The sequence below is a fragment of the Homo sapiens genome, chromosome 18 (assembly GCF_000001405.40).
Source record: "Homo sapiens chromosome 18, GRCh38.p14 Primary Assembly".
NCBI classification, from domain to species: domain Eukaryota; kingdom Metazoa; phylum Chordata; class Mammalia; order Primates; family Hominidae; genus Homo; species Homo sapiens.
In genome coordinates this window covers 2,319,893-2,391,981 of record NC_000018.10, presented here as the reverse complement: position 1 = coordinate 2,391,981, position 72,089 = coordinate 2,319,893, and the positions used below count along the sequence as shown (strand labels likewise).

General features: G+C 36.7%; 1 long non-coding RNA gene across 5 annotated transcripts, besides 2 other annotated features; it reads right to left on the bottom strand.

Annotated features, from left to right (window-relative positions):
• Positions 1–20,855: 20,855 nt before the first annotated feature.
• LOC105371961 (uncharacterized) lies at positions 20,856–41,402 on the bottom strand. 5 transcript variants are annotated; one of them, XR_001753321.2, is made up of 5 exons: positions 40,872–41,155; positions 40,553–40,758; positions 35,434–35,512; positions 26,787–26,939; positions 20,856–21,202 (listed from the first exon to the last, which is right to left on the bottom strand). It is a non-coding gene; the product is annotated as an uncharacterized LOC105371961 (long non-coding RNA). The 5 variants fall into 5 exon arrangements; XR_935097.4 differs by lacking the exons at positions 35,434–35,512; positions 40,872–41,155 and adding an exon at positions 41,181–41,402; XR_935098.3 differs by lacking the exon at positions 35,434–35,512.
• Positions 40,198–41,397: an enhancer, noted in NCBI's record as "CDK7 strongly-dependent group 2 enhancer chr18:2350584-2351783 (GRCh37/hg19 assembly coordinates)". NCBI's record gives its function as "activates an origin of replication core promoter dependent on BRD2, BRD4, P300/CBP, MED14 and CDK7 cofactors, with strong dependence on CDK7, by STARR-seq in HCT116 cells {active_cell/tissue: HCT116}" and the evidence as "EXISTENCE:reporter gene assay evidence [ECO:0000049][PMID:35650434]".
• Positions 43,746–43,946: a silencer, noted in NCBI's record as "peak3043 fragment used in MPRA reporter construct". NCBI's record gives its function as "represses an SCP1 promoter by STARR-seq MPRAs in K562 erythroleukemia cells {active_cell/tissue: K562}" and the evidence as "EXISTENCE:reporter gene assay evidence [ECO:0000049][PMID:32103011]".

The following is a 72,089-nucleotide window of genomic DNA, read 5'->3' as shown; positions in this document are numbered from 1 at the left end:
ATTGAATTGTGATAATATTTTGTGATAATATTAAATACACTTACAGAAACAGTTTTTATTTCTTCTTCTTCTGGTAGATTTTTTTCAGAGACAGGGTTTCACCATGTTGCCCAAGCTGGTCTTGAACTCCTGAGCTCAGGCAATCCACCTGCCTCGGCCTCCCAAAGTGCTAGGATTAAAGGCGTGAGCCACTGTGCCCGGCCTCAGTTGACAAATAATTTTTTAAACAGCTCTATTAAAGTATAATTTCTTTACTATAGAATCCAATCGCCGTAAACAAACCGAATTTGAATCCAGTTTTAGGACAGTCTATCACTCTCAAAACTTCCCTTGTGTGCATTTGCAATCAATCACTGCTCCCACCCCCAACCCCAGGCAACCACTGATGTACTTTTGGTTTCTCTGATGTACTTTTGGTTTTTTTTTTAAAACAAAACCCTTAAATTTATGATTTAAATAAAATCATACAATATCTAGTTTTTAGGATCTCTTTCAAGGTTTATCCATACTGCAGCACATAGCAGTAGTTTGTTACTTTTTATTGTTAGTATAATTCCATTTTACCTATGTACATACCAGTTGATAGACATTCGGATTGTTTCCAGTTTTTGGCTATTATGAATACCTAGGCTATGAATATTCATGTAGAAGTCTTTAAGGACAAATGCTTTTATTTCTCTTGGCTAGAGACCTAGGATTGAAATTGTTGTGTTATATGACATATTTATGCTTTACACTTTTAAAAGAAACCACCAAACTGTTTTTTAAAGAGGCTGTACCATTTTGTATTTTCACCAGCAATGTATGAGAGTTTCAGTTTTTCAGCATCATTGCCAACACTTGATATTGCCAGTGTTTCTGATTAGAGATATTCTACTGTGTGTGTGTACAATGGTATATGTTCGTGATTCTAATTTTTTGTGCAATAACTAATGATGATGAGTATCTTTTCATGCGTTTATTAGCTATCCACATATCTTCTTTGGTGAATGTCTATTCCAATCTTTTGCCCATTTGTTTTTTAACTAAGTGATTTTCTTGTTATTGAATTGTAAGAGCTTTTGTTTTTCCTTAAATATATTCTTTCAGATATATGATTTACAATTATTTTCTCCTGTCCTGTAGCTTATGTTTTCATTTTCTTAATGATGTCATTTGAAGATTGTTTTAAATTTTGATAAGGTCCAATTTATTTCAAATTTTAATTCTTTCTGCCATGGATCATGTTTTTGATGTCTTATTAAAGATATTTTTGTTTACCTAAGACTGTGTTCTCTCGCAAGTTTTATAACTTAGTCCTTACATTTAGGCCTACAATTTATTTTGTGTTACTTTGGTCTGTGGTGTGTGGGGGTGTGTGAGGAAAGGATATAATGTGAGGTAACAGTGCGAGTTCTTTTATTTTGTGCATGAATATCCTGCTGTTCTTTAGAAAATTACCTTTTAAACAATATCTAGTCTAATCCTTGAATGTGGACTAGTTCTCCATTTTTTAAGATGATCTTAAATTTTGCTCTGTGAAAAAACTGTTTTATAGTTTTCAGAGGTTTGTCTTAATCTTCTGTTAACTTTTTTTCTAAATACTTCATTTTCTGATGACATGCAAATGTAATTGCTTCCTTAATTGCATCATCATTGCTTGTATGCAGACATTCAACTGCTTTTTGTGCATTGATATTGTATTCTGTGATCTTCCAAACTTATTAGTTATAGAAGTTTTTAAAATTGTAGATTCCTTAGGGTTGTCTACCTATACAATCATGTTATTTGCAACATGATGAGAGCAGACAATGTGGCCTCGTTTCCAACCTTCTTTCACCATTAAGTATGATGTTAGCTATAAGTTTTTCATAGATTTCCTTTATCATGTTGAAGAATTTCCTTTCTGTTCTTAGTTTATTGAGTGTTTTTATCTTGAAACGATGTTGGATTTTTGTCATATATCTTTTCTGAATTGATTGAGAGATCATGGGGCTTTTGTCTTTATATCTATTAATATTAATATGGTACATCACACTAATTAATTTTCAGATGTTAAACCAAACTTGCATTCCTGGGAGAACTCCTAGGAGAACTTGGTCAAGGTGTGTGCTCTGTTTCATATATTTCTGGATTTGTTCTGCTAATATTTTATAAAGGATTTTTGTGTCTGTATTTATGAGAGATATTGGTTTGTAATTTTTATTTTAAAAAAGTCTTTCTCTACTACTAAATCTATAGATTTAATGCAATTTCTATGAAAATGCCAATGACATTCTTCACAGAAATAGAGAAAAACCCCTGAATTTATATAGAACCACAAAAGACCCCAAATAGCCAGAGCAATCCTGAGCAAAAAGAAACAAAGCTGGAAGCATTGCAATACCTTATTTCAAAATATACTATAAAGCTAGACTAGTAACATATAGTATTGGCCCAAATACAGACACATAGAACAATGGGACAGAATAGAGAATCCAGAAATAAATCCATGCAATTACAGCCGACTGATTTTTCATAAAGGCATCTTTGTCAAAAGGTGACTGATATGTTAATTACGCTGTACACATGAATCAAAATATCACATGTACCACAGAAATATGTACAATAAATATGTGTCAATTAAAAAATAAAAATTAAGAAAGTCTTTAGTTTTGTTATCATGGAAATACTGGCTCAATAAATAAGTTAGAAAATTTTTTCTCTTTTCCTAATTTCTGAAAGCATTTGTTTAGGGTTGGTAATATTTTTTCCTTAAATATTTGGTAGGGAATCAGTCTGGGTCAGGGCTTTTCTTTCTGGGAAATTTTAAAATTACTTATTTAATTTCTTTACTTGATATATATCTGTATGTGTTTTCCATTTCCTTTTTTTTTTTTTTTTTTGAGACAGAGTTTCCTTCTTTTTCCCCAGGCTAGAGTGCAATGGCGTAATCTCGGCTCACTGCAGCCTCTACCTCTCAGGTTCAAGCGATTTTCCTGCCCCAGCCTCCTGAGTAGCTGGGATTACAGGTGCCCACCACCATGCCCAGCTAATTTTTTTTTTTTTGTATTTTTAGTAGAGATGGGGTTTTGCCATATTGGCCAGGCTGGTCTTGAACTCTTGGCCTCAGGTGATCCACCTGGCTCAGCCTCCCAAAGCATTGGGATTACAGGCGTGAGTCACTGTGCCCAGCTTCCATTTCTTTTGATGACATTTTGATAACCCCCATAAAAATTTGCTCATTTCATCTAAGTTGAATAGTTTGTTGGCATAAAGTTGTTCATAATAGTCCCTTAAAATACTTTTAATTTATTTAGGGTCTTAGGGATGGCCCTTTTTTTCTTTTGGTAATTTTGTCTTTTGTCTCTTCTTTTTTTTTTTTTCAATCTAGTTAAGGTTTACCAATTTTGTTGAACTTTTCAAAGAGCCAACTTTTGGTTTGATTAATTTCCTCTATTGTTTTTCTGTTTTCTATTTCATTGTTTTCCACTTCAATTTTATTTTCTTCCTTCTGTTTACTTTGTGCATCACTTGTTCTTCTTTTTTTGGCTTTCTGAAGTGGAAATTTAGATTTTTTTAGATCTTTCTTCCTTTCTAATATAAACATATAAAGTAGTAAGTTTTCTTTAGATACTCTATTCAATGAATTTGGATATGTTGTACAGTATTTTCATTAATTTTATAGTTTAAAATTTAATTTTGATATCTTCTTTGACCTATTTGCTACTTAAAAGTGTGTTCTTTATTTTCCAAATATGTGAGAATTTGCTGTGTTTCCCTCTTTTGTTGATTTCTAATTTAAATAAATTGAATTCGTAATACATGTTTTGTATAATTTCAGCATTTTGATTATGGACTAAGACATAGTCTATTTTTGAGAATGTTTCATGTGCATTTAAAAAGAAAGAATATTCTTCTATTTTGGGTTAAAATATTCTGTACATTTCAGTTAGGTCAAATAGGTTGGTAGTCTTCTATGTTCTTGATTTTCTGCTTAGTTGTTCTATCAGTTTTTGAAATTACTGAAACCTGTAGCTATAGTTGTTGTCTATTTCTCCATTTAGTTCTCTTATTTTTCTGCTTTATATATTTGTAGGCTCCATTGTTAGGTGCATACACATTTATAATTATTATATCTTCCTAATGTATATAGTAACCCTTTTATGATTATGAAAGATCCTTCTTTTTTCTGCTTCTTCATTTTGGACCTATTTGTGTCTTTGAATCTAAAGAATGCCTTTTATATATAGCATATAGTTAGATCTTAGTTTTCAAATCCAGTTTGTCAATCTCTGCCTTTTGATTGAAATGTTTAGTCCATTCACATTTAATGTAATTGTTGTTTGGTTACATTTATATATGTCACTTTGATATTTGTTTTCTATACATTTCATGTCACTTTTTGTTATTCTGTTCCTTCTCTACCATCTTCTTTGTGTTAACTAAAGAATATTTAAGGTTCCATTATACTTTGGAATTTTTATCTATATATTTTTAATTAAAAAATAATTCCTCTAAAGTTTATAATATGCATTTTTATTTTTTGTAATCTCCTTTAGGTAAACACTGGCTTATTTTAGTAAGATATATTAACTATTTACTATAGCTTATTTCCTTTCCCTTCCTTTGTTCTACTATTTTTATATATATTATGTTAATTATATTATAAACCCAACAATACATTGTTATAATTTTGACTTTAAACATTTTTATCTATTTAAAAAATCAAAATAATTAATGAAAAAATATACTTTATTTAATATTTATCCGTAGATACCATTTCTGGTGCTCTTCATTCCTTCTTCTGCATTCAAGTTATCATATGGTATTTTTTTTTTCAGCCTGAAACAATTCCTTTAGAATTTCTTATAAGATACATCTTTTATCAACAAATTATTTCACTTTTGTTCTGTCTTTTTTCACATTCATTTTTTAAAGGATAGTTTTTTATATATAGAATTCTTGGTTGACAGGGTTTTTTTTAATTCTTCCTTTTGGAAGATTGATTATGTCATTCCAATTCCTTTAAGCCTCTATTTTTTTCTGTTGAGAAATCAGCTCTTAATCATATTGTTGTTCTCCATTCATTATAAGTTGATTTGCTTTTCAGTAGTTTCACTAAGATATGCCTAGGCTTGGATATCTGTGTTTATTTTACCCAGAGTTCACTAGACTCTTGGATCTTTAGATATATGTGATTTTCATCTAATTTAGAAAGTTTTGGGCTATAATTTCTTACCATTTTTGTAAGATCTATTTTGACCTTTCTTCAGAATACTCTATGGTTCTGCTCATTAAATTTTTTTTTCCCTTTTTGTTCTTTGGATTGGAAAGTTTATATTGATTGATCTTTCAGCTAATTCTCTTCTGCCATCTCAAATCCACTTTTGAGCCCATATAGTAAAACTTTCATTTCAGTTATATAAATTGCAAACTGTAGAATTTTTATTTATTTCTTTTTGTAGTTTTAATTCCTCTTTTGTGAATTCCCGTTGATTGATTCATTATGATTATACTTTTGTTTAATTGCTTTGATGTATTTGTCTGCTAAATCCAATATCTGGATCCACTTAAAGTTAACTTCTAGTGAGTATGGTTCACACTTTCTTGTTTTTTCATGACTCATTTTCTTTTGTTAAGAACTGAATATTTTAGGTAATATGTTATCTCACCTCTAGATTATGTTTTGTTTTTCTGAAATTTTTCTTTTCTGTTTTTCTTTTTAGTACCTTGTATTGACTTACAATGCAAAATCTGTCTCCCTCCCATGGTATATCCAATGATACTTCCACATTTTATTACCCTGGCTTCATAGTTTTAAATTTTTAATTGCTCAGTTTTTAAATTTAAATTTAAAGTTTTATTCCAGGCTGCCTTAGAAAGTCCAAATTTGGTCTGAGCACAGTTGCTCATTCCTGTAATCCTAGTATTTTGGGAGATAGAGGCAGGAAGATTGCTTGAGCTCAGGAGTCTGAGACTAGCCTGGGAAACTTAGTGAAGGCCTGTCTCTACAGAAAATACATTAAAAAATAATTAGTTGGTTTCAATGATGTGTGCCTGTAGTCCCAGCTACTGAGGTGGCTGAGATCAGAGAATCACTTGAGCCTGGGAAGTTGAGGTGACAGTGAGCCATGATTGAGCCACTATATTCCAGCCTGGGTGACAGACTGAGACCCTGTCTCGAAAAACAAAACAAACAAACAAAAACACCCAAGAAAGTACATGTTTGGATAGCTTAGAGGTTAGTCAATTATGGAAACATAATATGTTCAAACATTTCTAGCCAGTAAGGCTTCTACTATCTTTCAATTGATCTTGTTGTGGGTTTGGGAGCATATTGAAAGTTATCTAGTTCTCCAATCTCTTTTAGCTTTTAACTTCTGCCCAGATTGCTTGAGTCTTTCTAATGAATGCAGTAGTTCTCCAGTCAGCAAGGGATCTGGGAGAGTTACATAATCTTTCTATGTTTTCTCACTTTCAGGTTCTCCCAATTAAATCTCTGGCTGATCCATGCTTGCCCAATCCAGAAGTGTAACTTCAGGCTAGTAAAGCTGCAGGTTTCCCTAGTTTGTTTTCTTCCAACTTTGCCATCTTTAACTGACAAAACCATAAGTTTCCTTCCTGCTCTCCCAAGTTAATGCCACATCCCCTCTGGGAGTAAAACTGAGGCTTTTTTAGGTTAGACCCACCTGATAAAGCTATTTGTTTGCTTTTGGTAACTGACCTGAGGTGGGGGCGGACAAATGAATGCCAGCAGCCACAGGCAAAAAAGGCCACCAACTGCTATTGTTCTTAACCAAAGTTTCAGTAGTTTTTCAAGAAAAAACTTCTCAATTTGTCATCTGGCTTGATAGATTTTAAGAGCCCTGACATGATTGTATTTGTTCAGTTTGTGTGTGTGTGTATATATTTTTCTGCATATATATTTATATATATATTTTTTGCCCATATAATTATCTATATTTTGTGTATACATCTATATATACAGAAAATATGTATATATTGTATATATATCTATATGTATATATTGTGTATATATCTCTATATATGCACAATATTGTGTATATCTCTCTCTATATGTATATATTGTGTATATATACACAAAATATTTTGTGTACATATCTGTATATACATAAAATACGTATATATTGTATATATCTATATGTATATATTGTGTGTATATCTATATACACAAAATATATAATACAATGTATAATAAATAAATATACACAAAAGTGAATATTAAAAAGTATATATATACTTTTTTGTGTGTGGGAAGGATTAATCAGCTTCCCACCACTATAGCTGTAAGTCCCTAATTGCCTGTTTTAAAGATAGCAATACGCTTTAATAAAAAGCTTTTTTTAAAGCTTTAAACGAAATTTTATTTTATTTTTTTACAGTTAGGAATACATTGTCTTTGGGGAATAATTCTATAACTATCACTGTGTTGGACTTTTGACAACATGAAATCTATTTCATCCAAAGGCTATAATGGTGCTCTTATCCTTAAATTTAAGAATGATAAAAATCAACAAGTTTAGAAAATATTTTTAAAGAAACACAGAGACTGGAACCCCCTGGCATATATGATGTAGACAGAGGTGGCAAATTCTCTGTTGATTATTTCCATTCATCTTTTTTTTTTTTTTTTTTTTTTTGAGACGGAGTCTCGCTCTGTCGCCCAGGCTGGAGTGCAGTGGTGCGATCTGGGCTCACTGCAAACTCTGCCTCCCGGGTTCATGCCTTTCTCCTGCCTCAGCCTCCCGAGTAGCTGGGACTACAGGCGCCTGCCACCACTCCCGGCTATTTTTTTGTATTTTTAGTAGAGATGAGGTTTCACCGTGTTATCCAGGATGGTCTCTATCTCCTGATCTCGTGATCCACCCTCCTTGGCCTCCCAAAGTGCTGGGATTACAGGCGTGAGCCACCGTGCCTGGACTCCATTCATCTTTTAAAAGAACTTAATCCAAATCCAGCTTAGAAATCTTAAGTTTGAATGAGCAGGAAATAAAAGGGGGTGTGAGAAGCTGCTAAGGAAGAAGTGACAGTAATTTCCATGTCTCCTAACTCAATAAAAAATACCAATTGTATGCATACACATTAAATTTAAGTCTAGTTGTTAGTGGGTGAAAATATGAATGTTTTCTAAAACTAGGCTACATGCTTTATGGGTCAACGTTATGAAAGGAAAACACTTGTGAAAATAAGCCATACAGTAAAAAATCTATCTAGTCATTTAGAAATGGGTAAATATGTATCTTATCCACTCAACTATAGAAACATGGTATAATGAATGTAATTAGTAATAAGAATAAAATTGTCCTTAAATGTCTTTATGTGTGTGTTTAAAACCAGATAATATAGAGTTAAATAATGAGGCAATTGTCACACACACACACACACACACACACACACACACATTCATTGTGGGAGATGGAATTTTTCTTTTTATCCTCAATAGATTAATAAAAACATCATAATTTGAGTAACTTTTGTAGAGGCTTAATTGAGAACTTGATGGTATCCAATGGGTAGCCCAATAATTATTTATTTTTCTGAACCTAAATATCACTTACTATCTCATATTATTATATGTCTAATTTTTAAGTAAGAAACATTTTAGCTCTAGTAATCTGGGCAGTGATTTTTTACTTTTAGAAATGCATCTAATTTTCAATTGGATTGATGGGAAAATATTTTATATTATTTCCAAATATTTACTAGAGAAATTTTGTCTTCTCAAGAACTTATTTCTCTTTAGGTTTGAGATAATCTTTTCTATATGGTCTTATCAATTCAACTATTGGATCCTGCATCAATATTCTCTGTTCACCGGAAGGTTTTCAAGTATATTTGCCGAATAATCGATGAATATACCACTGTATTTATTAGAAGAAACTATACAAAATTGCCAATATTTGGCCATTTTTGACCTACAAAAATGTTAAGTTTGTAATGTTTAACGTAGAACATGTTAATGATGAGCAGGCAGCATTCCTACTTGGGTCTGTCAGGTTTTCATTCATTCAGAGGCTACAATGTCGTTCCTTACCCTTGTTTGTTTCTCATTTTCCTTTTCTCTCAAATTCTTATCTTTCACATGTAGCTTACCTTAGACCTGCTAAAATTACCCTTTTTTCCCCTAGGTATACATAGCTATAAATGAAATGATTCATTTACAATCTCACAATAGAAAAATCAAACCTTTACTTGAACATAATATGAATGTCTTAAGATTAATATATTCTGTGTATATTTGTAAAGCATCTTCTCTACTGAATTTCTTATTATGTATATAATGTGTATTTAAACCTGTGCTATCTATCTTACGTTTTACATTCCTTGGGGGAAGGCCTTCTTCTGTTGACTCAGTCTGCACAGTGACTACTACAATCAGTCAAGATCTTTGAGTGTCTACTAAATATCCAGGAACATACCAGGGCAATGTGTGTAGAGTTGACAGAGCTGCTTAGTGGAAGTAGAGAAGCGGTACCATGCAGTCCTGCCTCAGCCCCTGGAGTTTAAAATTTGTACGATCTAGTTGAGATAGAGTATGTAATGACATGAGAATATACACCCATAAAAAGTTGTTTTGGATGAGAAACATTTTTTGGAAATTTCTCCGGGATTGACTATTATGCGAATGTGGGTTTCTGGGAAGTTACAGAAAAGACGTTAGCATTTCTATTATGAAAAAGTCAGATTTCAAGGAAAAGGAAGCTTCTATTGTCCAGTAAACTCACTGACCACCATCTGGCTCTGTTCATTCAAAGAGTGATCCAAGCAGGGCAACCTGCTGGTTACGGCAAAGCTTGAAGCCCAGTGGGTTTCAGGGCCTTAGCAGGAGGTAAGCAGTCACAATTCACGTTCCCAGACACCTGAGGTCAAAGAGGGATATGTTCTGTCAATATCCTCTGGAAGATGCCCGCTGCCGTGGGGTCAGAGTAATGCTCTTGGAAGTTTGTGGTTTTCTTATAGACAATCAAAATTTAAAACAAGGCTGTGAAGGGGCAGATTTGGCTGTGAGAGACAGAAGATCAATGTGAAGCTTGATCTGATTGGAGGAATTTATGGTGTTCTCATTTTTACCATCTTAAAATTTGTGTGAGGGAATTTCACTTAATTTCTTGCTAGAAGAAATAATACATATGATAATGTCTATAAATATATGTGTGGTATACTGAAAACCATGAAATGTTGAGTTGGATGATGCATTTGAATTATAGTTTCATTTCTTGGTAACGCTGCACTTTAGGTGTCAGTAAATGTTTCTGAAGCTTAGTTTTCTCACACCTTTGAAAGGTCTTATTTACTTCGCTGAGTTGAGTGAGATCCTATGAGTTATTTATGTAAAAGACTGTGTAAGCAATGAGAGATATGTATGTTAGTCATCTTTAATACAGTCTAGAGAATTTACCAGGGGTTTGTAGAAAGTAGAATCAATGATCTGTTACTGTGCTCAAAAGTGGATGGCAATATTTTTCAGTTATACTGTTATAATTCTTGGTGGTATGAGAATGAAAATGTAGTTATTGTAGATCTGCTTAATTAGTTCATACTTTGACACTTCCCACTTTCCCTACCAACATCCACTGGAAAATTATAGTGATAGGATAAAACATCTTCTCATTGGTAATTGGAGCAGCACACAACATTAATTTAGTTTGGTTCAACTGAACATGTTTGAGGTTCTAATTTAGTGTCACAAGTTACATCAAGAGTGAGTCAGTATTTTGAATGGAGACATTGTACATACAAAAGTCCATTATTAAAATTCAAATAATGCAATGGTGGGAGGAATAGCAAAATAACCTGTGATCTGTAGATAATTAACACTTTATGCAAAAGAAATAAGGTTCAGGATGATATCATCCTTATAACTTAGACAAATTTTTACCATTTTATATAGTGTTTATTAACCTAAACCCTAATTTTTTGAACTCATTAAAATAGAATAATTTGATGATATTCTAATAAGATCATTTTCATTTTGAAAGAATAATACATAACAGCTTAATATAATTTTATCTTAACAGTTATCAGAGAAACATGGATCAATGGCAGCAACATCTAAAAGAGATTTTACTAATTAGAAAGAAAGAGAAAGTTTCATTTAAGTTTCTTCAATCCAAAGGTCTAATTCATAAACATTCTGTTACTTTTCTCATATATTCTCTCTAAGTGAGTAATAAAATTTTATAAGTTCAGCAAGCCTTAGAGCAATAATAATTAAAAATCTGAAGGTGTTAGGAAAACAACCAAAATCCAATTTAGTATGATATTGACTGAACATGATAAAACACATTTTTGTCAACACACTCAATGGAATAGCATAAAAGAAGTTCAGCTTAAAATTTCCTTATCTGTGAATTTTACTTCTGCTAGCCCTACTTCCCTTCTCTATTTCTCTTTCTGGCAAAAACACTTGGAATATTACCCATACCTGTTTCTCTCTTCATCTTCCATTTTTTTTCTTCATCCACTGCAGTGTGGTTACTGGTCTTACTATGCTAACTTTTATAGAATCAATATTTGCTGAGCACTGTGCTAAGCAAGTTATGTACATTATCATTCATTCCTTACAGCAGTCTAGGGGTAGATGTTAGAAATTCCATGTTTCTTATACTGAAATTACTCCAGAAATGGTCACTTTGTTAGTTAGGACCGCTTAATAACTAATGAGGGAAGCAAACTCAAACTGTCTTAAGTCAGTTTGAGTGCAGGATTTATGTTGGTTTCTGACAGGTCAGGAACCTCCCTTTCTCTCTCTTGAGGCAGCTGTTTGTGTGTTGTCTTCATTATGAAGCAGGAACTCTCCACTCAGTAGCAAATACAATATTAGATCTAAACTTACATTTTGCCAATTACCAATCAGTGAAAAGGGAGTGCCTAGATTCTAGAAACGGGTTCAGATCTGACTTTTATTGGTCAGTTGTGTGTTATGTCCTATCGATGAAAACACAGGAGACCTTTGTGACACAGGGCTAAGCAAAGTTTATTAAATAAGACAGCAAAACATGATCCACACAATAAAAGTTGGTGAATTGGAACTTTTGTTTTTCATTCTAGTTTACATCCATGCAGCATGATACTGATGAAAATTCATGCTTTGTTGTGACTTCCTCCTTCGACCCTACAATTTCAATTTAAGAACAGTTTTGTTTTTTTTTTTTTTTGGTGGGGCGGGGGATGCCAGCGGCTACCAGATGCTGGGAAGACATTAAGCAGAACAGAGTTATGTTCCATTTTCACCAACACTTGGTAAAGTCAGTTTTTAAATTTTAGCCATTCTTATAGGTGTGTAGTGGTTTTCCATTGTGGTCTTAATTTCCCTTTTCCTAATGATTAATGATATTAATCATATTTTCATGGGCTTATTTGACATCCATGTATCTTCTTTGGTAAAGGTCCATTCAGAGCTTTTTCCCATTAAAGATTGGGTTGTTTGGTTTTTTTTTAATGAGTTTTGAGGGTTCTTTATATAGCTCTTTTGTCAGATATTTTATTTGCAGAGATATTCTTTCAGTTTGCTGTTTTCATTTTTAACAGTGCCTTTGGAAGTTCTGTAGTTTTAGTTCTTACATTTAGGTCTATCACCCATTTTGAGTTGATTTTTGTATATGAGGCAATGTATGGATTGAAGTACTTTTTTCCCCACCCTTTGGCTATGGATATCCAATTGTTCCAGTACCATTTGTTGAAAAGACTATCCATTCTACACGGATTCCTTTACATCTCTGCAAAAAATATTGACCATTGTTATGAATTATTTCTCTCCTAATGCCATATGTTGAAGCCCTAACTCCCAACATGGTTGTTTTTGAAGGGAGGGTCTTTAAGGAGGTAATTAAGGTTAAAAGAGGTCATAAGGTCGGGACTCCCTGATCTAGTAGGCCTAGTATCCTTAGAAGAAGGGAAAGAGACACCAGAAAATTCTCTCTCCACTTGAGCATTGAGGAAAAGGCCATGTAAAGAAACAATGAGAAGGTGGCCACCTGCAAACCAGGAAGAGAAGCCTCACCAGAAACCAATGCTGCTGACCCCTTGATCTTGGACTTCCAGCCTCCAGCACTGTGATAAAGTAAATTTCTGTTGTTTAAGTCAGCTGATCTGTGGTACCTCGTTATGGCAGCTCTAGCTGACTAATGCAATCATACATGTATGGGTCTATTTCTGCACAGTCCATTGATCTATTTGTTTGTTTTAACACCAATCCCACCATGTCTTGATGATCGCAGCTTTATAGCAAGTCTTTATTTTAGGAAATGGAAGCCCCCAACTTTGTTATTATTTTTCAAGGTTGTTTCACTATTCTAGTTTCTTTGCATTTCTAAATACATTTTATACCACCTGCCTATTTTTAAAAGAGTGTTTAAATGAAGACAATTGTTAAGAGTTAAGATCTACATAGATGGAAACAAAGCCATTTTTTTTCCACATTTTCTTTTTTTTTTTCTTTTATTATTATACTTTAAGTTTTAGGGTACATGTGCACATTGTGCAGGTTAGTTACATATGTATACATGTGCCATGCTGGTGTGCTGCACCCACTAACTCGTCATCTAGCATTAGGTATATCTCCCAGTGCTATCCCTCCCCCCTCACCCCACCCCACAACAGTCCCCAGAGTGTGATGTTCCCCTTCCTGTGTCCATGTGATCTCAACAAAGCCATTTTTAAAGAAGATTTATAAAACTTATAATTTCAGGGTAAATTAGTGAAAGATCTGATTTTGATACTGTCTTTGTGTTCTTTAAGATAGTTCCCAGGCTATTACATCAATTTAATCAATTTTTTAAAAGTTTGTCATTAAGGAAAACAGACCTCTGAAATTTCAGCAGTAAAATTTTGACATGGGAATTGACCTTATTCTTGAGATATTCTTTATTGCCTCTGATTTTATGTATAGTGTTTATATTGCCTAGTATATTGTCTTGTTAACAGTTTATGCATTTTACTCCAATTATGTTCATTTGGTAACCTGATCTATTTTAAAACCTCACAAATTTTTGGTAGCAATAACCAGATCTATTTTTTACAATTGTATATGTGTATATAAACAAAATAGGCATACAGACTCTTTTTTTTTTTTTTCTTTGAGATGGAGTCTCACTCTGTCACCCAGGCTGGCATGCAGTGGTGCGATCTCAGCTCACTGCAACCTCTGGCTCCCGGGTTCAAGCGATTCTCTGCCTCAGCCTTCCGAGTAGCTGGGATTACAGGTGCCCGCCACCATGCCCGGCTAACTTTTGTATTTTTAGTGGAGATGGGGTTTCACCATCTTGGCCAGGCTGGCCTTCAACTCCTGACCTTGTGATCCACCCGCCTCAGCCTATAATAAAAAAATATGTAGTTAAAAAGTGCAAAAGATAGTGTCACAGTTGGGTTTTTTTTTCTTTTAGTAGAAAGTTTGATTCTTTTTCAGTTTATTGAAAACCTCAACAAAAAGAACATAAACAAGAAATATCATTGTCTTGTCTCCCTACTTCTTTTGGTTAGTAAGTTTCCAATTGTCCACCTTAAATAAAATACATTATAACGTGGAATTCAGGGTTTATTTGTCAGTTAGACTTGTATTGCTTATAAAACATAATATTATACTATTTCTTATAGATAGTATTTTAAATAGGTGCATACATTTTCTGTAAAATTAGAATAATGCAATATCAGTCCCCTGCATTTCTGATGATGAATGACCATGATGATGACCAAGGATGAAGACCTAATTGACTTAAGTAAAAATGAAGAATTTGGTAGAAAGCTATTGGCTTATGTCATGAAAGTAAAGGAAAAGTTGATTTAGGAAAAAAAGAAATCTGGGAGATTCCAGAGACTTGGCAGCAGCCATTTTTGGACTTCCTTCTGGAATACCTATCTCCAGGGATACCCAGATCCAGCAATTCCAAGGCTCTGCATATCTGTGTTCCTTAGTTGAAATGAGACAGAATATGATTGACTGCTTTGGTTGGGTCTGTACCTCTGGAGCAATCACCTATGGCTCAGGGAACAGGGTCACACAGAATAGATTTGCATCCTGATGACCTGCTTCTATGAATCAGGCTCATTCTCAAGAAGGGATGCATGTGATCTGGGCAGTCACCCAGAGTTATCTGTTACTGCAAGAGGCTTGAAGGAGATAAGTGACTGTGAGAAACACACATTTACCCATCCAAACCCGAAGAATTAACTCAGAGACATGAAGAACAGTGGAAGCAAGACTTTTAATGGTGGTCTTGCAAGATTGGGTGTCTGGTAGGCAGGCACACCTGGGGCAGTTACTGCAGGTAATTTACCTCCTAGCACGCAAGTCCCTCCCCTAGTTCCTCATTGGTTGAGCACTATGGGGTTACAATCCTCCCGGACATTGCCTAGGTCTCATTATCTTCCTTATAAAGTTATATCCTGGTCTCCTTCCCCGCTTAAGTTTGGATTTCCCAATAACGAAACTGTCTTCTATTTATGGGCTGACGTCTTCTCTACATTCTGTTTGCTTATTGTGACTTTCTAGAAGCATGAGCTGCGTGGTTTGTTACATCTGCAGGGAGGCTGCCAGTACATAGATTTATTATGCCTTGAAAATGGACCATTAGAAATGTTTTCTCACAGTAACTGGACCAGGGTCATGTTGCTCCCTCTGCCCTAGATGTGTGAACTTGGACACGACATTCAGCCTTCTCCAGGATTATCACCTCCTAGGGTAGGGCTCGAACCCTGGACCTGACCCTTCTGTTCACAGCCCTCAGAGCATTTCATTACAGTTACAGAATACTGCATAGTGTGTATTAACTTATAATCTACAAAGTTCTAATTCACTTGTATTATTATTCAATCCTTACAAAAATTATACAAGATACATATTTTACCCATTATTTTTTTAATCATGAGGACACAGACTTAGGGAAGTCACAGAGCTAGTGAACAGCAGAGTCTGAAGTCAATCCAATGCTCAGTTCAGAGCTCTTTTCACGGGTATATGGGCAAGGATTCAGTAGGGCAGTTTTTTGTGTACAATCTTTCAGAAAACATATTTTTGTGTGTATGTCTAAATAAAAAACCTGCCTAAAAATTCTGAAAAAAAATTCCTGTTACATGAGGCAAGTACTTCTTTGTATCTGGCTGGATCAGTCTAATTACCTTATAATGTGTTAATAGCTTATTTGCTACTAAAAGTGGCTTGTCCTTCCACCGGTTGGCAGTTCAGATATTTATACCATATCCTTACTTACTATAATATTCCCCTGAGAAAACGTTGGAATAGATTTTTTGTGTGCCTATTTTGTTTGCTGGTGTATTAACAGTTAAAAATATGACATTAAGAGGTAATAAGCATTTATTTAGTACTTACTACATTCCAGGAATATGCTAAACTTAAGGTTAGAAGGTGGAAAAGATATTCTGTGCAAATGGACACCAAAAGTAAGCAGGAGTAGCTATTCTTATATCAGACAAAACAAACTTTAAAGCAACAGCAGTTAAAAAAGATAAAGAGGGACGTCGTTATATATTAATAAAAAAACAGTTCAACAGGAAAATATCACAATTCTAAATATATTTGCACCTAACACTGTTGCTCCAAAATTTATAAAACAATTACTACTAGACCTAAAAAAATGAGATAGAGAGCAACACAATAATAGCGGGGGGCTTCAATACTCCACTGACAACACTAGACAGGTCTTCAAGACAGAAAGTCAACAAAGAAACAATGGACTTAAACTGTACCCTAGAAAAAATGGACCTAACAGGTATTTACAGAACATTCTACCCAACAACTGCAGAATATACATTCTATTCATTAGCACATGGAACATTCTCCATTCTCCAAGATAGACCATATGATAGGCCACAAAACAAGTGTCAACAAATTTAAGAAAATTGAAGTTATAGCAAGTACTCTGTCAGACCACAGTGGAATAAAATTGGAAACCAGCTCCAAAAGGAACCCTCAAAACCATGCAAAGACATGGAAATTAAATAACCTGCTCCTGAATGATCACTGGGTCAACAATGAAATCAAAATGGAAATTTTAAAATTTTTTGAACTTAATGATAATAGTGACACAGCCTATCAAAACCTCTGGGATACAGCAAAGGTGGTACTAAGAGGAAAGTTCATAGCCTTAAATGCCTCCATCCAAAAGTCTGAAAGAGCACAGACAATCTAAGGTCACACCTCAAGCAGATAGAAAAACAAGAACAAACCACACCCAAACCCAGCAGAAGAAAAGAAACAACCAAGATTAGAGCAGAACGAAATGAAATTGAAACAAAAAACATAAAAGATAAATGAAAGAAACAGCTGGTTCTTTGAAAAGATAAATAAAATTGATAGATCATTAGCAAGATTAACCATGAAAAGAGGAGCAAAGATGCAAATAAGCTCAATTAGAAACAAAATGGGAGACCGTACATCCAATACCACAGAAATACAAAAGTTCATTCAAGGCTACTATGAACACCTTTACATGCATAAACTAGAAAACCTAGAGGATATGGATAAATTCTTGAAAATATGCAACTCTCCTACATTAAACCAGGAAGAAATAGCAGCTCTGAACAGACCAATAAGAAACAGCGAGATTTAAATGGTAATTAAAAAGTTACCAAGAAAAAAAAGTCCAGGCCCAGACGGATTCATAGTTGAATCCTAGCAGACATCCAAAGAAGAATTGGTACCAATCCTATTGACACTATTCAACAAGATAGATAAAGAGGGAATCCTCCCTAAGTCATTCTTATGAAGCCAGCATCACCCTGATACCAAAACAAGGAAAGGACATAATAAAAAAAGAAAACTACAGACCATATCCCTGATGAACACAGATGCAAAAATCTTCAACAAATTATTAGCTAACTGAATCCAACAGCACATAAAAAAGATAATCCACCATGATCAAGTGGGTTTCATACCAGGGTTGCAGGGATGATTTAACATCCCCAAGTCAATAAATGTGATATATCACATAACAAAATTAAAAACAAAAATCACATGGTCATCTCAATAGATGTAGAAAAAGCATTTGACGAAATCCAGTATCCCTTTAAGATTAAAATCCTCAGCAAAATCAGCATAGAACAGACATACCTTAAGGAAATAAAAGCCATCTATGACAAACCCAGAACCAACATTATGCTGAACGAAGAAAAATTGAAAGCATTCCCCCTGAAAACTGGAACAAGACAAGGATGCCCAGTTTCACCACTTCTATTCAACATAGTGTTGGAAGTCCTAGCCAGAGCACTCAGATAAGAGAATGAAATCAAGGGCATCCAAATTGGTAAAGAGGAAGTTAAACTGTTGCTGTTTGTGGATGACATGATCATATACCTGGAAAATCCAAAGACTCATCCCAAAAGCTCCTAGAACTGGTAAATGAATTCATCAATGTTTCAGAATACAAAATTAATGTACACAAATCAGTGGCTCTGATATATACCAACAGCAACCAAGCTGAGAATCAAGTCAAGAACTCAACCCCTTTGACAGTAGCTGCAAAAAAAAAAAAAAAAAATTCTTAGGAATATACTTAACCAGGGAGGCAAAAGGCGTCTATAGGAAATACTACAAAACACTGCAGAAAGACATCATAGATGACACAAACAAATCGAAATATATCCCATGCTCATGGATGGGTAGAGTCAATATTGTGAAAATGGGCATACTGCCAATAGCACTCTACAAATTCAGTGCAATTTCCATCAAAATACTACCATCATTCTTCACAGAACTAGAAAAAAACAATTCTAAAATTCATATCGGACCAAAATGGGCCTGCCTGCATAGCCAAAAGCAAGACTAAGTAAAAAGAACAAATCTGGAGGCATCACATTATCTGACTTCAAACTATCCTATAAGACCATAGTCACCAAAACAGCATGGTACTGGTATAAAAACAGGCATATAAACCAATGGAACAGAATGGAGAACCCAGAAATAAAACCAAATACATATAGTCAACTGATCTTTGACAAAGCAAACAGAAACATAAAGTGGGAAAAGGAGACCCTATTCAACAAATGGTGCTGGGATAATTGGCTAGCCACATGTAGAAGAATGAAACTGGTTCCTCTTCTCTCATCTTATAAAAAAATCAACTCAAGATAGATCAAAGACTTAAATTTAAGACCCAAAACCATAAAAATTCTGGAAGATAACATTAGAAAAACCCCTCTAGACATTGGATTAGGCAACGATTTCATGACCAAGAACCCGAAAGCAAATGCAACAAAAACAAAGATAGATGGAACTTAAACTAAAATGCTTCTGCACAGCAAAAGAAACAATCAGTAGAGTAAACAGACAACCTACAAAGTAGGAGAAAATCTTCACAATCTGTACTTCTAACAAAGGACTTATATCCAGAATCTATAAGGAACTCAAACAAATCAGCAAGAAAAATCAAACAATCCCATCAAAAAGTGGGCTAAGGACATGAATAGACAATTCTCAAAAGAAGATATACAAATGGCCAACAAACATAAGAAAAAAAATGCTCAGCATTACAAATTATCAGGGTAATGCAAATCAAAACTACTATGCGTTACTACCTTACTCCTGCAAGAATGGCATAATCAAAAAATTAAAAAAAAATAGATGTTGGCATAGATGTAGTGAAAAGGGAACACTTTTACATTGTTGGTGGGAATGTAAACTAGTAAAACCATTGTGGAAAACAGTGTGGAGATTCTTTAAATAACTAGAAGTAGAACTACCATTTGATCCAGCAATGCCACTACTAGGTATCTACCCCAGATGAAAGGATAGAAGTCATTATACAAAAAAGATACCTGCACATGCATGTTTATGGCAGCACAATCTGTAATTGCAAAAATATGGAACCAGCCCAAATGCCTATCAATCAAAGAATGGATAAAGAAAATGTGATATATATACACCAAGGAATAGTACTCAGCCATAAAAAAAAAGTGAAATAATGTCATTCGCAGCAATGTGGATGGAATTGGAGACCATTTTTCTAAGTGAAGTATCTCAGGAATGGAAAACCAAACACTGTATATTCTCACTCATATGTGGGAGCTAAGCTATGAGGATGTAAAAGCATGAGAATGATACAATGGACTCTGGGAATTTAGAGGAGAGGGTGGGAGGGAGGTTAGGGATGAAAGACTACACATTGGATACATTGTACACAGCTCGGGTGATGGGTGCACCAAAATCTCAGAAATCACCACTAAAGAACTTATTCATGTAATCAAACACTACTGGTTCCCCCCAAATCTACTGAAATAATAATAATAAAAAGATATGTGCACATTGCAAGTGGTAAAGGTAGGACTGAAACCCAGGCTTCTATATTCTATATTAAGCCATACCATATTGATATTCTCTTTTTTTTAAGATGGAGTCTCACTCTGTCACCCAGACTGAAGTGCAGTGGCATGATCTTGGCTCACTACAACCTCCACCTCCCAGGTTCAAGTGGTTCTCCTGCTTCTCAGCCTCCCAAGTAGCTGGGATTACAGGCACACGCCACCATGCCCTGCTAATTTTTGTATTTTTAGTAGAGATGGGGTTTAACCATGTTGGCCAGGCTGATCTTGAACTCCTGACCTCAAGTGAATCGCCTGCCTCAGCCTCCCAAATTGCTGGGAGTACAGGTTTGAGCCACCACACTGTAATGCTGTTCTTATTCCCAACAATGATTTTATTGCTTCACCAATAGAATGCAATTTCTACGTATAATTTCTTAATTGTGGTGAAGGATTTACACCCCTTATCCATCTTCTCTTGCCCAATCCCACTTGTGACTAATTGGACATATTTTCTATGATCGCATGATAAGAAGGTATAAGAAGGTATCTTAGTTTTAAGATACTTAGATATTAAGTATTTTAGTTTCCTAGAGCTTCTGTAACAATCACAACCTGGCTTGCTTAAAACAACAGATGTTTATTTTGTTATAGTTCAGGAGGCCAGAAGTCCAAAATCAGTTGTCATCAGTTGGTTCCTTTTGGAGGCTCTGAGGGAGAATATTCAGTCGAAATTTTGTTAGAAAAGCAGAATGTAGTAAGGAGTAATGGTTAAGTGACTCTATTAGCGATAATAAAATCCATAATTTATTTGCCCCTGCATTTCTTATAGAAGTGAATATTGGACCAGTGTTTTTTTATGGTAGATATTTGCTTTTCTGAAGGAAAGGCATAGATCCACAAAATATCTCGAGTTGTCTTCTGGCTGGATTTCTATGTCTTGAATGTAGCAAGAAGGGTTGAAATTCTGTGTAAGTAAAAGAAAAGAAGAGGTGTATGATTAAGGGCTGATTCTAGAAAAGAAAAATTGTAAACTCCAGCTTCATAGAACTATCTATATTTTTAAGTCTATATTTCAGGATTTATTTTGTATTATTACAATGTTCCAGTGGGACTTGATGTAAGTTCAGCCCAAGGTTCTTGCATGTATATTTTATTTCCATAGTAAGGAGATGAAAAAAGCAATAATGATGACAAGTGAATAAGGTCCAATAAAAGAGTCAGTGATATTTAGGTAAGGAGTGAATGAAATTTAAATGAGGGAAAAATATTCTTTAAGTGTAAAGTACCTTTGTTTTGTTGTATCCCAAACACTAATTGTTCAGAATAGAAGACATGGTCTGTGAGCCTTAATAATTCTCTGATTTTTATCATTCATACAGGTCTGACCTTGTAATATATTAGATAATAACTTCTGGTAAAATAAATGTCAAATCTTTCTGCTATAATCTCTCCTGCGCAAAAGCTATTGTTTTCCTTTATTTTCTTGTATTTTTGTTCTTCTTTTCTCATTAGAGTGGATATTAGGAAGCTCCCTTTGCAGTTGACAATAATAATACATTAATTTAGAATTCCCATTCGGTGCATACTGGTTGGGATATAGGATCTTAGGGCAACTTTCTGACTCTTGATTCTTTACAGAACAGAGAAAGCAGAGAAAGCAAATCTGCCTAAAATTCAAGTGAATCTCTGAATATATGTTTGTAAGAAGAGGTGGGTGAAGACAGCAGTAGTGTTCCTGCTATTACCACTCAGAGTTAGCATCTAGAACTTTCCATTGCCTCCTAGGACCACAAGGAGGATTTTAGGAGGGCAATAACCACCTTCTTCCAGCATTCTCCCTTATCTCTACCAAATCATTGCCAAGGAAGATAATGTTACTTTAAATGTTGTCCACCAATGCCTGTATTCTTTCACTGATTATTAAAAAACGTTTTTTGTAAGTACATTATACTCTCTGTAACTTTTCCTGAAAGAAGCAAAGGTTTAGGTCAATATATTTCACAATTGAAATTTATTATGTTATGTTACAGGCGTACCTGAGACATATCGAGGGTTTGATTTCAAACCACTGCAACAAAGTGAACATCATAATAAAGTTAGTCACACAAATTTTTTGGTTTCCCAGTGAATATAAATGTTATATTTATACTGTACTATAGTCTATGTAGTGTGTGGTAGTATTATATCTAAAAATGTACATACATTAATAAAAAATACTTGATTGCTAAAAATGCTAATGAACATCTGAGTCTTCAGTGAGTCATCATCTTTTTGCTGGTGGGTCTTGCCACAATGTTGGTGGCTGCTGAGGGATCAAAGTGATAATTGTTGAAGGCTGGGATGGCTCTGGCAATTTCTTAAAATCAGACAATAAATTTGCTCTATCAATTGACTCTTGCTTTTAAAAAATATTTCTCTATAGCATGTGATGCTGTTTGATAGCGTTTTACCCACAGTAGTAGAACTTCTTTCAAAATTAAAGTCAATGCTTTCAAACCCCGATGCTGCTTTACCAGCTAAGTTGGTGTAATATTCTAAATCCTTTGTTATTTTAACAGTGTTCACAGGATCTTCACCAGGAGTAGATTCATGTCAAGAAATCAATTTCTTTGCTCATATATGTGAAGCAACTTGTGTCTGTTAAAGTTTGATCTTGAGATTGCAGGAATTCAGTCAAAGCTTCAGGTTCCATTTCTAATTCTAGTTCTCTTGCTATTTCTACCACACCTGCAGTGACTTCCTCCACTGAGGTCTTGAACCCCTCAAAGCCTTCCATGAGGGTTGAAATCAACTTTTTTCAAACTCCGGATAATGTTGATATTTTGACTTCCTCCTATGAATCATGAATGTTTTAATGACATCTAGAATGGTAAATATCTTCAATTGACTTTGCCCAGATCCAGCACAGGAATTACTATCTTTGGCAGCTATAGCCTTATGAAATGTATTTCTTAAATCATAAGACTTGAAAGTCAAAATTACTTCTTGACTCATGGGTTAAAGAATGGATGTTGTGTTAGCAGGCATGAAAACAATATTAATCTTATACATCTCCATCATGGCTCTTGGGTGGCCACGTGCATTGTCAATAGCAGTAGTATTTTGAAAGGAATCTTTTTTTCTGAGCAGTAGGTTTCACTCCTAGGCTTATAATATTCAGCAAACTGTGCTGTCATTCAGATTGTGTTGTTCCATTTCTAGAGCCCAGCAAGAGTAGATGTAGCATAATTCTTAAGAACCATCAGATTGTCAGAATGGTAAATGAGCATTGGCTTTAATTTAAAGTCATCAGCTGCATTAGTCCCTAACAAGAGAGTTAGACGGTTCCTTGAAGCTTTGAAGCCAGGTATTGACTTCCCTTCTTTAGCTATGAAAATCCTAGATGGCATCTTGTTTCAATAGATGACTCGTTTGTCTCTCTTGAAAATCTGTGGTTTGGTGTAGCCACCTTCATTAATGATTGTAGCTAGATTTTCTTCATAACTTGCTGTGGCTTCCACATCAGCATTTGCTTCTTTACCTTGTAGTTTTGTTAGCAGTGGTGAATCTGTATGGGTCTTCAGCAAACTCAATGCTTGCCTCCTCAGAAGAAAGAATTTGACCAAGGAGCATAAGGCAGAGGGAGAGATCGAGGCAAGTTTTAGAGCAGATCTGAAATTTTATTAAAAAATTTTAGAGCAGGAATGAAAGGAAGCAGAGTACACTTGTAAGGGGCCCAAGCGGGTGACTTGAGAGACTCAAGTGTGCAGTTTGACCTTTGACTTAGGGTTTTATATGTTGGCATACTTCTGGGGTCTTGTGTCTCTTCTCTCCTGATTCTTTTCTCGGGTTGGGCTGTCCACATGTGCAGTGGCCTGTCAGCACTTAGGAAGGGCTGTATGTGCAGTGTAATTATTGGAGTTGTATGTATGCTCACTTGAGGCATTCTTCCCTCACCAGTCAAGTGTTCCTAGAAGGTCATATACCAGTTAAACTCTGCCATTTTTCCTTTTAGTACACATGCTGGAGCCCACTCACCCAATTCCTGAGACCTTATCAGGAAGCAGGTGATCACTAGCTTCAGGTGTTTTCTATCTACCTGGAGACGGCCTTTTTCTGGTGCCAGCTGTGACCAATTATTATCTTAGCGAGACAGTTTAACAACCACCCAACCATCACCTGATGATTGCCTGACATTCCTGGTGAGTGGAGAGCCCTCTCCTGCCTTATTCTTGTCTATTTACTGTAACTCTTTTATGCTATGGAGACAGCTTCTTTCCTTAAACCTCATGTAACAACCTCTGCTAGCTTCTGACTTTTCTTCAGTTGCTTCCTCACCTCTCTCAGCCTTCATAGAACTGAAAAGAGTTAGGGCTTTGCTCTGGATTAGGCTTTGGCTTAAGACAAAGTTGTTGCTGGTTTGATCTATTTGGACCACTCACGCTTTCTCCCTGTCAGCAATAAGGCTGTTTTGCTTTCTTGTCATTTGTGCGTTCACTGGAGTAGCAGCTTTAATGTTCTCAAAGAATTTTTCCTTTTCATTTACAGCTTGGCTAACTATTTGGCACAAGAAGTCTAGCTTTTGGCCTATCTCAGCTTTAGATATGCCTTCTTCACTAAGCTTAATTTTTTTCTAGGTTTTCATTTAAAGTGAGAGATATGCGACTCTTCCTTTCACTTGAACACTTAGATGCCATGGGACGGTTATTAATTGGTTTAATTTCAATATGGTTGTGTCTCAGGGAATAAGGAGGCTAGAGGAGAGGGAGAGAGATGGGAAACGATTAGTCAGTGGAGCATTCAGAACACACACAACCTTTATTGATTAAGTTTGCTGTCATATGGGTATGGTTTGTGGTGCCTCAAAACAATTAAAGTAACATCAAAGATCAGTGATCATAGATCACCATAGCAGATATAATAATAATGAAAAGGTCTGAACTATTGTGAGAATATTGTGAGGATTACCAAAATGTGACACAGAGACGTGAAGTGAACACACACCCTTGGGAAAATGGCACTGATAGGTTTTCTCAGTGTAGGGTTGCTGCAAACCTTCAATGTGTGAAAAAACACGATATCTGGGAAGTGCGATAAAGGGATATACAATTAAGTGAAGTATGCCTGTATAATAGAATGTTTTTGAGTTCTGAATTATAAACTACATTTGGATGTTAAATTATGTGGTCACCTCACTTCTCTCCCTTTGATGCTTCCTGTTATTAATTGGTCAAATATTTGCTGTGAGCCTCCTGGGCCACACATGTGATTTAAGTTGGTCACTTAAGTTATTAGCATTAATATGGGCATTTTATCTTTAAGATACTTCTAATATGTTGACATACAGTTTTTAACCTGGGGTAGAGACTATATCTTTTTAAAAATGAGCTCTGGGTAGGTACAGTGGCTCACATTTGTAATCCCAGCACTTTGGGAGACCCAGGTGGGAGGACCACTTGAGGTCAGGAGTTCGAGACCAGCCTGGACAATATGGTGAAACCCCATCTCTATTAAAAATACAAAAATTAGCTGGGTGTGTTGGTGCACGCCTATAATCCCAGCTGCTTGGGAGGCTGAGGTACGAGAATCACTTGAACCTGGGAGGTGGAGGTTGCAGTGAGCTGAGATTGTACCGCTGCACTCCAGCCTGGACGACAGGGCAAGACTCTGTCTCAAAAATAAATAAACAATAAAAATGAGCTCTGTCTTCCAATTAAAAAGAAGACTATATCAGAAATGTCCATTCCTGGACATGTGTAATATGTAGAAGGAAACAGACTGTAACAGCAAGGAAATGAAGTAGAAGGTTCAGTGCTTGAAGGAAATGTGTAGTTGGTTAGACTGAAAGAGTTCTCCAGAAGAGTCATTCCACTAGATGGTAGCAATTGAGCTCCTCAGGTGGTCACAGTTTTGTACTAAGGGTCATGGATCTCTGTGGAAAGTGTAGATAAAAGCTAAATTTGATGCACACTGCTACAGAAATAAGGAATAAACACTTAGAAAATTTTGTAGCAATTTGACATTTCTATGACATTCAAGCTTGGGATCAGTGGCCTTGTTCCATAGATCATGTATAGACTGGATAGTGTGTTGTCAGACTTGCATGTGTGCATTGTGAACCAGCCATGCACAGTACAACTACATAGAGGTTTGTGACAGAGTTGAAATAATAATTAAAAAATACTGGTTCTTTCCCACAAATAGTTGGAGAGCAGTGATGTGGGTGATATTGTCTCTGTTTTGCAAGATAAACCAAAGCCTTGAAACCCACAGGTGAAGTAAGTGGCTTGCAGAACACCTCCAAAAGAATTGTCAATAAACCATTATGTAAATAGAATGCAAAAGTGCTCATTGAATTACTAGAAAAGAGGGAATGAAGAAATCTGATTCTTTGCCAAAAAGCAAATGACAATAGTCTGGAAGAGAAGGATCATAAAGTTTATGCTCCAAGTGCGAAATTCCATAAATTGTATTTAGTGACTATTTAGTATTATAAAATACTTTGAAATTGACACAGAAAGTGCCACACTTAGTTAACTCCTAGGTCTTTCAGCTAAAAGAGTACTGACCTTGCTCTCTTCAGCACTGACTAGCCGAAAACGTGTGGGATAATTGGCTGATGCCAATGCTCATGGTAGACATAAATGTGTCTTCTTGTTTTCCAAGCTGGCTGGCATTTTCCTACCCAGCAAAAGGCACACTGTGGAGGTCCTGTGAATTGACTGCAGAAATTGTTTACAGTAGTCAGTTTGGTAACCTTGAAACCAGGCATATTTCTCTGGTAAGAGAAACATTAAGTTTTGACACTTAGTGACTACATTGGAACAATGCAGACATTGCTTCTCTAGCAAACCAAGAGAAAACTTTGTGCTTCTCTAGGGCCCATTTAATCACTTTGTACCATATTAAAGTACACTGATTGCATATCTCAAATGTTTCTTTCTACACCCCTCATGTTTCAATGTAGAAGACATATTTCTATATTTTCCTTCTAATATTTTCTCTTAGCATTAGAATGTAAACTCATGAACAAAAGTTGTATATTTTATTTCTTTTACTTCATACTTTGAAAAATTGTACAATGAATTATTTACTAGGCACTTAATATGTGTTTCTTGTAACCATGGAATTATCAATGCATCATTAATACAGCACAAAGAACTGTGGGCATAGCTTAGCCTTCAAGGCTTAACACTGCTAGTTGCTGGTAATGTGACCTTGGGCTGTATTTAACCTCCTCTAAACTTTAATTTTCTCATTATGAAAATGTATAACAATTCCTGCCCTGCTTAACAAAAGATTGCTTGAAAAGTCAAGTTACTTCATATGAAAATGGTTTTAAAATTATAAAATATTAAGGAATAAAAATATGGCAGAAGCTTGATCATAATTTCGTAATGCCTCAGCTAAAGAAATGAAGTTAAACCATTCTATTCCAAATACACTAGAGCTAAAATTTGAATGTAATTGATTAAAACAAATACAAACCAAAACAAAAATGATTCACATAAACTTTGCTAAACTTCTTTATTTCAGGGTGTATTACTCAGGGTTCTCTATGGGGACAGCACTAATAGGATAGATGTGTACATGAAGGGAACTTATTAAGGAGTATTGACTCACACGATCACAAGAGGAAGTCCCACAATAGGCCATTTGCAAGCTGACGAGCAAGGAAACCAGTCTGCCTCCCAAAACGTCAAAAGCAGGGTAGCCGACAGTGCAGCTTTCAGTCTGTGGATGAAGGACTGAGAGCCCCTGGCAAACCACTGGTGTAAGTCCAAGAGTCCAAAAGCTCAAGAATTTGGAGTCCGATGTTTGAGGGCGGGAAGCATCCAGCACGGGAGAGATGGAGGCCAGAAGACTCACGTTCCTTCCACGTTCCTCTGACTGCTTTATCCTAGCAGCGCTGGAGCTGATTAGATGGTGCCCACTCACATTGAGGGTGGGTCTGCCTCTCCCAGTCCGCTGCCTCAAATGTTAATCTCCTTTGGCAACACCCTCTCAGAAACACCCAGGAACAATACTTTGCATCCTTCAATCCAATCAAGTTGACACTCTATATTAACCGTCACACAGGGTTGGGAGGTATTTTTTTCTTCTTTTGAGATGGAGATCCTAAAGCAGGATATTTGATATTCCTGCTTGTTGTAGTATATGTTATAAAACATTTCAGCATGAAAGTAATGAGAAGAGGCCAGGCGAGGTGGCTTATGTCTGTAATCCCAGCACTTTGGAAGGCCGAGGCAGGCAGATCACCTGAGGTCAGGAGTTCGAGACTAGACTGGCCAACATGGTGAAGCCTTGTCTCTACTAAAAATACAAAAATTAGCCGAGTGTGGTGGCACGTGCCTGTAATCCCAGCTACTCTAGAGGTGGAGGCAGGAGAACTGCTTGAACCTGGGAGGTAGAGGTTGCAGTGAGCCAAGATCCCTCCATTGCACTCCAGCCTGGGCGACAAGAGCAAAACTCTGTGTCAGAAAAAAGAAAGTAATGAGAAGAACTCTCTCATCTTGGGTCATAGTGGGATTGAATACAATGAACCCTCTTCAATAGAACCCTCTTCAAGCACTGAAATAGAAATAATAAACATAATTTTTTGGACAGCAGAATAAAATTCTTTCTAGTGTAATTATAGCATCTATCTTAAAGGGGAGTTGGGAGATTAAAAGAGAAACAATATTTATGAACCAGTTTGAGTTCCTTTAGCAAGAGACACTTTAGCAAGTCTATAGTGAGAATATATAACTTTTTATGAGTAATTTTGGCAAAAAATTTGAACTTTGGTATAGCTTACATAAGAAATCAGCAGTAATCATCACAGTGATAGTTTTAAAATGCCTCTTCCCATTTCCAATCTTGTAAAACTCTAGCATTTCAAGGGAAAAGAGATATTTACATGTGCTTAAAATACATGTGATGTTCTTAATCAAACACAAAAGCAGAGGGTTCCATTTCTTTAAGGAAGAATATTCAGAAATGCTGCCTTCCGAATATAACTTTATATTTTGCTGTCTAAAGATAAGGAAATGTGCCTTTTGTGGAAATCAGATGATATGTATTAAAAAAGCCCACACAAAGCAATATAATAAAATTTTGTGGCAGACAATAAGATCATAATAAAAAGTGGAGATATATTTTACTCCTATCACTGTCTGTAACACTAAAATGAGCTAATTTTGAGCATGTTCTTAATTTAGGATCTGCAATAATGGAAAATGATACTCATTCCTACAACAAAAACTCTAGCTGTAAAAAAACTTACATAAAAATAAAACTCCCAATTCAAATGTCGAACCCAGGAACTATGTTATTCCTTGGATTTGGAAATATGGTGTTCTTATTAGTGGATGTTTTCGTTAACTAAATTTTAACTTTGGGCAAGCAAGGACGATTAGTTGTGCATTTTTGAGAAACAAAAAGAAAAAGGGAGGGAGGAAGGAGAGAGAGATAGAGAAAGACTTAACACTTGGCATGAAGTTAAACTTTCAGAGGCTTCTGTTTGATGATCAGGCTTATCCCTAACCGACCCATGTTCCCTGTCATATTACCAGGCCATTGCTTCTGGGTTTGTCCTTACCCTGTTGCTTCAGAGGCCTTGATTCCACTTTATTCTATTACTTTTTAAAAAATATAAAGTATATGAAAAAATGTGCGCCAGATGAGCTATCTAGAATAAGACTGTGAACAAAATCTTTGTGCCATACAGAACCTAAAGGAATATTTATTAATGGATTTCTTTAAATATGTCATAAAGTTTGAATTTTCATTTCTATTTTTAGGCAAGGCAGGACCCAATCATTAAAAAACGAGCCATCCGACACAAACGAAGGTTTTCCTGCGAAGAGGTAGCAACTGAATAAATATTTGAACTCAAATGAGATTAATCAGCCATTAGGTCATGAAAACGGAAAACATCTCAAAGACCTAAAATAAATCCCTGAGATAAACAAAAACAACAAAAACTATGTTAAGCTGTTTATTTCTCAGTACGATGCACTCAGAGTCCATGGACAATGAAAATAATTATTTAATAAAACCTCTGAAGCTTAATGAAGGTAAAAGACCCGTGTATAAGCAAGTGATGAAACGATGGGGAAGGCATTTTTGAAATCATCTCTTGAGGTCTCATTGTTGTTTAAAGATGCTGAAATTCTTAGTCTATAGAAATTTGTAATGGAGTTTAAAACAGCATAACTGAGTCTAGAATAGATATTACCATAGCTTTGATAGGATTGTTTTCACTTTTATAGAAAAGTGTTTTAAAATGTTATATGTAATCACCTGGACCCAAAGGAACACTTGCTACCTAATTGGCCTTATTTGTTAAAGAATGATTCAAAGGAAAAGCTTTATGTTTCATGACTTAGGAATAATCTCATATGTCACAAACATCTTCTGCATGGCACATATCATTACCTGTTAGTGCCAAAGAGATCACTACAGCAATATGCATGTGTTTTGAGAAACACTGCTAAGAATTCATCCGTGGAATGGAGCTGAGAGTCACTCTGTCTGCAGTTAGAAATCTCAGGTTGTGAGAAAATAGAGGCTTCATCTGGTATACATACATCAGCAGATGTCTATTGAGGGGTGCTGTTTTGAAGTTCAGCAGATGCACATCTATAAACAGAGTACATGTACACACTTTTTTTGGCTAATGCTTTTCTAATATTTCTCTTTCTTCTGAAATTGTGTTGGCTTATGGAATCTTTGACAATTTCTGGGAGGGAGAGAAAATTCTTTCCTGGAGTATATAATTTTTGATGTAAGCCAAGAAGTGAGGATGCAAAGATAAAAACTGGGCTCTCCTGACAGTTCTGGAAAGGCTAGGCAAACTATTAAGACAGCAGATCTGTGTCCTTGAAAATAACTTCTATCCGTATAAGAGGAATGCATGTTTCTTTCTTCCTTAGTGTTTCTATGTTACCTAAAGTTGCCATCAAAACCATGCAATAATTTATGATGCTGCATTAAAATTGCGTGTTGCCTTTGTTTAAAAAAAACACTCATTATTTTAACTTTATAAAATCATAGGGTCAAGAGAAACAACAGTAAAACTATTTTTAAAGCACCTCTATTTTATTCTAGGGTTTAGTATAATACATGAAAAAAATGTCAATTTTTATTATTCCCTGCCTCAAGGTTTCTGCTGCATCCCTTTATCTTAGCTTAGATCCATACACAAAAAACAGGAATGTTTGTTTCTTTTTTTTTCCTTTTTGGAGGCAGAAAAATATTCAATATGTACTATAAGTATAATGAAAGGGGAAAATCATTTATACATTTGTTCAATACCATCATAAATCTGCTATGAAATGTTTGATGATTCAAATGCTTAATATTCTGTACAGTCAAGAAGAGAATTATACAGGTGCTATCTGGAACTATCTTTTTTGTATTTTGTTTGCTTTTCAATCTGATGTTGGTTTTCATCCACTTCTGATTCAATTTCCTTTAGCGCTTCTAGCCTTTTGTAGGAAATTGCTTTAAATGTTTCTATATGGGAATAAAATATATTTAAAATAACATTTATGCTCCAATTTAAAAGTAATACATTTCCATAACTTTGGAACAAACAGAAACCTTTAAAGAATAAAATTATAATTAGGCCTCTTTCACTATCCGGAGATAATCCTTGTTAGCATTTTGCCCTTTGGTCTTTTAAAGTTCATACGGAAAATATAAATCTATGTATAATATACATTTTTATTCATAGGAAATATAAAAATACATGTAATGTTACAAATTAGACTTGAGTTTATATTTACATATGTATATATTTAAAATTAAGTGAAAAAATAGGATTTTTTCACTTAATGTTATATTATTATGACGGATTAAAGATCCTTTGCCAATCCTTTTATTAAAAGAAAATCTTCAGCCAAATTAAATTTAAAGGAGTTTAATTGAGCAGTGAATGATTTGCGAAATCAGGCAGCCCCCAGAATCGCAGCAGATTCAGAAAGACTCCAGGGGTGTCTCATGGTCAGAACAAATTTATAGACAAAAAAGGTAAAGTGACGCACACAAATCAGAAGTGAGGTACAGAAACAGCTGGATTGGTTACAGCTTGGCGTCTGCCTTATTTGAACAGAGTTTGAACACTCAGCAGTGTATGACTGGTTGAAGTATGGTTGCTAGGATTGGCGCTGACTAAGGGATTGTTACAGGGCATACTCCTAAATTAGGTTTTCAATCTTGTCTACCTATTAAGTTAGGTTGCAGTTCATCCACAAGGACTCAAATATAGAAGTACCAAGTCCTTCTCAGGCCATATTTAGTTTGCTTTAACACTTCCATTGAGAAGCAATCTCTTTTCCCCTCCCTTGAAACAAGGTTGGCCCTGGGATTTAATTTGATGAATAAAACACAGCAGCCGAAGTGATGCTGTGTAATTTCTGAGACTAGGCCTTAAGAGATCAATGGCTTCTGCCTTTGCTGCTTAGAACAGTTCTTCTTGTGTTCTAGTCCCCATTCTTCCAGGGAGTGTAAGAAGCCACATGGAAAGGCTCATGGAAGATAACCCAGGTCCAGGCACATGAGGGTGGCCATTTTGGACCTTCCAGACATCCCAAAATTGTAGCCAAAATCATGCAAAACAGGAGAGTCACACAGTCAACCCATAGGACTGGGAGAAATAATAAACTGTTATAGTTTCAAGGCATTAGGTTTTGGAGTGATTTGTTATATAGCAACCTGACTGAAACAGAAATATTTTCATGCTGCTAAAATCTTTATAAACATAATTTTAATGGCTTCATAATATTGCATTAGATATACACACTATAATTTACTATTTTTCTAATGTTAGACATTTAAGGAATTCTTATTCTTTTCTATTATAAAAATGTTATAAAATAATATTTGTACATAGAAATCTGAGGATGGAATTGAGATCATTTCCTTGAGCTGGATCTCTGGAAAGGGTATTATTGCTTCAAATAATGTCAACCTTTATAGGACCATTGGTAAAGCTTTCTAAATTGCTAAGTGGCTTCTGCTATATCTCTCTTTCCTTTTTCTTTCTTTTTTGTTTTTGTATTTCCTTCAGGAACTTGTTCTACATAATTTGTGCTTTGTGCAGTAAATTGAAGTTTTCTCTGTGGGCTGGTCATGGTCTATTTTTGTAAACATCTGATTTATGGAAGCATTTTCTATATCTGGGTTACAAAGTTCAGTATTTATTAATGTAACTTTGTTATATAGTTCAATTCTTCCTTGCCCTTATTTATTTTTTATTCAATTGATTTTTCAAAGATGGATAGTAGTGTGTTAAAATATCTCATGATTGTATAACTGTCATTTCTACTTTCACTTGTTATAGTTTTTTTGCTATATATTTTGATGTCATGTTATTTTTTGCAAAAGATTCATGCCTCTGTCTCATTCATCCATTCACCATTTATCAAATGCTGGAGATAAAAAGGTAAAAAGACACAGTCACTCCTCTAGAAGAACTACAGAGTTGTGGGGAACCCCACCAAGACAAATGATGTCAGTTGAGAGGGTTGCAAGAAAGGTGAGGGGGTTAGGCAGAAACCTAAACCAGGTTGGATGGAGAGAGGAGAGCTCCTGGAGGAAGTATCACCTAGTGGAGACATTGCCTTCTTATGAGTTGCATCATTTCGTCAAAGTGATTCTCTGACTTGTTTCATTATTTCTTCTTGAATTGTACTTCATTTCACAATTTTACCACTATATTTCCATTTTTTTGTATGCTGCATATAATTGGATTTTCTTATAAAATTTAACCTGAGGGTATGACTTTTAGTAAAACAAATACTGAGCTCCTACTGTTACCGGTGGAGGGTGTCCAGGTTCCTGGCGTCTTGAACAAATAATTGGATAAAACGCACAAACAAGGCAAGGAAGGAATGAAGAAATTTATTGAAAATGAAAGTACACTCCACAGTGTGGGAGCGGGCCCGAGCATAGGGGCTCAAGGGCCCCGTAAACAGAATTTTTGGGGGTTTAAATGCCCTCTAGAGGTTTTCAATAGTTACTTGGTGCATGCCTTATGGAGAGGATATTTCCTGTCATAGCTGAAGTGTGAGTCGGCCATATGTTCCCTGCCTCCAGACCCTATTTTCCTGCCTGACTGCTATGTGCCAGGTGCCTGGCTAAGCCTGGGCATAAAGGACAACTGCTCCTCAAGGAGCTTGCAGTTCACTGCAGGAGTGGCAAATAAAGAAACTGACAAAGCACAAATGAAGCCCAAAGGAAAGGTTCCTAGTCTAGACATAGTCTTAAACCCTGAGAGATAAGTAGGAGTGATGAACTAGATGAGGCAGGCAGACAGAGATGGGTGTTGGGTAGACAGGACACAGCATGTCCTCTGGCCAAGAGCTGAGAGAGCACGTGATCTGTTTCAGAAACCACAAGTACATAGTCCCCCCTTACCCACAGGGATACATTCCAAGACCCCCAGTGGATGCCTGAAACCATGGATAATATCGAACTCTATATATACTATGCTTTTTTCCTATACATACATATTTATGATAAAGTTTAATTTATAAATTAGGCACAGTGAGAGATTAAAAACAACAGTAATGAAATAGAACAATTATAACAATATGCCAGCATTGCTACTCTTGTGCTTTGGGGCCATTATTAAGTCAAATGAGGTTTACATGAGCATGCGCACTGCAATACTGCAACGGTTGATCTGATCACTGAGTTGGCTGCTGAGTAATAAATGGGTGGGGACCTGAGGCAGCATGGAGACACCGACACAGGGATAATTCCCGTCCCAGGTGGGATGCAGTGGGATGGCATGAGAATTCATTATGCTACTCAGGACGATGTGCAATTTAAAACTTAGGAATTGTTTATTTCTGGAATTTTCCACTTAATATTTTCAGATTGTGGTTGATCGTGGGAAACTGAAGCCTGTAAAGCAAAAGTGGATTGCAGGGGACCACTATAGTTCAGCATGGGGGATCACTGGGGCTGAAAGACAACAGGAGTGAGCGGTGGGAGTTGTGAGATGGAGGTAAAAGATGGGGGCAGATCATGATGGACCCCAAAGGAGGTTTAACTTTAAGTTGGTGAGTGGCACGACTGGATTAGCTTTTGAGTGGCTCCTTTAGCGATAGTGTCTTCTGCCTAACAGCTCTGATTCCTGCTCTTCATCCTGACTAGTACTGACTACTGCTATGAGATACTATGCTAGTACAGTAGCAATTTCTACTACTGTGTAACTCAACTTACTTTTAATTTTGACTTGCCCACGGCACCTTTCAGCGCAGCTTCTCCATTTTAGTTACCGCTCCTGAGGGCCTGAATACTTCTGTAATTTCAAATTACAATGTCAGAGATCAAGAATCAGATCGATTCAGATCGTTCTCACGAGAATAGAGCTTTTTTGCTGTTGTTATCACTAGAATATCTCACGGAGCACCAGATGTTCTCGTGCATTAATGGGCTATTGCGTCCTGGCCCTCAGTTTCAAATCCCTTGTCAAATACGTTCCTGGATGCCCACTTCTGTACTCATAACTTCTTAGGAGACATAGGAGAGAGAACATTAGGGCACGTAAGAATCTCAGGGGATTTTATTGAAAACTTTTTGAAGGTTAGCAAACATTGAAACAGGTTATACCCAAACTTAAGCTCAAGTAAGGAAACTTATAAAAATTTTTACATTACCCTACCTATGTCCATGATATCTTATCTCATGTTCTTCCAATGATCCCCACTGCCAACTCCATGACCACTCACATTTCACAGTGGACAGTTATAGCCATTGGCAAAAGACATAGGGTGGGAGAACTCTGATATTTGCTTTTTCAGGGGTCTTATGTAGTATATTTTTTCATTCATCATTATATAATGATTATTTCACCAATTTAGACAGCTAAATTAACGATGTCACCAACTATTCAGAACACCCAGGACCTCTGCCATAACGTATCATCACTCCTTACATTACGTATCAAAGAGTTCAAATTGCCTATTTTTGCATATCAAACACAGTCAAATTAAGTCAATAGGGCCTCAAACCACTACAGAGGAAAAAGGCAAAGTCTAGGAAAGGGCATTATAGGCCACTGAGCTGGAAAAATAAAGAAAAATCGTTAGAGAAGTTAAAGAAGACAATAAAAGGAAAGACATCCAGTGTTCACAAATTGGAAGATTTATTATTAAGATAGTGATGAACTACAGATTCAAGGTGAACTACAGATTCAATGCAGTCTCTATTAAAATCCCATTGATAATTTTGAAGAAATAGAAAAATCCATCCTAAAGGTCATAATGGAATCTCAAAGGACCCCAAGTAGCCAAAACAATCTTGAAAAAGAAGAACAAAATTGGAGGTCTCACACTTCCTGATTTCAAAACTTACTACAAAGCTACAGTAATCAAATTAGTTTGGTACTGCCATAAAGACAGACATATAAACCAATGGAATAAAATGGAGGGCCCAAAAACAAACCCTCACATATACAGTAAATGATTTTTCAACAAGGTTGTTAAGACCATTCAGTGGGGGGAAAGACAGTCTTTCAACAAATAGTGTTATCCAGCAATTCCATTTCTGGATTGTATCCAAAAGGATAGAAAATAGGAACTTGAAGAGATTTTGGTGTACCCATGTTCATAGTGGCATTATTAACAATAGCCAAAACATGAAAGCAACTGAAGTCATCATTAATAAATGAAAGGATAAACAGAATGTGGCAAATTCATGCAACGGACTACTGTTCAGTCTTTAAAAAGGAAAGAAATTCTGACACTTGCTACATCATGGATGAAATTTTTTTGTTGATGTTGGTCAAATGGTATGTCCTTTTAATTTAAATTTAATTTAATGTAATCAATTTTTAAAAACTTTTATTTTAGAATCAGGGGGTCCATAAGAAGGTTTTTTACAAAGGTATATTGCGTGATGCCAAGGTTTGCAGTACAAATGAGTCTGTCACTCAGGTAGGGGGCACAATACCAAATAGATAGGCTTTCAACTCTTGCCCCACTTTCTCCCTCCCTCTTCTTGTACTCCCCAGTGCTTATTGTTCCTATCTTTATGTCCATGTGTACCCAATATTTAGCTCCTACTTATAAATGAGAACACATGGTATTTATTTTTCTGAGTTAGTTCACTGAGGATAATGGCTTCTAGCTGCATACAACGCGGACGAACTTTGAGGCCATCATGCTAAGTGAAATAAGCCATTCACAAAAGGGCAAACACAGCAATGATTCCACGTATATGAAGTATCTAGAGTAATCAAATCCCTAGAGACAGAAAGTAGAATGGTGGTGGCCAGGGGCTTGGAGGAGGGGGTAGGAGTTATTGTTTAACTGGTACAGAGTTTCAGTTTTGCAAGATGAAAAGAGTTCTGTGGATGAATGGTGATGATGGTCGTACAATGTGAATGTCACTGAAATTTACAGTTAAAATGGTTAAGATAGTAAATTTTAAGTTATGTATGTTGTACATACATACATTTCAAAAAAGATATTAGACTAAACTCAAGGTCTTTGAGATTTGGGATGAATTTTAGATCCATGGTTATGACAGAGAATAAGGGAAAGTGGGAAATTAAATTTTTTTCTTACCATTCTACATGGCCCACAGTAAAGATCTATAGAACATTAAACTTTTCTATGATTAAGATTAGCCCTTTGCAACAAACAGACAGTAACACGATTAAATAATGGGCGAGTCATGTGTTCTGCCAAGGACTATTCCTCATAGGATCTTAGGTAGGATATATCATCTTAGAAAAGAATGCTTTGTGTGTTTGGCACCAAGACAGGTGTGCTATGAAGAGGAAGTGTGTTTTAGGGTTGAGGGGAGAAAGGTGGAAGTTTAAAAGATGTATTTTAAGACAAATTGTGTTCAACATGGATATGTCAAACATGGCACATATTACTACGCTCACAGATGAGTGAGCATAGGAATAAGAAAAATCCATTCTCACTCTTTTTCAGTTACCGAGAGCCTCGGCGCATACATCCTTTTAGAATATTTTCTACCCTGAAAGGATATTTCTATTATTTATCTTTAATAAAAACTCTTAGTGTACATTAACTTTTAAAAAATGTAATAATATATTTGACTCTTTCTATGTTGGAAAAAATAATTCTTGAACATCACCATAATTGGTTTGTAGAATTCCACATGATAGAGGTGCACAATTTACCTAGTCAGTTCTCCATTATTGGACCTATAATTTACTTACACTTTCACAGGGAGCATGATACGATTTGCAGTTTTGAAACATCATGCCAGTAGCTTGCAGTCAAGTTTAACTCGGCCACTTCCTAGCCCAGCAACTTTGGGCAAACCACTTAACTTTCTGTCTCATTTTCCTTGTTATAAAGTAATAATAATAATGATAATTATAAATCTAATATTTATTGAAAGCTTATTATGCAGTAGGTATGGTGCCAAGTGCTTTTACATCCATTGTGTCTTTTATACATTAAACACAGGCAGTAGGTACTACTGTTATTACCATGCTAGAGATGAATGCTGACTTAGGTATCATGCCCAAGGTCATACATCTAGTAAAAGGGAGAGCCAGGACAGTACCTGCTTCAGAGTTTCCATGACGACTAAATGGGAAAATATATGCAAATGTATTTTTAAAAGTGATTTTTCCATGTAAACCCTGAGATGACTCCTGCCATTTTCATTGGGGAAATAAAATAGTGGCCGGAAGGTTTAGAGAGTTTTTTTTTTCTATTTTTAGAATAAAAACTAAATTCTGAAGCATGGTTCACATCACCAGTTTGCTTAAATACTAGGCAATCATTTCCTGTGGTTGCCAGGATTAAACACCAATACCTCACTGACAATTTCTAGTTTGACCTAATGGCTCTGACAATTCAACTCCGTCCCTCCCCATGCTATATGCCTCAGCCAGAGTGGGTTCCCTACAGTTTTCTTCTTTTAAATTTATTTTTTTTTGATGCATAATAGATGTACATAATTTTGGGATCCATGTGAGAATTTAATACATTCATATAATTTGTAAAGATCCAATCAGTGTGCTTGGGATGTCCATCACCTTAAACATTTGTCCTTTCTTTATGCTAGGACTATTTGAATTATCTTCTACTTATTACGAAATATACAATAGATGACTGTGAACTAGAATAACCCTACTGATCTCTTTAACTCTATGTCTTATTTCTTCTATCAAATCACATATTTGTATCCATTTATAAATTTCTTTTCATCTCCCTCTTCCCTACACTTTTCCGAACATATCAATTTGTCTTTCCTCATCATCTTAGCATGTTTTCCTCTGTGTCTGGAATATTCTCCACCAGTCTCTAATTATTGATATTCTTTGAAATGATCTCAAGTGCCAATGTAGCCATGAAATCCTAATATTTACAAATGAATATACATTTCCACTTCTGCTGTTCTGAATTGACGCTCACCTTACTGTGCCTTTTATTGTGAACATTCATTTCCTGGTGTGTAGGTGCTTAAAAGCCAGGATTAATGTACCAGCCATTTGGCATCTCTTTCAGAACCTGAGATTTAAAGAACTGGAAGAAAGCCAATGTGTGGGGATGTGTGTACGTGCACACATGTGGGAGTTCTGAGGGAGCGATGGATCATTTCGTTAATTTCTTTCAACAGCACCCAAACAAATTATTAGATATCTGCCTTGTGAATTTTGCCTTAGGAATGTTGTTCCTTTCAACGAGAGAAATTGAAACCAGAAAATACCAGGTCAAATAGGAATAAGGAAAGTTACTGTCACTTAGATGTAATTAAAATCTAGCCTAACAGTGAGAGGAGGTTCCAGCTGGGCTTCCTGGGTTGATTAGGGGCTCAGAAAGCTGTGAAACTCACTCCTTTCCTGCATCAGGACTTACTTTGGTCCTGGATGAATAATATTAAAGATATGTGCTTAAAATAATATTCCTAACATCAAAACTTGGGCATGTGTTTTCTTCCCCCAAGAAAGCTATAAACAGCGAAACTTTTGCTGTAAGCTTCCCTGTGTCCTCGCTCCCTCTCTCCCTTGCCCCTTCCCTGAAACTAAAAGGAATGTTAAAAGCCCATTTTCCTGCGATCAGCAGACCTTATCTATGTCCCAATTCCAATTCCTTGTCAACACAATCTGTAAAGTCCTGTGAGATCCTGTCTCCTTTGCCATGCCGCTGCAAGGTCATAAAGCAGGTAAAAGTTAAGTTACCATGCCGGTTTTCCTCAAGATCTAAGACATCTTAATCGTCTTTGTTTCTTGCTCTGGTAACATCTTCCCACCTCGGGTATTTCCCGCCTTAAAGAGTTTAAAAGGTGATCAAAAGATCTAACACTGGCTACCCGCGGGGGACCCTTCCGCGCTGTGGAAGCTTCCTACCGTCACTCTGCTCAGTGAAGCCCACAGCCTTTTTCTCTCGGTCCGATCCGTGTCTCTGTCACCGCGGGCTGCCCTCACACCCAATCTTTGGCGTCGCTAAAGCAGGAACCTCCGGCGTGACGGGGGCACATACCACCCAGCCCGGCCTGGCCAGGCAATCGGACTCGATCTTCAGATGATCTTACAATTGGTCACAAATAGGGGTCCTGCGAGGAGAGAAAGCTTTGTCAAGCTGACGTCTCAATCCTGTTTTGAATGAATAGGCACAGGACGGACTCATTACGTCAGCACTGTGTAGGGCCGCAAGCTTCCTGCTCACCTACAGAGAATACATACTGCTGCCTTCCTCTTTGGCTTGCAATTTTACTCAAGGACACACACACACACACACACACACACACACACTCCCACACGCTGGCCTTTCTTTGACCTACTTGTCTCAGAAACCCCTTCTTCAGGAAAAAGTTTTTTCTGACTTTTGAAAATGTAGCCTAAGTAAGGGATGAGCAAGGCTTAGGCTTCTGCCAAAATGGCGGCTGTGGAGAGAAGTGGCCGGATATGGAAGGCTCCCCCTCTCCAGCGCTAGTCTCCAGCCGCCATCTTATTCAGGCCCTCGTTGGTTTCTCACCCAGATGACTGCAACAGCTTTCTCATTCGTCTCCTGTCTGATGCCTCCCTTTCCAACCAACCTGCACATGGCTACCAGACAGATATTTCTAAAATTCAAGCCTGAACGTAACACTCCGCTTTTGAAGTGGTCCAATAACGTTCCACTACTTTCAAAATAAAGTTCGTAATAAGTTTAGCATGCAAGCTTCTCCATTATCCAGCCCCTAGTTCTGGCTCCTGCATCATCTTTAGATATACGGAACCTCTAGCAGCGCTGGGATAGGGTCATGCCTTATGACGCTCTATGGCTTCCCGCATGTTCTTCCCTCTGCTCAGAATGACTTCCCACCACCTGTTTTCCTAATTAATGTGTACTCTACCATCACATCTCTGCTCAATATCACCTCCCTTGAAAGGAATCCTGGTGCTCCTAATCTGATTTACATACCCCTGGCTACCCAAGCAAGAGCTAAGATAATTACCTGACCCTTGTGCCTATCCCAATTCATTGTGAAATTCTTGAAGTCAGGGAGTATCTTGTTCCAATTTTGTACTGAATGAATTGCTAAGGTTCAATCATCAATGGAGATGTAGTTGATACTTATCAACTACAATATGTTAAATACAATTAAAATTTTATTATTCAGCATTAATTGATTATATGAAATAGATCTTGTAGTTTTTTAAATGTACAGCTTTGTTGTAAATAATTTACAGTTATTTTAAAAGTGTTAGCTGCTGTCTGGCTTGGTGATTCCCTGACTGCTCAATCCATTGTCCCTTTGTTGTAGACGTTGCTCCTTTGTTGACTGAGGCATTTTCCAGCCATCTGTTGGCACAAATGTTGGGCATCTTGGAAACAGGAGCTAATAATATAAAAACACAAGATAAATGATCACACTGAGAAATCACCGTATTTGCCTCCTATGCTGCTGTAAAATTAGTACCACCTGGGGAACTAAAGTGTTGCAAGTGAATCTTAAGCTCCATGAGCAAGTGATAATTTAGTAAGGGCTGTTTTCAAAAGAAAACACTTTGACAATAGAAAGTTTCTGTTGTCATTTAGGGTTATAGCCATTACAGGTAATTTTAAATATTCTCTACTGTTCATTTTTAATTAAGTAATTTGCACAAATTTGGAGAAAAATCTGACTAGCCTGATTAGATTCTTAGGATTACCAGTAGGGTTGTGAGAAGATGATTTCTGAATTGTGACTTTTGTTTTTAGTAAAAAAAAAAAAAAAGTGAGATCCCTGCTTATAGTTATTTTAACCAGTGTTGCAATGAGTGGCATGTAAATGATTTATTTTAAATAATTGATGGAAGAGCCAAGGAAATAAAAAAGGGTGGACCATTGGGGCAATATAAACTGAAAATAGTGAAACTTTGATATAGTAGAATCCCTCCATTTTGCCAGATAGATACACTTACTGAATTTTCATGTAAAATAAGTAAGAAATATTTTAATTTTAATTTCAAAATAAATGAGGTAATGAATTTAATAGAAATCTTAATAAATTTCTTCTGTTTGTGTAAAAAATAACTCATGTCAATATGCACAAAAATGTACATGTTATCTTCTCCCATGAAAAAATAGAAAATATACGAATAACATTTTTCAAAGGCCCTATTAAGAGAAAAAGAGAAATAACATAACATTAATAATGTTCTGTTGAAATAGAATAAGGTAATTTTGTAAAAGAACAAGTGTGGTTTTACTTGGGGAAATAAGAAATGACTGACGTCTTATTGAACCGATGGAATTTGAATAACATTAATACTGCATTATTCAAGAGATCAGTGTATCAGACGTCAGTTCACAATTCTAGGTGGATCACATTTGGCTAACCATTGATAAATGTCTCAAAATTAAGATTGTGACAAAATAATCACTTTTTAAAATTACACCATTTCATCTCTTTTGTTCATAGTTTTGCAACTTGATTAATGAAAAAATCATTTGCTTGGCATTCAAATTAAAGCTTCAAATACACATATTTGTGGAATATATATATATCTATATATCTCACATTAAAAAAACAAGGCATCAAACTATTGCATAGTTATAGTCTATATTGATAGCAAATTGTGGTCTGTAATTAAACCACAGGAAAAAAATGGAGAAATGTGATGTTTTAAGATGACACATAAAATGATATTTTGAATTCAGACAATGAGCGTTCTTATCAAAGAGGATTTTTTGTTCAACACTTCTTATAAACGTTGTCCTAATTTTTTTGTTCACTCAGATAATTAAATGCAATTGATATCTTTAGTTAAATACTGAATGTATTATAAAAATAATATTCAAGATGTTCTGAGTCATTTACAGAAAATGTTGTACCCTGTAAAACCAATAATTAATGGCAAGTTAAAATCAAGGAAAGCAGCTACTAATAACTTTACCATCAATATAAGATGATATTAAGTTATAACGCATGATGAGTCAGATCATATTTTATTAAAAATGAATAGTCTTTACACGTGAATAGTTTAGAGATAGCGAGTAGTCAACCTGCTCTTTTGAAGACTCTCACTTATGACTGTTCTTAGACATCACAAATTGATCATAGCACTGTTTTGATGGAACCTGAACTGAGCCTCATATTTCTTTCCACAACTCAAGACATCATTACCAATCAACTGGATGTGACACTTGAGATGAAATTTCTTTACCATCCCTGAGACAGACAATTCTTTTTCTCAGAAAAGGGAACCGAAAGAGGGATTATGTGACTTGGCTCAAATCACATCACAGCTCTGTGACTACATCCCAGATTGGTATCTGTCGGTCTATTGAGTTCTTTATATTCCCCAGTTTATTATTATTATTTACTGTATTTGATTCTCTGGGGGTTTAGTATAGATTCTACATATAATAGCCACTCAACAAATATTTTTAAATGACAGGCTCAATACTAAGCATAAGTTTCTCATTTCATTATAAAGTAAATGAAGCACATTAACTATTATGGAACTCATTAGATGGTATTTCTCTTACACACTTTTGGCTGAGTGCAGATTCTGAGACACTGGTGCTTAAGGGAAAAAGGAGCACCTGAGTGACAGAAAGAGTGCTTACCTTGTACTTTTAGAGAAAGTGAAGCTCTGTAAATTTAGAGAGTTTTTCTGTGAACTCAAGAATATACAAAATAGGAAGCCAAGATCATAAAATTTTAATTCATTTATTCAACTGTGGGGTTATGAGAAAAAGTAGGTAATAGCTTCTATTGAATAGAAATATAATAGAAGTTAAGAAAACAGCTTGGGTAAAAGGTATTAAGTTATAGTGTATATCTATATTTGCTGAATGGATAAAGTATTGATGAGGGCATGCAAAGTAGGTTAGAATTAAAGCTGGGGTAGGGTTAGATTGGGAAATTTGTGTTTTGGAGTAGAATTGTAGCTCTAAAGTGACTGTCTTCTCAAAGAGCCAACAACTTATATTAAATGTTTTTTTTTTGTTTTTTTTGAGATGAAGTCTCACTCTGTCGCCCAGGCTGGAGTGCAGTGGCGCAATCTCGGCTCACTGCAACCTCTGCCTCCCAGGTTCAAGAGATTCCCCTGCCTCAGCCTCCCGAGTAGCTGGGATTACAGGTGCCTGCCACCAGGACTGGCTAATTTTTTGTATTTTTAGTAGAGATGGAGTTTCACTGTATTAGCCACGATGGTCTCAATCTCCTGACCTCATGATCTGCCTGCCTCGGCCTCCCAAAGTGCTGGGAATACAGGTGTGAGCCATGCGCCCGGCCATTAAATGTTAATTGCAGCTCACACTGATGCATTTTAATGTCTGATAAGCCAGTTGTTCTCTTGCCTTGTTGCCCTGGCTAGAGCCTTCAGTACAATGTTGAATTGAGTTGGTAAGCCTGGATATCCTTGTCTTGTTTCTGATATTGGAGGAAAAGCACCCAATCTTGCACCATTAAGTGTGATAAGTTAGCTGTGGGTTTTTGTACATGCCATTTTGATAAACCTTAACCTGTTGATTGAGTTCTCATCTATTACTAGTTCGTTGAATGTTCTTGTCATGAAATGATGTTGGATTTCGTCAAATGCTTTTTCTTCATCTATTAACATGATCATGTAATTTTTGTTTTTTATTCTATAGATATGAAGTTTTTTCAGATATTAAACCAGCTTTGTATTCTTGTGATAAATCCCATTTGGTTATGATATATAATTCTTTTTTTTAAATTTTTTATTTTATTTTATTTTATTATTATTATACTTAAAGTTTTAAGGTACATGTGCACAATGTGCAGGTTTGTTACATATGTATACATGTGCCATGTTGGTGTGCTACACCCATTAACTCATCATTTAGCATTGGGTATATCAACAAATGCTATCCCTCCCCCCTCCCTCCACCCCACAACAGTCCCTGGAGTGTGATGTTCCCCTTCCTGTGTCCAGGTGTTCTTATTGTTCAATTCCCACCTATGAGTGAGAACATGTGGTGTTTGGTTTTTTGTCCTTGTGATAGTTTGCTGAGAGTGATGGTTTCCAGTTTCATCCATGTCCCTACAAAGGACATGAACTCATCATTTTTTATGGCTGCATAGTATTCCATGGTGTATATGTGCCACATTTTCTTAATCCAGTCTATCATTTTTGGACATTTGGGTTGGTTCCAAGTCTTTGCTATTGTGAATAGTGCCGCAATAAACATACATGTACATGTGTCTTTATAGCAGCATGATTTATAATCCTTTGGTTATATACCCAGTAATGGGATGGCTGGTTCAAATGGTATTTCTAGTTCTAGATCCCTGAGGAATTGCCACACTGACTTCCACAATGGTTGAACTAGTTTACAGTCCCACCAACAGTGTCAAAGTGTTCCTATTTCTCCACATCCTCTCCAGCACCTGTTGTTTCCTGACTTTTTAATGATTGCCATTCTAACTGGTGTGGGATGGTATCTCATTGTGGTTTTGATTTGCATTTCTCTGATGGCCAGTGATGATGAGCATTTTTTCATGTGTTTTATGGCTGCATAAATGTCTTCTTTTGAGAAGTGTCTGTTCATATCCTTCGCCCACTTTTTGATGGGGTTGTTTTTTTCTTGTAAATTTGTTTGAGTTCATTGTAGATTCTGGATATTAGCCCTTTGTCAGATGAGTAGGTTGCGAAAATTTTCTCCCATTTTATAGGTTGCCTGTTCACTCTGATGGTAGTTTCTTTTGCTGTGCAGAGCTCTTTAGTTTGATTAGATCTCATTTGTCAATTTTGGCTTTTGTTGCCATTGCTTTTGGTGTTTTAGACGTGAAGTCCTTGCCCATGCCTATGTCCTGAATGGTATTGCCTAGGTTTTCTTCTAGGGTTTTTATGGTTTTAGATCTAATATGTAAGTCTTTAATCCATCTTGAATTAATTTTTGTATAAGGTGTAAGGAAGGGATCCAGTTTCAGCTTTCTACATAAGGCTAGCCAGTTTTCCCAGCACCATTTATTAAATAGGGAATCCTTTCCCCATTGCTTGTTTTTCTCAGATTTGTCAAAGATCAGATAGTTGTAGATATGCGGGATTATTTCTGAGGGCTCTGTTCTGTTCCATTGATCTATATCTCTGTTTTGGTACCAGTACCATGCTGTTTTGGTTACTGTAGCCTTGTAGTATAGTTTGAAGTCAGGTAGTGTGATGCCTCCAGCTTTGTTCTTTTGGCTTAGGATTGACTTGGTGGTGGGGGCTCTTTTTTGGTTCCATATGAACTTTAAAGTAGTTTTTTCCAATTCTGTGAAGAAAGTCATTGGTAGCTTGATGGGGATGGCATTGAATCTATAAATTACCTTGGACAGTATGGCCATTTTCACGATATTGATTCTGCCTACCCATGAGCATGGAATGTTCTTCCATTTGTTTGTATCCTCTTTTATTTCCTTGAACAGTGGTTTGTAGTTCTCCTTGAAGAGGTCCTTCACATCCCTTGAAAGTTGGATTTCTAGGTATTTTATTCTCTTTGAAGCAATTGTGAATGGGAGTTCACTCATGATTTGGTTCCCTGTTTGTCTGTTATTGGTGTATAAGAATGCTTGTGATTTTCGCACATTGATTTTGTATCCTGAGACTTTGCTGAAGTTGCTTATCAGCTTAAGGAGATTTTGGGCTGAGACAATGGGGTTTTCTAGATACACAATCATGTCATCTGCAAACAGGGACAATTTGACTTCCTCTTTTCCTAATTGAATACCCTTTATTTCCTTCTCCTGCCTGATTGCCCTGGCCAGAACTTCCAACACTATGTTGAATAGGAGTGGTGAGAGAGGGCATCCCTGTCTTGTGCCAGTTTTCAAAGGGAATGCTTCCAGTTTTTGCCCATTCAGTATGATATTGGCTGTGGGTTTGTCATAGATAGCTCTTATTATTTTGAGATACGTCCCATCAACACCTAATTTATTGAGAGTTTTTAGCATGAAGGGTTGTTGAATTTTGTCAAAGGCCTTTTCCGCATCTATTGAGATAATCACGTGGTTTTTGTCTTTGGTTCTGTTTATATGCTGGATTACATTTATTGATTTGCGTATCTTGAACCAGCCTTGCATCCCAGGGATGAAGCCCACTTGGCCATGGTGGATACGCTTTTTGATGTGCTGCTGGATTCGGTTTGCCAGTATGTTATTGAGGATTTTTGCATCAGTGTTCATCAGGATATTGGTCTAAAATTCTCTCTTTTTGTTGTGTCTCTACCTGGCTTTGGTATCAGGATGATGCTGGCCTCATAAAATGAGTTAGGGAGGATTCCCTCTTTTTCTATTGATTGGAATAATTTCAGAAGGAATGGTACTAGCTCCTCCTTGTACCTCTGGTAGAATTCGGCTGTGAATCCATTTGGTCCTGGACTTTTTTTGGTTGGTAAGCTATTGATTATTGCCACAATTTCAGCGCCTGTTATTGGTCTATTCAGAGATTTAACTTCTTCCTGGTTTAGTCTTGTGAGGGTGTATGTGTTGAGGAATTTATCCATTTCTTCTAGATTTTCTAGTTTATTTGCGTAGAGGTGTTTGTAGTATTCTCTGATGGTAGTTTGTATTTCTGTGGGATCGGTGGTGATATCCCCTCTATCATTTTTTATTGCGTCTATTTGATTCTTCTCTCTTTTCTTCTTTATTAGTCTTGCTAGCGGTCTATCAATTTTGTTGATCTTTTCAAAAAACCAGCTTCTGGATTCATTAATTTTTTGAAGGGTTTTTTGTGTCTCTATTTCCTTCAGTTCTGCTCTGATTTTAGTTATTTCTTGCCTTCTGCTAGCTTTTGAATGTGTTTGCTCTTGCTTTTCTAGTTCTTTTAATTGTGATGTTAGGGTGTCAATTTTGGATCTTTCCTGCTTTCTCTTGTGGGCATTTAGTGCTATAAATTTCCCTCTACATACTGCTTTGAATGTGTCCCAGAGATTCTGGTATGTTGTGTCTTTGTTCTCGTTGGTTTCAAAGAACATCTTTATTTCTGCCTTCATTTCGTTATGTACCCAGTAGTCATTCAGGAGCAGGTTGTTCAGTTTCCATGTAGTTGAGCAGTTTTGAGTGAGTTTCTTAATCCCGAGTTCTAGTTTGATTGCACTGTGGTCTGAGAGACAGTTTGTTATAATTTCTGTTCTTTTACATTTGCTGAGGAGAGCTTTACTTCCAACTATGTGGTCAATTTTGGAATAGGTGTGGTGTGGTGCTGAAAAAAATGTATTATAATTCTTTTGATATGTTGCTAGATTTTGTTTGCTAATATTTTGTTGTAAGTTTTTGTATCCATATTTATAGTTTTCTTTTTTGTATGATGTTTTAGTCTGGTTTTGGTATGAGAGCAAAGCTGGCCTCATTAAATGAACTAAGACGTGTTTTCTCCTCTTCCATTTTTTTGCAACGTTTGATAAGAATTGGTATTATTTCTTCTTTAAGTGTTTGATATAATACAGCAGTGAAGCCATCTTGCCCTAGGCTTTCCTTTGTGTGTAGTTTTTTGTGCTATTAATTCAATCTATTCACTTGTTAGGTCTATTCAGATTGTCTATTTCTTCTTGAGTCCGTTTCACTAGTTTGTGTCCTTCTAGGGATTTCATCATTTAATCTAATTTATTGGCATACAATTTTTAATAGTATTCTTCTATGCTATTTTATTTCTGTAGGTCATTAGGAATGTCCTCTCTTTCATCTATGATTCTAGTAATTTGCTTCTTCTCCTTTGTTTTGTGGTCAATATATGAATAGCTAATGGCTTGTCAGTTTTATTGATCTTGTCAAAGAGCCAACTTTTGGTTTCATTAATTTTTCCATATTATTTTTCTATTCTCTATTTCATTAATCTAACTATAAACATTATTATTTACTTTATTTTACTTGCTTTGGACTTAGTTTGCTCTTCTTTTTCCAGTAACTTAAGGTGAAAGTTTATGTGATTTGATATTGTCTTTCTTAATATAGGCATTTACAGCTATATATTTTTCTCTAAGCATTGCTTTAGCTGCGTCCCATAAATTTTGATATGTTGTGTCTTCATTTTAATTAATCTCAAAATATTTTTGACTTTCCATTTTATTTCTTTTTCAACCCATTGATTATTTAGGCACGTGTTGTTTCGTTTTCACATATTTGTGAGTTTCTCAAAATTTTTCCTGTTACTGATTTCTAATTTCATTCCATGGTGGTCATATAATACACTTTGTATTATTTTTGTTGTTTTAAATTTACTGCAGTTGGTTTTATGGCTGAACATGTGCTCTATCCCGAAGAATGTTTTATGTGTACTTGGGAAGAATATCTATTCTGTTGTGGTTGGATGGAAGGTTCTATAAATATCCTTTAGGTCTAGTTGGTTTATAGTGTTATTCAAGCCTTCTATTTAATTGTTACTCTTCTGTCTAGTTGTTCTATTCATTATTCAAAGTGGGATAATAAAGTCTGCAGCTATTACTGTTGTTCATTTTTCTCTCCGTTTCTGTTAGTCTTTGTTTTGTGTATTTTGGTATTCTGCTATTATGTGCATATAGTTATAATTGTTATATCTACCTGATTGTTTGTCTCTTTTACGTTTATAAATTGTTCCTTTTATTTCTAGCTTTTTTGTTTTAAGGCATATTTTGTATGATAGTGGTATAGCACTCCAGTGTTCTTTTGATCGTAGTTTGCATGATATAACCATTTCTATCCTTTTGCTTTCAATTTATTAATACCTTTAAGTCTAAAGTGTGTCTCTAGTAGATAGCATATAGTTGAATTATGTTATTATGCAGTCTAACAATCTTTCCCTTTTGATTGGATTCTGTAATCCATTCACATTTAATGTTTTCATTGATATAGTTGTATTCATGTCTGTCATGAGTAAGAGGTACCTGGTAGGTATCCTCTGAAGAAAAGGTAAAGGAAGAGAGAAGTGTAAGTGATGTGGACCTTTGCCTTTATCTCATGCGAGTGACTTACATGTATATCTAGCATATGGTGAACTCTCGAGTACTTAGGATTATCAAAGGGGAGGGGAGAGGTCAACAGAACCAGGCACCAGCCACTTAGTGCAGTTATTCTAAGCTCAGTACTTACTGCATGAAATTGAGTAAGTGACTGTTCTTTTTGAGCCATAACTTCTTTATCTGTAAAGTAGATGTAGTATTACATACTTTGCAGGGTTGCTGTGAAAACTAAGTGCCCTGTTGTGTGCAATGGCATTTGGAACTAGGCCTAGCTTGTTGTATGTGCTCTCCACCCTTCTCCCTTTAGCGCTCCGCTTCGTGGAGGGATTTGAGACTATAGCATTGAATAGAGATTTAAAAAGTTTTGTGAGTGATCCAGTACCAATTTTAACACATATAGCAACTCTCAGTAACCATGCGCATTACACTCTTGTGTATCTTTATAAAGGAAAAATTCTACCATGTGTCACTTCGAATAAATAGTGTATAAGCCAAAGGGCCTGTCCGAAGAAAACCAGTGAGGATGCAGAACCTTGTTTAAATAAAACAAGATTCTAGATGGCTAGAAGTAGTGAAAACTAAACTAATAGTTCCAAAGTTCATGATAAATGAATTAGGAAAGTAATCAAAAAGGCTTAGCAAAGCAGTGCAGTCATTCTTCATCTTAATGAATCTCTTAAAGAGTAAATAAAAGGAGGAAGATGAAAGTAATTATTGACTGTGTACCTAGTTGTTGGAGCTGCTGGTATCTCCAAGGAATACAATTCATAAAGCTGAGGCTTTAAGTGAATATCCATATATATCATGCAGCTGCCTCAGAGCTGGGGAATGATATATCATGTTTACATAATGGGCGTATAAATACTTAGTTTAATGAACATGTCATGTAGAACTCCATCCCTCTGTCAAGACCGCTGAATTTATAGAGTGAGTTTCTTGGGTGTTAGGAGGGCTAGAGAGAACATGGCAGGAAGTGTCAGATGCTTGAGTTAGCTCTCATTTTAGCGATCCTTGCTGGGTAGAGAAGACTTTAAATTTCCCTGCCTGCTATTGAACAGCAAAAGAGTCAGAGGAGACGAATGAAGAAGAAAACATTATTGGCAAGTGTTCCATGAAAGGAAGAGGAATGATCCACAATATTATTATTGCTATGAGAAATGTAACAAATGTTCTTTCCGACTATATCGGAAAGGTATATATGGGTCAGAGGGTGGGTTTGCTGGTGCAGATTTTATTTGAGTCAACCCAATAGAATACTATTAGAGCTGGGAAATTCCTGTTCATTTTAATGATGAATAAAGAATATGCAGATTAGCCGGGTCATTTGGACTGACACAACAATTAAGTCATCTTGTCCAATAAGTTGTATAATAACTCTGATTATATAATGATCACATTACTTTACAAAGCGGGTGGGGATCAGAGCAGGAGGAGACCACACAATACTTAGGGGCTGGTTGCAGTAAAGTTCTGGATAAAAGGTAATGTGTGGGCCGGGCGCGGAGGCTCACGCCTGTAATCCCAGCACTTTGGGAGGCTGAGGCGGGCGGATCACGAGGTCAGGAGATCGAGACCATCCTGGCTAAAACGGTGAAACCCCGTCTCTACTAAACACACACACACACACAAATTAGCCGGGCGTGGTGGCAGGTGCCTGTGGTCCCAGCTCCTCGGGAGGCTGAGGCGGGAGAATGGCGGGAACCCGGGGGGCGGAGCTTGCAGTGAGCCAAGATGGCGCCACTGCACTCCAGCCTGGGAGACAGCGAGACTCCGTCTCAAAACAAACAAACAAACAAACAAACAAACAAAAAGGTAATGTGTCCAGGATGAAGCAAGACACCAGTCAGCAGTTGAAAGTTCCAGAACAGAGAGAAGATCTGTTGAAGCAGATTGCTGGGGCCCCAGTCAAACAGAATTCTAGTTCCAGCCCACTTTTTAGTGTGGGCATATCCAGCTGTGTTGAGGATATTGGAGTCCTGACTGTAGCTGTTTTAGGAGCTCAAGTTGCAGACACTTGACTAGTTTCTCTCCTCACCTCCTGGAGAAGGCGAGGTGCTAAATATCCAACAGATTTGGTTAGAATTGACACAAAGATTGAATGTAACTACTTTTTTCCAGCTGAAGCTCTTTAGGGCCTGATACTGAGCAGGGCTGAGCAAGGCTGAGATTGACATACTCTTTGTGTAAGTGTGGTGGAAATGACAAATGTGTGGCCCAAGGCCGCCTTTCGGTTTGCAGATACAACTGATATTTACGGAGCCTCTTGTCGTCTGCCATTTAGGTTATGTCTAGACAGAAAAATAAGCCCGAAGAACAGTCAATCCAAAACTTCAGACATTTTCATAGCGGAATTGAATCAACTGTAATCAAATAGATATCTTATGTTTAAACCAATCCTAAAATGACCTTCCTCTAAAAATAAAGAACCGTTCTGAAAAAGGTCAATTCTGTTGTATTGTGTGGTCAAGGTCTAAAATATTTGCCTCTTAAAATCTTTTCTAAAAGAATGTTACAGGGATGGTCACTAGGAAAACCTGCCTCTTCCTGTTGCTTCCTTGAGTCAGAACTATTATACTGTGGTAACATGGAGCCCATGATAGCAAAAGCTTGCCCCCTGATTTCTAGGAAAGCTTCTAGACCACATCCTCTTTAGCCTCCAGTCTATGGCGAAAGCTACACCTAGTTTGTTAATCACCAGGAAAACCATGTTCTTTCTTTAGAATCTCTAAAGATATGACAATGGAAAAAGTGTGAACTACGTTTAATTTTGTTTGCTGATCTTTAATAAATGAGTTAATCAATATGTGTAATCTTTTCCCAGCTTTGCTAAACGTTCAGAAAATTTGAACAGTTAATATTGCCTTACTAGAGGAGATTTCTATGAAAAAATTCTATTTTTTCCCCCAAATTAAAATTATGATGGCACATTAAAGGGAAATATACTACACATTGTGGGTGTCTAAACTCTAGGGACTACAATTTTGGCCAAGATTGAATTTCTACTTATACATAATTTGCTATTATATTCTGTTATAGTGGGTAAATCTTTAAGATAAGGGACAGAAGGAGGAAAGAGAGAATATGATTATAGTTTATATGCTGTAACAACATATTTCTTATTGTTAACTAAATTAGATCCAGATATTTAAAATAATTAGTGTTGAATGATGTAAAACATTCAGCTGTAGAGTTTACACTTTTTTATCTCAAATCGGTATCATTACATTCATATTTTGCAATGTGAAATTCCTTAAATTTAAGATAAACATAATGAAATTCTGACCATTTTCAATAAACCCTATACATTTTCCTGTACTTTGATCATATATTGCTCTCTCTATAGTAAATTCAAAGTTTGGTTTAGTGGAAAGGGTGTTGGTCTTGCAGTTAGAGTATCTGGCTTTGAATCCAGATAGGTCTACCTATTAAGTATGTAAACTTACAAGGGTTAATTTATTTAATCCTGTCAAGTCTCAGTTCTCTCATCTGTAAAACAGAAACAATAATAATTTCCTCACTAGGTAATAATGGATATGGACTTCGAAAGCAACTAGACTAGTGTCGATGCTTGCTAGTGCCTGTCTGTAAAACAGAAACAATAATAATTTCCTCACTAGGTAATAATGGATATGGACTTCGAAAGCAACTAGACTAGTGTCGATGCTCGCTAGTGCCTCCATGTGGTGGATGGATGGATGGCTGTTCCAGGTGACCTTGAAAGTCATACCCAACTTTAGTTTCTTTGACCAGTGGGTTATAAAGGGTCCTTTGCACTGTTTTTCATTCAACTCACATACTATTGGGCATGTACTAGGTATCAGTTACTCAGCTGTGTCCTTGGTGGGTACGTATGGGGGACGTGAGCACATGGGGAAAAGGAATACATTCGCCTCTCTTCTGCCTTGCTTCCTTGCCTTCACTGTGTACTGTCACCTTCCAGCTCATCCAGAACTTGTCCCTTGTCTCTGTCTCCATTGACTGTGTCCAGCGTCCTGTACTTTTTAGGACCCATTCCCCATCTTCTGAGGTTTTTTGGAGGGTAAATGAATTAATACAATCAAACACTTAGAGCAGTTTCCTGGCATTAAGTAAATGCTCCACAGTTTTAGTTATTATTGTTATCTGCTCATTTCTCCTGAGCTGTGGTGTATTCTACTGGGTTGGTCACCTTCTATTCAGGTTCCTTCTGGGCAAGAAGTTCCCTCACTGTCTGTGAGGAATACAAGAAAGATGAGAGCAAGGATAAGAGTGTTGGTATTTAGGTTAAAAACATTGAGTATGACCTTTGTAAGATAAGAAACTGCAGAGTTATCCACAGGACAAGCATATCTTATGTGATAAAATGTTGACTTAAAAAGTATTATTTATAATTTTTCATAAGTTTTATTTATTTGTCATACTTTTCATATTTCTAAGTTTTACAATGTATATAAGATATCAAAAAATGAAAAAGACTACAGAGAAAAGCATCCATGCACATCACATATCTTCTGCATTCTGTAAACAACTCAGTTTACTTCCAACAATTGCATCAGAAAATTTCTTACCAAGGAAGAGTGACCTTTAAAAGGAAAGACCTGACAACCAGAAAAACTACACACCATTTACAGAGGGATTCAGTGGAATTTACTTCCTCTGTTTCCCTGGCCCCTGGAGGAAATTATTCATTCTGGAAGGGCACAGTTGATTGAGGAAGAAAGACACTCAGATAGAAAGAGACAATGCTTTTGAACTGTGTTTTTGGGAGAGACCTTTAGATTCTCATCTATAAAGGGAGGCATTTGGACCAGGTTATTTTAAAGGAGCAGGTCAAACAAGGTGAGCTGTGCTGTGCTAAGCTACACATATTTGTGCCACTTAGGTAGAAATCATAAGGTTGTTACCAGACTGCAAATGCCTAGCTAGATGAGTCCAAGAACTTCAGCTGACTAGTTCTTGAATGCACGGTACATAGCCCAATACCTGGCCAGTCTTCTGTGTTCTGTCTATTACACCTGCAGAGAGATACTTCAGAAGAGATGTTTTACCTTGCAGGAGTGTGGTGAGGGGGCAAGTGAGGTAATGCATTTAGATGTACTTAGAAAGCTGAAAGATCGTTTTCCCCTTTAGAGTTATAAAATGAAGGAACTAAAGATAGAGTGAAGATATTTCTTTGATTTTGAGAAATCTAGAGCTGGAAGAAAATGTAAGCATAATCCAGTGCAGCCTACTCATTTACAATGGTAGGAGCAGTTCTAGAGGTAAAGTGACTAGCCAGTAAGGTAGCTGGTGGCTGGCAGATAATAGAAAGCAGAAGTTCACAGTTCTGAATTCATGAACCTGCAGTTTTGATCCGTTAATATCAATATTCATAAAAGATCATAAAGAGACATAAAGCAAAAGAGGTTACCTGCACCAATATAACACCCAAGGCCATTGTGATATTTGCACTTGAAAATTTCAACTAAATAAGTAATAGACATTTTATAAAAGAAAGCTATATTGCAAGTCAGGCTTTTTTTTCATAAAACAGTGGAAATATAAGTTTAAATATGGGAATAGTTCTATGCATCTTTTAGTTGGTGACTCTTGATCTACCATGGGAGGCTTTGTACAGAAATTGCATTTATTTCCCCTCATTGAGTTAATGTGCATATATGCAGAGCACAATTTAGTAGTAATAAACAAGGTCTTCGTTTGGTAGTAATGAACCAGGTCTTTGGTTTATTTCTTTTTTTTTTTTTTTTTTTTGAGACAGAGTTTCACTTTTGTTGCCTGGGCTGAAGTGCAGTGGCACGATCTCAGCCACTGCAACATCCGCCTCCCGGGTTCAAGGGATTATCCTGCCTTAGCATCCCAAGTAGTTGGGATTACAGGCACCCACCACCACACCTGGCTAAATTTTGTATTTTTAGTAGAGATGGGGTTTCACCATGTTGGCCAGGCTGGTCTCGAACTCCTGACCTCAGGTGATCTGCCATTCTTGGTCTTCCCAAAATGCTGGGATTACAGGCGTGGGACACCACACCAGACTGGTTTCTTTCGTTTTTAATGACTATATCTAGCTCTTTGTTTACCAATGTACCAATGTGTATTTTCAGCCCAAATCATTAGAAGTTTAAACATATTTACTTCTTATAGTTGCAACTTTTAAGTGAAATGTTTGAGAATATCTTTGATTATCGGACTCAGAAGGGATTCTATAAGCTCAGAAAAATGCAAAAAATCTGCTCATGTTGTATGTGTGGATGTCTTTAGGATAATCTGAATTTTCAAAATTTATCCACAGGTAATTAGCGTTGGTGTTCATCATCTCTACGGAGTCTTTGCAGTGGGGATGGTTTGAGTGGGAACTGGCAATGTGGCAGTTAGCAGGTGAGTACTCCGAGAGACCAGATAGAAGCAGAAAAAAATAAGAAGGGTTAAGCACACTTTTCACATATATCTTTAAAAATAATGGTCTATTCTTATACATGCTCATTTTAGAACATTTAGAAAATACCAAAAAGCACAAAGAAAAAAAGGAAAACAAATCCTGCAATCCTGTTATTCAGAGATAACAACCATTACCAGTTTAGTATGTAGGACCTCCAGACTGTTTTTTAAAAAATATGTTTAAACAATATGTATAAAGAAAAATGAAATCTTACTGTCTTATAATCAGTCTTCTCTACCTACAATACCATAATTATATTTTATATAATTAAATACAACATATGCTTTCAGTCACATATTGAAAAAAAGATTTCTGAGGATCATTCGAACCAAATACCACGTATAAAGACTTCATTTGTAAAGTGTCTTAAATTGTTTAATTCCTATCAAGCTCCCACCTTGCACTGTGCGAGGGATATAAGAGATTTTACAGTGATGATTTTTTTGTAATGCAGTACTAACAGATACATTTTTGAGGATAATTGTTTGGATTTTTGCAGGGAACTTGTGGTTTTTAAACCTACAGCACTGGTTCTCAGAAATACTTGTAATTTAAAAGTAACAAATCTTCTTCCCAGAAATATTCCCTATATGTTTTTCCTTCATAAGGTGAGGAGAAGTAGGGATTTTAGAACTTCTGGACAATGCATTTTATAAGACAGTGTAATAAAGTTAGCTAGATTGTGATGGGGTGGTGTCTTCTTCGCCTCAAGGAGAAATATATTTTGAGCATAGATAATTTTTAAATAGCTAAGGCCATGGGCAAACCATTTAATAACATTCTCTATAGAAAAAGAGAATTCTGTTTATAGAAATGAATCTCAAGATATTCTGGGCCATTAGGTCGGTCCATGAAGAGTAGAGAAGGGTGGGGATTCTAGAGAATTGGGATACTTTATTTACCCCTGAGGTTCAAATTTGGTGTTGTGGCCATTATTGAGAGTATCCAAAATAAAAAGAATGGGTACACATTTACATGGATAAACACAGAGGTTCTTTTATTTTATTTATTTATTTTGAGACAGGGTCTTTCTCTGTCACGCAGGCCGGAGTGCAGTGGTGCAATCATGGCTCACTGCAGCCTCAACCTCCTGGGCTCAAGAGATCCTCCTATCTAGCCTCCTGAATAGCTGGGACTACATATGCATATGTAAATATATATATATATTTGCCTGGGTAATTTTTCAAAGTTTTTGTAGAGGTGGGGTCTCACTATGTTTCCCCGGCTGATTGTGGTCTCCCGGGCTCAAGTGACCTTCCTGCCCCAGCCTCCCAAATTGCTGGGATGACAGACATGAGCCACTGTGCCCCTCAGAGGTTCTTTAATCTCCTAATCCACTCCAGGAAAGGAGAGCTGAAGGTAGGGAGAAGGATTCTCTTGCTTCTGCAGTGAGCCTTATTGATCAATTCCTATTTGCATAATGAGCACTGCCAACTTTGAGACTGCCCACAGCCTTGTTTTTTGTAGAATGCTTATCTCTTTACTTGTTCCAATTTCAGAATGCAGCTCAAACTCATTGCACTCTAAACTCCATGCAGAACTGTGAAGTGGATAAATATGTATTCAGTGCCCAGAGCAGTGTTTGCAACATTTTGTACATATTAAGTACATCTCTTCCCTCCAAGAATTCTAAACAAATTGAGACATAAAGTGAAGTGTAAGAAAATTTTAGTATTACCAGAGGCTAAATTGTAGGTCATAGTGAAGGGTGAGAAGCAGATAGGCCTGCTAATCTCATTCCTGAAAGAAAAATAGGCAGAGTGGAGCAAAGCATGGCTGTTTATTCTTCCCAAGTTAATTAATTAGCTAAGTCCCTCCACCTCCCAGGGATGGAGTGAGCAAAGGAAATTAGAGGGAATTTAGGAATGTGCTTTGGGAAAATCCCTCCTCATGAGAACCAGGAGTGAGGGAGAACAAATTCTTCTCTATTAGCAGATTCTCAATAGAGAGTTTGAGTGTCAATGAATGACTGAATGCATGCATTAATGACTTGTGGATGCATGAATACCATTTCTTTCCAGACTCAAGTTTTCCTGGGTAATAGTCAGCTAACCACCCATCATGGGGCTGATGGTTCTTGGGGTCACCTTGGAATTGTTGTACCTGGTATGTTCAAGTGACCTTGTTACTAAATCTCACCTGTAAATAGCTCCCTTGAAGCTTGGAATCTGGCTCTGTATCTTAGTCTCCAGACCGGGGAACTTGACCTGGGCACCTGGATCATGCTGGCCTCTTCCTAGGGGACTGTTGTCCAGTTCCTAGGCTCTGTGAATTTTCTTTAGGTTGCCATATTCCAGCTCTGATGATCCACTTGATTTTTAAAGACTTAGTCGTTTTGAAACGTTGGTATTGTTCCTTTATTCATTTTACCCTGTAACAGTTTTTCACTTTTGTTAGTTTTTTTTTTTCTTTTTGAGTTGATATTTCCTAACACTCTTTGAACTATAATATATGGACTTAGACTCTTTTCTCACTCTTCCATACTAGGTGGGTGACAGCCAACTTCTATGGTGGCTCTTGTTCACTTAGTTTAACTCTTTTAACTGCACTTCCCACCACAAACACTTTGGGGTTGAAACAACTATGACAGTTGTTTGTAAATTAGGTTGCAAGTCCCTAGTAAAATAAGGATCATATTTTAGTCCTTGTAAACTCAGGCAGTTAATTAATACTTACTGTTATATGTAAAAAGGAATGTCTGAGGAATACTGCTATTAGCTTCCCAGTAATCATAACCCCTGAAAAGTCCCCAAATAGCATACGGCTGAAAAGTCTCTGAGTGTAGGCCATGGTGAACACAGCCAAGAAGAGCCAAAGCTAAGACAATTGAAGTAACCGATAAATCACTGACAAATAGGAAGATGCAGACCCACTAATTTGCAAAGTAATGTCTCACTGCTGCCAAAAGAAAGTCTGCTGAACACTAAGCAGGTGAGAAAGCGGAGGAGCCAGAGTGTAAGTTAATCTCCTAAAGTTATGAGACTGGCAAGTCTCGGGGGCTGGATTCAAACTGGGGTGGTGGGAGTCCAAAGCTGACATTCTTGAAAAGCCATGTTGTCTCGCTAGGGAAATTTGATTTTCCTGGATTTAGTCTTCTTCTCCCAGGGCAGTGCCAGATAAATATTGCCAAGGTCTCATTTCTTCCACTTCCCATTTCTAGGTTCCAAGCTCACCATTGCGATTTTGTTTTTAGAGTCTTCCTCCACGTAAATTACAACAGTATGGGTTGTTTCTGTTTATTTACTTTTAAACATGTTCTAATCCATTCGCTATGCTATTTCATCCAGTCTGTTTGGATTGCGTGTTAGGTATTTGCAAATCCTCTGGTTATCCAATTATCCAATATCTGGATTACTCTCAGAGGAGCTGTCTTGAAGTGCATTCCTCTAATTGTGTGTGTGTTTACCAGCTTTGCTGCAATCAAATTTCTGTCACTTTTAAGTCCTTGGGAATGCTTCTAATTATTGTTTTAATTTACCATTGACAATTAATAGATAAAATATGGATGGACAATAGTTGGACTATTGATGGACTATTAAACCATTTAACTTTCGAAGAATGAGTCAGTCCTTAAGAATTCCTAATTATTAGCTGAATCCCAACCTCACAATTATCTTTCTAATTTCATTACTAATTTTTATGAACTGGGACTGGTAAAAAAAAAATCTTGCTTGTCTCAGTTTACTTTTTTAAAAAAAATCTGCACCTAGAGATTGTCTAAGAATAGCATGGAAGGGAATTTTGTATTTATGGTTTGTAATATGATCAATTTGCATCATTAATAATGTGAATCATGGCTGTTAAATGAGCTTAAAATTTCCACCAGTGTATATTATGTCCTCCTGCAAATGAAGAGGTAACATTTGACTTAAATACTAATGGTAGGATATACTTCAGATCCTCTAAGCAATTCCTTGAGATATTTGGGGGGAAGGTGCTTTATATATTCTCCAACAAAGAATTTGAGACAGCCACTTGTGAATTACTATGTGCTGACAACTTTATCTGACGGTACCAAAAGATGTGGCATGGATTATGAATGAGCTTGTGGAGACAACTCAATTTTATGGACTGTCAATCACTTTAAAGACAGGTGAGGTCATATAATAAATACCCTTGCTCCTCCAAAAATCCTTCGTGGATGCTCAGACCTTTTGAAAGCTTTGACTGGATTTTCCTGCCTTGGCAGTAAACTCAAATGATCAGTAAAGTCAGTTGTCACTTGGTAGAGTGGCAGGGCTGGCTGCTGCACTCACACCAACCAGAGGAACAGAAGGGGATGAGATTTTCTAACCCGCTTTACAGATGTGAAACCTGGATTACCCTTGGTGTTCCATTCAGTCTTTGGAGATGTTTCCATTCATAAATTATAAATTTTGTGTATTCTGTGCATGTCACGAGAGAATAGCAGATGATAATTCCAAGACTGCTATTAGAGGAAGGCAATCCTTTGGGAGAAAGGGAGGTGGGATGAGAGACAAAGAGAGGGAATTAGAAATGCATTTAGATGTGAGAAGCTGAAGTAATGCTATGATGACAATTATAGTTTGGAAGTGTCAGCAGCTGGGATCTGCTGCCACTTGCCAACTGTAGACTCTTTAGGGTCCCCATAACAAATGCATGGTTCCTTTGGAGCAAAGGGTGATTTTACAAAGCAATAGCAGAAATGTCTAAGGAGCTTGAGACTGTGGAATAGCTATTTAGCCATAAACAAACCCTATAGAGAGAGATGTGTGAGGGAGCAAGATGAAACAAGAATAATACGTAGGGGAGCCGGCTGAAGTTTAAGAATTGCATAAGTCTTGTTTAAAACTTCATTTAGCCATGGTCGTAAGAAATTATTCTTTAACACTTTCTTGCATTGCCTACTTTTGAATGAAACAATCTGCCTTTTGTATTTGGAAAATTCATTTTAAAGTAATGGCCCAGAAATTGATTTCAAAATCAGATTTCAAGAAATAAAATCAGAGTAAAAATAATGTTTTTCCAAGTTCAATATATATATGTATACATTTCATATCACATGATCTACCACATTTTTTCAGGTGATTTAATGCCAACACAACCATTCCCTGCCTGATGCTCTCATTTGGTTGTCTAGCAGCCAGCCACAGGAGCTGGTAAGCAAGCAAACAAAAGGCAGAAAGGCAGCAAGAGGGAAGGCAAAAACATTCTAAGGAAGTGTATTGTATCTTCTGTCCTCCAGCAAATTGCATTAAGCAAGTACATTCTCTCTCACCAAATGAAGTGGTAAAGAAAAAACACTATGGTTCTGTTTAATGTTCTGTTTTTCATTATCTGTCCCTTTCTGAACAGGCCTGAGTACTGTGGTGTGCATTAAGAGTTGAGCTTTTGTTTCTTTTTTTTTTTTTCATAAAACCATTTGTTAAGTAAAAACTGGGCATAAATAACTAATTCACTATCAGTATATTCTGACTAAGTTAAGTGGGACTGATTATGTCATATTAAGCAATACAACTAAGTTCTATACTTTGATTAGGTTCTAAGGGTGTACATTTCTCTCTCTGTCTGTCTCTCTCTCTTTTTTTGAGATAGAGTCTCACTCTGTTGCCCAGGCTGAGAGGCACCATCAGGGCTCACTGCAACCTTAACCTGCTGGGCTCAGGCAATCCTCCCACCTCAGCCTCCTGAGTAGCTGCAACTACAGGCACGCACCACCACACCCAGCTAACTTTTCTATTTGTTGTAGACAGGGTTTCACCATGTTGCCCAGGCTGGTCTCGAACTTCTGGGCTAAAGCCATCCACCTGCCTTGGCTCCCTAAAGTGCTGAAGTTATAAACTTGAGCCACTGCGCCCGGCCTGTGGTCTATATTTTTCTCTTGGACCTAAGTTTGCTTGTAGAACTCTGGTTATTACTGCAACAATAAGATTACATATCCAATGTTGGGGGAAATGCCCTTAAAGCCACCAAAAAACCTCTGCATTTTTGGCCAAGAGTCAGTGTTTCTTTTAAAGGGTAGAAGTCCTGAAGCTCAATTTGAATTAGTTGAAATTAACAAATTTGTATATTTTCATTGATTACTTTTAATATCAGGGAAATGATAAATCATGTGATTTACTTCAGCATTACTGAAAGCCAGAGAGGAGGGGTTCTGGGTTCAGGTCTAATTTGACTTTCCCACACACACTGTGGAAACTGACAAAGACATCGGTGGGGACTCAAATCAAGGTGTCTGAGGCTTACAAGGGTCAGCCTCAGAGCAGACCAAATGAGACCCCCAAATGTATGTGGATTTGTTCCATTAGTAATTCGAAGAGATTGAGGCAAATGCTGCAGGGGTTAACAGTGATCTTGCAGAAGACAAGTGCTCTTCAAGGTGTGGCAGAACTCAGTGGAAGGCTTGTGGAATGGATTCCTGGTGAGGCAGGCAGTTGGCAAAAGGTATCTTTTCTTGCAGAAGCAGAATCTTCAGCTTTTTCGCTGAGGTTCTGGGGCAGAATTGTACCATTCAGGAGGAATGCTAGCTATTTTCAAGGTCCCAGTTGCAGAGGTAGGAGCCAGAGGGCTAACAGATAGAGAAGAAAGCCACTCTGAAGAGTCCCATTTTTGTTTTTGTTTGGAGAAGTCTCATTCTCAGCACATGCAGGTGGATCACACACTTAGTTCCACGGATGGGCCCTTGTTGGCCTAAATCAGTTAGCCTTTGTTATTCCCCTGGTCACAATGTTTGGTTTATGAATGAAAATAGCAAACAAACAATGAGACATTTTTGAGGTTTCAGGAAGAGAGTTTTTCTCTTCTACTAGACTCAAACCAGAAAGTATGTGAAGAGCTACAGCTGTCTCACTACCACATAGATTCTTTTTTCTTTTCTTTCTTTCTTTTTTTTTTTTTTTAGACAGAGTCTCACTCTGTCATCCAAGCTGGAGTGCAGTGGTGCAACCTCAGCTCACTGCAACCTCCACCTCCTGGGTTCAAGCGATTCTCATGCCTCAGCCTCCCGAGTAGCTGGGATTACAGGCACGCACCATGACACCAGTCTAATTTTTGTATTTTAGTAGAGATGAGGTTTCACCATGTTGGCCAGGCTGGTCTCGAACTCCTGACCACCCACTTCGGCCTCCCAAAGTCCTGAGATTACAGGTGTGAGCCACTGTGCCCAGCCACTACCACATAGATTCTAAGCACGGTGTCAATACTGAGGACTTTGCAGCCAGGAGGTGGAAAGACAGGAATCAGATCCTGGTCGTGTTCTTGGCTCTCCAGCATCAAGCTCTCTGGATGGGTTTCCTAGGATGCAGATGCTGAGCCAGAGTTAGGAAGACAGAAGGTTTGCTGAGGAGTAACACTAGTGAAAGAAAAAGGTGGCCAAGCATGGTGGCTTATGCCTGTAACCCCAGCACTTTGGGAGGAGGAGATGGGTGGATCACTTGAGATTAGGAGTTTGAGAACATCCTGGCCAGCACAGCAAAACCCCGTCTTTACTAAAAATACAAAAATTAGCTGGGTGCGGTTGTGCACCTGTAATCCCAGCTACTCAGGAGGCTGAGGCAGGAGAATCGCTTGAACCCGGGAGGCGGAGGTTGCAGTGAGCCAAGATCACATCACTGCACTCCAGACTGGGTGACATAGTGAGACTGTGTCTTAAAAAAAAAGAAAAAGAAAAGAAAAGAAACGGGAAGAAACCAGATTGGGCTGGGAGAGCTTTTGGACCACAAGGCAGACCTGACAAAGTTTGCCAGCCCACGGGGAGCTCTGGAGAAAAAAACGTCTCACTAGAGGAGTTTCCTGTTGCATGGAAACAATTAGATCCTTGTACCAAAGATTTGGTCAGTCACTGACTGTGGTCTGATCCCGAAAGACAGCCTCTGCTCCAAATGCCTTGCTCAGTCTTTGGCTGGGGGTTGCATGGAGAGAAACATGATCGTGGCTCAGAAGTTGATGCTGATCATGCCGGAGCTACCAGCTGGAAGGTAACTAATCATGCTCTGAGTGCTGGGCAGCTAGTCCTTTCTCAAGGGGTGACCTGAGAGGGGCATCACTGTGTCTGCCACACAAGCCACTGAGAAAGCCAGTATATGGTTTATGTGACCAAATATATCCCCTTTAGTCTTGAAATACTGAAATACGACTGAAAAAATTCTGACAGGGGGAGAAGTGGAGTTTCTGCTCTGAGGTAGCAGATGAGAACATGCCTGTGAGTCTGAGATGCAGAAGCCTGCAGAGGCTGTTGGTCAGCACTGGTCAGTGAGGCCAGACCATCAAAAAGGGAAGGGGGTTTAGTGATCCCCCTGGATGAGGAGCTGGAGAAAGAAGCTCATGTTTTTCCTGTCTCAACCAGCTATGCTTACCTTTGCCTTGAGTGATTTCAATATTCATGTGGATGAGCTTTCCAAACCGTAACCTCACATCTTTGACCTCATCTTCTACCCTGGTGGCTCACACCTCGAATCCACTTTCACAACTTACCCAATAGCTCACGCTCTGAACTTCATGACCAATTAGAACTGCTTTACCTCCTAAATCTTAGACTTCAAGAACTCATTTTACAATCACAAATTCCAATCCTTTCACCTTTCTCACTCTTTCTATAACGAATGTGATATTCAAAACACATAAAAATATCTAGATTTCCAAGTCATTCTTTTTTCCCTTTCTTGTTCTAATTTTTAGGTCACTTTGGCTTCACTTCATTTCGAGTTCAGCATGGACCCTGTGGTCAGTTTCTTAACTCTGCTCTCCTTCCTCCATCCAGCTGTAAATGAAGTGTCATCCAGGATTTTACTCTCCATCTGTTTGCTCTTCTTGAGTTGTATCAATTCCCATGACTTCCACTCCATTATTCATAGAAGACTCTCTTTAGAGCTGACCCATTATCCCTAGACCAGTGCTTTCAGTTATCTACCACCAAATTCATGTGGATGTTTCACCGTCATTGCAAACTCACACTGTGGGCCCTAGACAGTTAATTTTCTCTCCACAGTCATCAACCTGCTATTTCTGTTAGTTACCAAGCAAAAGGGGCTCACTGCTCAATGCACTAGAAGCCAATATTATGGCACTAGTTTTTTGAGAAAGGAAAAGTTTTTTATAACAAGTTGACTAACAAAGAGACAGGAATCCAGCTCAAATCTATCTTCCTGTGCTGGCTTTAAGACAGTAATTTTATTAGAAAAGATTAAAGGGGTGGATTCTGAGATTAGTAGGTGATTGATGGAAGGAAAGGAAAGGTTTGGAAAGTCCTCAGGCATATGCATTTATCTGTTCATGCTTCTTCATGGATCCCTTGTGCAAATTCAGGGCAGTTAGCATAAAACATACAGTGGAAATTTAGGCTGTAACATCAGCAAGCTCATTCTGTGCAATCTCTAGCTGGCGGTATTGGTTCGAACTGACTTCAGCCAGTTTTGTTATCTTACAAGCAGAGGGAGTTTCAGTGCTTAGGCAAGTTGTTTCTTTTCTTATCTGCCATTTTGCAAACCGAGGAATTTCTGTTAGTCATTAGTTTCTTTAACTCTTTGGGGCCCAGCTCCATTTTTTTGTTTTCTACCCTTGTCTGAAATACAGTCATCCTAGTTCACCTGGGCTAGTCATGGTTCTCCAGTGATTGCTCACTGCGTTCTGCCTCATTCCTCCCCTATAAAGTTCCCCATCAGTATTTCACCTAACTGGGGTTTTTTTTTTTTTTTCAGCCACTGATGATTATTTTCTAGATTGAGGTTGAGCAAACACTTTCCTCAAAGGACCAGACAGGAAATATTTTAAGCTTTGAAAGCCATATGGATTCAACTTTTCAGTTGTATTGTAAAGGCAGCCATAGACAACATGCAAACTAATGAGCCTGGCTGTGTCCCAATAAACTTTACTTAAAGACACTAAAGTTTAAATTTCATATATTTTTCATATATCAAGTAATGTTATTGTTTGGGACTCTTTTCCCCAACCGTTTTAAAATGTGAAAACCATTCTTAGTTCCTGAACCATACAAAAACAGGAGGAAACCAAATTTGGCCAAACATTATAGTTTGCTTACCCCTGGTCTAGATCCATTATTTTACAAGAAGTTGCAAAACCAAGATACTCTAATTCTATAATGTATACTGCATTTGATACTGGAATTATTTTATATAGATGTTTGTGTCATCAGCTATGGATATCCATAGGCACATTTTGTACTAGAAAGACAGGATAAATGCCTGATTTTTTCCCTTATTTAGTAATTTTTAGAATAATGAGTTTGTTCCTAAATGTGATGGTGAATTTTATGTGTCAACTTGACTGAGCTACAGGGTGCCCAGACATTTGGTCAAATATTATTCTGGGTGTGTCTGTGAAGGGGTTTTTGGATGAGATTAACATTTGAGTCAGTTGACTCAGATTGCCCTTATCAATGTGGGTTGGCCTCATCCAACTAGTTGAAGGTCTGAATAAAACAAAAAGGTCAACCCTCCTTCAAGTGAGAGGGAACTCTTCCTCCCTGCATTGAGCTGGATATTAGCTTTTCCCTATCTTTGAACTTGAACTGAAACTGTTTCTCAGGCTTTTGGACTTGGACTGGAACTAAAGTATTGGCTCTCCTGGGTCTCATGTTTGATGACTTCTCCTACAGATCTTGGGACTTGTCAGCCTCTATAAATTGCATCAGCCAATTCCTTATAATAAATATTTTTCTCTATACCTTCTATAGGTTTTATTTTTTGGAGAACCCTGGATAGTACACAAAAATAATCAATGAAAACCTAAACTCATGATTTTTCACGTATTTTAGGTTTTCCAATCTATTACATTATGCTAATTATTAGTATCTTGATGTTCTATGTAACTCATCTTTGGCCAATGACAGCCACTTTAAGTTGAATCCATTATCCTGTTGACATGGTGCTAGCAGTACCTTTTAGTTTTCTTGTTTTCTGGTATACCGTTTTATATTCTAGGCTCATTAAAAAAACGGTTATTTTAAAAAGAATTATTTTAAGGAGCAAATGATATTTTGGTATAACAGTCTTAGTGCTGGGGGGTGTTCATAGCTAATGGGTTTGTTGCTGTTTCTAGACTTTTTCAGTGAAAAAGCAAAGCAAGCAAATATGCTTGTATTTTTTTAAAAAGAGAAAATATATCATGAAATAATACTTATATTCTAAATTCAGAAATACTGTGTTACAGAAACTACTTTTATTTATAGGTTTGTACTCTTACATTAAAAACCTTGTTTCTTAATTACAGTAAATAATACTTATATGTTTTAACCTATAATTTTAAAATATCAACACCAATATTACTATAAAAATACAATTACCAGCAGCCAGGCGTGGTGGCTTACGCTTGTAATTTTACTCTTTGGGAGGCCAAGGCGGGTGGGTCATCTGAGGTCAGGAGTTTGAGACCAGCCTGGCCAACATGGTGAAACCCTGTCTCTACTAAAAATACAAAAATTAGCCGGGTGTGGTGGTGCATGCCTGTAATCCCAGCTCCTTGGGAGACTGAGGCAGGAGAATCACTTGAATCCAGGATCCTGGGAGGTGGAGGTTGCAGTGAGCTGAGATCGTGCCACTGCACTCCAACCTGGGCAACAGAGCCAGACTTTGTCTCAAAAAAAAAAAAAATACAATTATCAAACATGGCTTAGAATTTACTTGCAGTTCTAGTTGTTCTTAAGGTATTTCCCAGTAGGAATATATTACTAAATTGCCATGTTTTAAACTATTTGAAATAATTATTCTCTATATCGAGAAGCTACAGATGTCACACACACAGTTAGATTTCTTTATCTATTTTGCTTTTGATTTTAGATATTAATGTTTTCATTTTGATTTGATTTTGTTTTGTAATTATGTAAAACATTTGCATCGTTCTAAAGTCAAAACTCCATGGGTTACTTTCAGAGAAGACTAGCTTCCATCTTTGTCCCCTCTATACTTTTTTCTCTTCCCCTTCCTACCTGCCTTATGCTAACAATGTGTATTCATTTTTGATATATCTTTTTGTATTTTTAATAGAAGCAAATGTATACACGAATCCTTCTCTTTTACACAAATAGTAGCATACTATACACAGTACTTCACGATGCTTTTCTCACTTAATGCTATTTTTGGCAAACCATCCACAGCTATGTATAGATATATCGAGACATTCACATTCTTTTTTACAGCTGTGATACTCCATTGCGTGACTGTACAATAATGTATACAAAAATCCCCTTTTGATGGACAGCTGGGTCCAGTCTTTGGCTTTGCCAATGGTGCTACAGTAAGAAACCTTATGCATGCGTCATTTTGCATTTTTTTTTTTTTTTTAGCATATGTTTGGGTTAAATACCTAGAAGTGGGATTTCTGGGTTAAAGGCAAATTGCATATGTAATTATTCTAGATATTGTCAGATTCTTCTCCAAAGGTGTTCTACTTTGTAATATTCCCTCATAAATGCATGAGAAAGCCTGTTTCCCTACAATCTTATTAAAGAGTCTTGTTAATTTAGAATTTTTTGCCAATCTGATATTCGAAGAATAGTATCTCAGTGAAATTTTATTTATTATTCCTTTTATGTTGAGTAAGATTGGCATCTTTTTATATGATTAAGAATTGTTAGCCTTTTTTCTGTGAACTCTGTATCTTTCATCATTTTTTTACTGGGGTGTTAACATTTTCCTATTTTTAAAGGTTATTTCTATAATAGTGTTTTTAATCTTTGTTATATACATAACAATTTAAAAATCAATTTGTCATCTGTTTAGTTTGCTTTTGATTTTGTTTTTGTCACAAAATACTTTTACAAAAATTTTTATGCAATCCATTTTATCAATTTCTTTTATCATCGATACCAAATTGAATCATGGTTAGAAAAATTTTACCCAGTCCCAAATCATAAAGGAATTCATTCATGTTTTCTTCTACTGCTTTTGTGATGTTGTTTTTTACATGTATATTTCTTGTCCATTTAGTATTATCTTGCTATATGAATTGAGGAATCTGATTCTATTGTCTCAATGCCAGGTATTAAAAAAATCAGTTTGTTTCAACTGCTTTGCCCTTATCATACACTATACTCATACGACTTTATCATATCCTACATTTCCGTATGCAATTTCTGAATTCTCTACTTTGTTTCCTTTATCTGTTTGTCTGTTCATGTACCCATACCACACTCTTCTATTTTACAGAAACTGTGATATGTTCTATTTTTGGTAAGGCTAGCTTTCTTCCTCTTTATTCTTCTCTTCTTGAATCTTTCTGATTATTCTTGAATGTACATCCTTTCAAAAGGACTTTCTATTCAAATTGCTTGGTTCTAGAGGGGAGAAAACTTGATAGTTTTTATTGGTATCACATTACATTTAGATGGTAATAAAAGGAGAATAAAATCTTTATGATGTTGAACTTCTTATGCAAGAATAAGGTTATGTCTTATTTTTTCACATCTATTTTTGTGTCTTTAAGTTTGCAGTTTTATTCATATAGTTTTTGGACATTTTGTATTAATTTTTTGTCTATAAATTTTATTTTCTTTTGTTGTATGTTATTCAGTGGGGTTTTCCATTTTATTGTGTGTACATAGGAGGACTATTTTTGGCATTGTATAAGTATTTTTGAAAGCAACTTGGCAAAACATATTCAGAGCCTTCCACATAATCACACCTTTGATGTATTGTTACTGAGTTATTATTGAGGTATTATCCATCATATCTTGAGTTTTTTATTACACGAAGTAATGATGCAAATTCCTACTGACTGTTCCCACATTCTTCCTCCACTCTCTGTCTTTCCTGTCTCAGATTTCTAATAGCGTGTTTCTCATTTCCCAGTCCTCACTTTTTTCCCATCATCTTTAGTCCCACAGCAAAATTTTCAGGGTCTATCTTTGAAATATGTCTGGAGTCAACCACATCTCAACTTCTCTACCACTATAAGCCTGGTCCGAGCACAATCATCTGTTACCTCCTAACTAGTCCTTTGGATTGCACTCCTGTGCCACTATTGTTTTTTCTCAGCACAGGCACCCGGAGTGGTCCTATTAAAAGATAGGGCACGTCATGGTCTTTCCCTGCTTAGACCCATTTTCTGATCATTCATCTCATTCAGACTCAAAACAAAAGACCTTGGGAAAGCTGACAGAGCCCTTACTGCCTCCTGGGACTTGCTGTCTTTATTCCAGACACAGTAGCTACTTGAACAAGCCAAGCAAGCTCCTTCCTCAGGGCCTCTCCACCTATTGCTCCTTCAGCCTAGAGAACTCTTTTCTGAACAATTTCATGGCTTGCTCCCCTGCTTCCTGCATGTTCCTGCTGAAATGTCACCTTTTGAGAGGCTTCCACTCTTTTACTCTCTGTCTCCTTGATTCCGCTTTATCTTTCTTCATAGTTTGTATCCTCACCTGACATGTTATCTATTTAATAGTTTATGACTTGTTGTCACTCTCTCTTAAACAGAATATAAATCCTATGGGCATCAGGCCTTTGTCTGCCTTTTCACAGCTGTATCTCCAGCACATAGAAAAGTGGCAGGAGCTCCATAATTACTTGAATTTTACTAATGAATATAACGTATTGGAGCCTTAAGGAGTATAAATTACGGTTTAAAATGAAGACAAAAATTATTTTAAATTATGTGATGCTAACTCTACGTCCCATAGGAGTCAGGGGAAAATCCATGTGAGATTGAATCATTAACACATGGCTTCTGGAAAAGACAGGGCTTGAACAATGAGCTACATTTGGATACATGGAAGGAAGGGAAAGAGAGGACATTTCAAGTGTTGAAACAAAGACAAAGGCACACAGGTATGTGGGAATTGTTGTAGATATCAGTATAGAATCAGATAAAGGGTAAAAGCCATATTTACAAAACCCAAAATAATAGCTTAGTTTATTTCTCAGTTTATTTGAAATGTTCTAGAATGATGTGTTAAGGCATTCTTTCATTGCTATAAAGAAATACCTGAGGCTGGATAGTTGATAAAGAAAAGAAATTTAATTGGCTCATAGTTCTGCAAGCTGTATAAGCATGGTGCCAGCATCTGCTCGGCTTCTGGGGAGGCCTCAGGGAGTTTTTACTTAAGGTGGAAGGGAAAGTGAAAGCAGGCATGTCACACAGCAAGAGCAGGAGCAAGAGAGAGAGGAGGTTGTGCCACACTCTTTTAAACAACTGGATCTTGTGTG